The sequence below is a fragment of the Herpailurus yagouaroundi genome, unplaced genomic scaffold (assembly GCF_014898765.1).
Source record: "Herpailurus yagouaroundi ecotype Mexico unplaced genomic scaffold, PumYag 221, whole genome shotgun sequence".
Classification (NCBI taxonomy): domain Eukaryota; kingdom Metazoa; phylum Chordata; class Mammalia; order Carnivora; family Felidae; genus Herpailurus; species Herpailurus yagouaroundi.
In genome coordinates, this window is record NW_024412452.1 from 17,970,072 (window position 1) to 18,038,624 (window position 68,553).

Genomic DNA, 68,553 nt, shown 5'->3' on the forward strand with positions numbered 1-68,553 from the left:
TAGGAGGCCACTCCCTGAAACATACTATTGTATTCTATTAAATTGCGGATGCCATCGGTTGTAAAATGCAGCATCGTCTTATGTATCACTGTGAAAGAAAAAAATGTTCTTAAGACCACCGCTAATTATAGGACACATGAACTCTGATGTCGGACATTTTAAAGTGGAGGGGCACCCTAGAATCAGTGAGATATAGCATGTATTTGCTCCTTTGATTATCGCCTGCGGTCCCCATTAGAGGTGACTCATTCTCTGCTGAGTCCCCATACCTGGGATTGGGTCGGGCACAGAACAGACTCCTTCCATAAATATTTGTTATTGCATGAATCAGGGCTCAAGTCCCTGCCTTTCCAATAACTTCTCATGCCACCCTGGCTGAACAAAGCATTTCCCTTTGTGCCTCGTTTCATCGTAATGTAGTTTAACTGAACCTCACCAGCACAGGAGAGATAAAAAGCCCCACATAAATGGAAAGCGGACCCACACGCTGCATCACCATGGCGATGCCTCCCAGCACCTCAGATGGATGCAGAAAGGCCTCATTCTCCATCATCGCTAGAAACCCCACTTTCCCCAGGGCCTGATTCCTTCTAAGGCTCTGGGATTAACCCTTTCCAGCCGAGACTTTTCCAACCCTCTGGGTTACTCAGTGTGCTCCCTGCAAATGGACAAGAGCAGAGGAAATATGCAAGCGCGTTCAAGCACAGAGATGGAGTTTTGTAACTTCCCTGAATTTCTCCAGGAAGTCAACGTGCCAGGGTGTCATTGACACAAAATATCTTTCAGTAACATCAGCCTGCATCTCTCAGAGGGATAGTCTTGCCTAATCAAAATCACTTAGCTGAGGAGGAGGAGGAGGGCTATGCGTGCCCTCAGAAACAGTAAAGATAATGGTAATAACTTCCACATAGCAAGCGACAAACCCTTTGTATATGTCTCCTCATGTAAACGTCAACAAAAACTTGTGGGATAAGAAGTATCATTTTCCCCTTTTTTTACAGGAAGGGAAATTACAGGAAGAGGCATAGAGATGTTAAGTCACAGTAAGTAGCCCAGCCTGGCTTTGAACTCAGAGTCTGTGCTCATTATGGTCTACTGCTTTGTAACTGCCTTCCACTGGGTACCTAGGTCACGCTAGGCTTTGTGCCTGGCACCAAGGCACAGACAGGAATAAAGCCCAGTACCTTCTCTGAAAAAGTTCATGCTCTGGTGGAGAAGAGAGGCCTGCTGACAGAAACGGGCAGAGATGGGTACACAAAGGGTCACAGGGACACAAAAGAAAGAGAAAAAGGGCTGCGCCTGGGGGCAATCAAGGAAGGCTTCACAGAGGAGGTGGGTTTGAGCAGGGGATTGAAGAGAAAGTAGGAATTTGTTTGGTAGACAAAGGAGGCTCAGAGGATCCCAGGGAGCAGCTTCTTGAAGGCTGGATCCGGGGAAAGGGAGGAGGCAGAAGTCAGGGCTGAAAATAAGCGAAGGGGCTCCATAGGGAGAGAGTTTCCCTGCCTTGGTCAGGGAGCCTGGGAAGGATATAATCAGCAGAGTAACAGGGTTGCCTTACATTTTGGAGAGAGTTTTCAAGCAGCTGCACTGGGGTGATTGCGGGGAGAAGAAGAGAGAGCTGCATCGGAGTGGACCGTGAATATTATGTTCCATGAATAACACGGTCAAACGGAGACGAGAAAAGTGGACAGACACGTAGACCAATTTCGGCTTCAAGCAGAGAAGGGGATGGACATCCATGCCTACAAACCCCTCACACAAACTGTGTAGGCCTTCCGTACGTTCACGTGGAACGACAACGGTTTCTGGCAAGGTCTCTACTCCCACTTCTTTTTTTTTTTTTAATTTTTTTTTCAACATTTATTTATTTTTGGGACAGAGAGAGACAGAGCATGAACGGGGGAGGGGCAGAGAGAGAGGGAGACACAGAATCGGAAGCAGGCTCCAGGCTCTGAGCCATCAGCCCAGAGCCCGACGCGGGGCTCGAACTCACGGACCGCGAGATCGTGACCTGGCTGAAGTCGGACGCTTAACCGACTGCGCCACCCAGGCGCCCCTCTACTCCCACTTCTAAAACACCACCATTTATCTCTCTGATGCCTGAAGTTCCACCTCCAGATACTACTCCTCTGGGTTAAATGCTGACCTTTCTTTTTCAGGGTTTTCTGGTTTTTTCCCAAGTGATTCTTTTACTTATTTTTCAAATTTCCAAAGTGGCCTACGTTTCTTACAGAGAAAGAAAACTTAAAAACATACTGAAAAAAAAAGGGGGGGGAAAAAAAAGGAAAAAAAACATACCGAAGATGTTCTATGTTTCCTTCCTGACTGTGGCTGAGATTCTGAGTGTTCCTTAATATCTATCCTTGTTTCTTTTTTTAGTGGCAGAACTTGGATTATATTCTAGATGGCAATGTGTCTTGCTAAAACACACACACACACACACACACAAAGAAAAACAAAAACAAAAACTCCTCCATTTCCTAGACTTTTTTTTTTGTAGTCAGGTGTGACTATGTGACTAGATTCTGGCAACGATGCAAGCAGGAGTGTTCTGTGGGACTCCTGATAAGGCTGCTTAAAGGGATTTGAGTCAGCAGGAAGTGGGAGAGAGCTGTAGTCTTTCTTTTCTTCCTTCCAGCCTGCAACCCAACATGATGTGATGACTGGTGCTTCAGCAGCCATCTTAGATCATGAGGTAAATTTGAGGATGTCAGCCACATACCAAGATAGTGATCTAGAGGCCACACTAATACCAGTCCCTGGACCGCTCAACTCTTAGATAGGAAAGAAATACTTTTCCACATATTAAGCTGCTCTTATTTTGGTATTCTGCCACATGCTGCTGAACCAAATTCGGTATGACACATGAACCATGCTGTCTTTTAGAGACACTGGCCCAATTGGAATCACCTATGGGCTGTATGAAGATCCTCCCTCTCAGGACTTAGGAATTAGGTTAGAAAAACTCTAGTTAGTCGGTGTTGAGGCTTGACATAGAAAGTCACACACTTGTGAGGTTCTGAGGCCACCATTTTAGGGCAGCCACTATGGGGCCGCGTGCTGATAACTGCATGTTTTTTTCATGCAGTCTGCTGAGAGAAAAGATTGAAGTAGACACAGGCAGGAGAGATGAGAACCCTGGAGAGTGAGAGAGAGTTGGAGATGGCAGCTACCTGAGAACATTTCTGTTCCCTCGAGGTCATAACTGTATTATCTGCAATCAAGTTTCATGTGAATGCCAGTTTCCTATTAATGAGCCTTTTCTTTTAAACCTAAGCCAGCTTGAGAGCACCAGGGTGGCTCAGTAGATTGAGCATCTGACTCTTGATTTTGGCTCAGGTCAGGATCCCAGGTTCACGAATTCATGCCCCGCATTGGGCTCCGTGCTGAGAACGTGAAGCCTGCTTGGGATTCTCTCTCTCCCTCTCGCTCTGCCCTTCCCCTGCTCTCTCTCTCCCAAATAAATAAACGTAAAAAAAAATTCTCTCCACTCACACTAAGATAAAAAGAAAAAAAAGAAAAGATTTTAAAAAAATGAACGTAAGCCAATTTGAGCGAATTTCTGTTTCTTGCAATTAACAGACACCTAACACAACCCTACAAACTGACCTGTAATTTCCTTTTTAACTTTCTAGGTTCCCTTTTAAGATGCAAATGCTCCTGGGGAAGTAATGCCTACGTCAGTCACTAACGCTTTAGGACAAATCACTTGTCATCTTCCTGAGTGGAGGAAGTGAAGCCGGAGGCTGGCGGCACCAGGAGCTGCAGGTGAGCAGATATCCAAGGGCTGGGCCATGTCCCTGCAAAGGCAGGGATAGACCTGCCCGTCCTCATGGTTGTGCTTTGGCTCAGCCGTGCATCCAGAGCTCTCTCCCTGCCCTCAGGTCTGCAGGAGTTGGCTATAAAATTCCTGGAGAGAGCTGTTCCAAAGCACAGGGGTATAATACAGAAGGTAAAGAATTATCTGGAAGTCTGATCTCTTCAGACTGGGTCTGCAGCCCGTACCCAGTTCCGCAGAAATTCAAGACTGTTAATTTTCGCTCCATCTACAAAGAGTATGGAATTTCTTTATTTTGTTGCACCAAAAACTTGCCATCCCACGATTTAGTCATTTCTCCCGCCTTGTCATGTCCCAGGTGACAAACTGTTAATTAACAAGAAGAAAAAAAAAAAAATCAGCATTCCTAGTCACCTACCCAAACAAGTGGCTTTTTTAATGGCTGGCTTTCGGGAAGGCTGTCGAAAACACCTATACCCTCAAAGCAAGTGCCCAAGCCACACTTCACTTGAACTTACTTATACCCTTTCTCACTCCACAAGGGATCTGAGGGGGCTGTCAACTTTCTGCGTCATCAGATCATTACTCCAAACCTATAATGAACACAGGCCATGTGCAGAGGGCTAGAAATAGAACAATGGCACACATGAATCAAACGCTTACTGGAGGCAAGCATCGTGCTCAGGGATTAACTCATTTGGTCTGGGAGAGGTACTTCCGTGTTTCACCGAGTCGACATTACCATCCTTTGGGAGTTGCGTCATTGACGCACCGTTAAGAAAGAAAAAAAAAATCTGTCAATTACCTGGAAGATGCGATACCAGTCAGGATATGGAAGAGTGTGCTGTGAAAACAGAACCCCAAAGTTCAATGGCTAAAGAGGCTTATGTTCCTCTCTCCCCTTAAATGCCCACTGGCCCCACATTGTCTTCACCCTGGGACAGGAATTTTGCTGCCTTTTTTGTTTGTTTGTTTGCTTAAAGTTTATTTATTTTGAGAGAGAGAGAGCACTCACCCAAGCAGCGGAAGGGCAGAGAGAGAGAGAGAGAGAGAATCCCAAGCACGCTCCCCACAGTCAGCACAAGCCTGACGTGAGGCTTGGACTCACGAACGGTGAGATCATGAACTGAGCCAGAATCAGGAACCGGACGCTTAACAGACCGAGCCACCCAGGTGCCCCACTAGCTGTCTTTCAAAGCTTCACCCAGGATGTGACACATGACACTTCCTTACACACCCCACTGGCCAGAGCAAGTCACAGGGCCACTCCCCTCAGCTCAGCAGATGGGATGCATGCTCCTGTAGAGAGGGGCATTGCGGCCAACAGTGTTACAATTCCCTATTTCTGTATCGATTGGAAGACGTATCCTGCCATAGCCCAGTTCCAGGGATATTAAAAGGTAAAAAACTGTACCTCCTGGAGTGATGAAAAACGGAACTACCATACCCGGCACAGAGGTGAGGAAAGGAGGCTCAGGTGAGTCACACAATGCACCTGAGACCTTGGAGTGAAAGAGCGGAGGCTTCAGCCCAGGTATTGCCAACCCCACCTTTAACCCGGCCCCAGTGAACCCTCATGGAGGTGCAGGGTCTGTCAGGTGCTGGGGAAGCCTTGGGTGCCCCTAAATTACCCTCCATGTATTCATCTCTTTCTTAAAAAAAAACTAAACAAAACAAAAAACCCCTCTTTTCTTCAAATGTATTGAGGTAGCACTAGGTTAGCTACGACACTGAGGACTAAGTCTCTAGTTCCCTTAAACAAAATGTCCCAGGTCAGCCAGGGGTCAAAAGGAAGATTCACAGAGGTCAGCTGTTAGCTGTGGAAAGAAAGGCATGCACTCAGAGGCTAAGATACACGTGACCCCTTCCAATACAGGGCTGGCCCTGACCCTGGTAAACCATCCCATAAAGAGATGACTATTTACTCTAGGCAGAGGCCTGGTGGGTGTGGGTCGAGTGCCAGGAAGCCAGTGAGCTGGCCGTTGGAATGCGAGTGTGGGAGGGGTGGGGGGAAGTGGCCACTGGCTTCCACTGAGTCACAGAGGACTGAGTCCGGGAGGGTGGCTGGCCCCACTTGGTGCAGCAGGAAGAAGCAAGGTCAGAAGAGTCAGAGGTTGGGTGGGGCAGGGAGGGGAGGCCGGCTGTCTCAGGCCCCAGCGGATCTCAGAGGTGGCCGGCAAGCAGGCCTCTGATGAAAACACTGCCCAGCGAACACCCCCCGGGATCCAGTTGGTGATCCAGAAGGCTCCTTCTGGGATGTAAATCAGGGTTGCCATGAGAACATCCAGAACCTTGCCTTTGTCTGGTTTGAAATTCTAAAGTTGCTGGGCTAGGGCGTCCAGTACAGATGCTGCAAAGTAAAGACTTAGGGTCCTTCAGCTGCCACTCCTCCCCAGGGTGAGGATCTCAAGCATGAGCAAGCTTCGAGACATTTTAAAAATGGGGAGGAAGAAAAGCTGAGGCTTAGAAGCCAGTCGAAAGAATAGAATGGTTGGAGGGGATGCGGACAGAATGCGAAAATGAAGTAACGCCAGCTATAGGACGGACTGCTGGTTAGTCACGGTGTAATGTGAGTGTGCAGTCCCAGCTCTGCTTTATAAAGTGGAAAGGGATTACCGTGGAGAGAGGAAGTGTGCGGCCAGTCAGACAGCTGCCGGCCTCCTGCAGAGCTCAGGGCCCAGCAGAAACCCAAGCTCCCTGCCCCAGGAGCCCTGGAGAGAGAGTTCACTCCTGCCCTCTGCCCGATGGGCCCCCAACCTCCACAGCACTCTTCCGGACCCACCCGCCCTCTGGCCTGCGTGGCCACTCTCCCTGTTCCTGTCTCTGTAGAGCCTTCTTCCTCCTCCGCCTCGTCCTCCTCCTCACCTGGGCCGCTCGCTCTCCTCTCCATCCTTCAAGGCCATCCTCCAGAATCACTCCAGCCCTCACTGAACACGGCTGTGTCCATTCCTGGGGCTCCTCGGACTACAGGTGTGGGCACCCGGCTTGCACTGGCGAAAAATAAAAAGCAGGGAAAGCACATAACCAGGGAGCGAAAGCGTTTTCCTCAGCCTTCTTAGGGCCCCTGGCCGTGTCTGAAAATTAGACTGACAAAGACAGGCTAACCGCAGAAAAGCATACAGATTTATTTCATCTAAGTCTTGTGTGACACAGGAACCTTCATAAGGAAATGAAGACCTGAAGGAACCTGAGTAGTTTATGCTAGGTTTGACGAAGAGTGGACAGTCACAGAGGAAGAAGATGAGGGAGTAGAGGAGTATGAGGTATTGTAGTAAACTGGGGGGAAACTTAGTAAGGCCTCGTTGTAGGGTTCTTCTTGGCGTCCCTTTGTCTTCAGAGATAAGGATGCTTCTTTTGGGGTGCTGGGGTGGCTCAGCTGATTGAGCGTCCGACTCGTGATTTCAGCCCAGGTCATGATCTCATAGTATGTGAGTTCAAGTCTCAAATCAGGCTCTGAGCTGACAGCATGGAGCCTGCTTGGGATTCTCTCTCTCTCTCCCCCTTTCTCTCTGCCCTTCCCCAACTCACGATCTCTCTCTCTTTCTCTCCCTCTCTTTATCTCAAAATAAATAAATAAACAAAAAAAGGATGCCACTTTCCTCTGAGTATAGCAAGGGCACCTTGCACATGAGGGTTTTATGATTTGTTTCAGGGAACAGTCTTGGCAGTGGGGTGGGGGGGGGAAGGAGAGGGTGGCACTGGGAGTGACTTTCCGGCTTCTGCTTTTTTCTCCCCAGCTCCCTCAGGCTAAAATATTCAATATGCTAAGATGCCATATTTTGGGGTAGCATGTCCTTCCCATCATAACCAACCTGAGGAAACTTCCAAGCTAGATCCTGTGGCCTCAGGGTAGAGGTGGGGGGCTGGGAGGATGCTGGTCAGCTAGAGACTTAAACTCCGTCTGTCTGTCTCTTCCCTGCCTGGTGCCTCCTCGTATGTTTTTCTCTTTAGGTTCGTTTCCTCCTGTCAAGCTGGCTGCCCCCTAAGGCAGGAACATGGCCTTGCTACTCCATTTTTCCCCTTCCAGCCTCAAAACGAGGGGAAGTGACCTCTTCCTGTGCTACCTGGTGGCACCCTCCCCAGTGGCTGGGGCTGTGAAGCCTTTGAAGAGAATTGGGAGGCGGCTGGGGCTCAGAAGCCCAGGGCAGTCGAACCGCACAGATCATTATTGTCATGTCTGCTAATGGTTGTGGGTGTCGAGGCCTCACCTACCCTGTGAGCTCCTCGTGGGGCTTCTTTCCTGTGCTTGTTGTGCTGTCCCCCAATAAGCGGGCCCTCGGTAAATGTTTGCTTGCTGGCTGATGAACTGTCAACACCCACAGGCCTGGCCAGGACCACTGATCAATGAAACGAGACCTAACCATGAAGAATCCTCAGATCTTAGAGTAGAATCCTCAGGATCTTCCAGGCTCTTTGGAAACCCAGAATAATCACGGGGGGGTCCAGACCTCCTCCTGCTGCATTGCCACCATCAAGAATGAAGAGTGCCTCTCCCAGCCCGGGGCTCCCACCCCTCTCAGGGCCCAGAAAGGCAGCTTTCATAGAGAGGTCTCCCTGGGCCAGTCCAAGGATCCCTGTTCATTTCCCTCCCACCAAAGATCCCAACCTTAAGGGCTGAGATAAAAATGGCCAGTGAGGGGTGTGGCAGCGGGCACAGTTCCTTTAGCAGAGGTGATATCGAAGTGTATTATAGAAGACAATCAAGGGTTATAATTTGTCATTTAATGCATCCATTTGAGGGGTGAGAATTTCTGCGGCTTTCGGCTATGTAATCGCTCTTCTTCCCCACCCTGACGTCCCAGGGTTGCCCAGCAGCACCTCCTTGGTTCATAGCCAGCCTCTCCTCCCCACCTTCCTCAGCCCTCTCTCCTGAGAGCTTGTCTGCAGATTCAAAACGCAAGGCGGGCTGCACTCACTCCTCAGTCTGTGAGCATTTATTGATTAATCTGTCAGTCGATAAGTACTTAGTGAGCATGTGTTGTGTGTATCAGTCATTGTGCTGGGGGCTAAGAGGACCCCTGAGAAGTGTAAAATTGGACCCACTCTCCAGGAGCTATGTCTACACAGGGAGATCCCTGAAGACACATGATACTGGACTGGATGGTCTTAAAGGTTCTTCGGGGCACTAATATTATGTGGTTATAGACCAAGTGATTAGGTTTGGGCCAGGCTCTGATGGATGGTGGGGTCTGGCTACCTGTTAGAGGGTAGGTGGGGGGGTGGGGGTGGGGAGGGGTTTATTATATTCCAAGGACTGGGAAAGGCAAGAAAATGAGAAAGTACAAAGTGTGTTCGAGGCTCAGGGGGTTGACATGCTTGGATAGAGGATTTTTACGAAGAAATGACAGGTTTGCTACAACACTGGTTAGAGCTAGTGAGTACATAACGTGTCTCAGGCAGAAGAGAAACAGGGAGAATTTGAGCAGGTGAAGACCTACAGTTGAATAGTTTTTACAACGGCATTCAGACCCCACTTGCCCCCTGCTGCCTCTCTGATGGACACTGTTGCCTTTGCCCTCAACGGCCACCTCCCTCCTCTTTCTTTTTAACAGAAATCTTGGGATCCCAGACTTCAAGTACTAAAACTAGAACCACCTTGGGTAAACTGGGATGGTGGGTGACCCTATCAGGGGCTGTTGAAGTTGTTGGGAAACGCACCCCAAAATGAGGCCTATTGGCCATTCCCAACACACAGTCTCTAACCTCTGCAGCAGGTTACCCGGGTTTGGCGGTCCCATTACCCAGTCTGGCTAGCCTGACACCATTTGCCCCCTTTCTCCACAGCACTGGCTTGCAATCTTCACCATGGCTCTCAAATTGCCCAGCGGGCTCCCACTGTACTCCCTTGGCAGCTGATTTCCAATTTCACAGAGGAAAGAGAGACCATCAGCCAGAAAGGCCCCATCCTCCTGCATCCTCAGAATGCATCTCCTTTCCTGCTGCCAGAAGAAGGCTTTCTCCATCTCAGTGTATTCATCAGAGATCCAGAGGCCACCCCCCTTCCCTCTGCACCCACCTATAGCGATCACCCTCTCTCACTCTCCCTCCAAGTCTCATCTGCTGCCCGTTTCTAACTTTCCCTTCAGCCTGGCCTCTGCTTCACCCTTGCTCTTGCCAAGATCTCAAAGGACCCATTACGGGGCTCCTCTCAGGCCACAGCTCCTGTTGACCAACCCCTCCTTGAAGCCTGCCCTCCTCCCTTGGCCGCACCCCTTCCTACCTCTGGCTGTTCCCGTTCGGTCTGTTTCTTCTCTTTCTTTGCACTGGAAACATTGGTCTTTCCTTCTCTCCTCAATTGTATTCGCTTCTTTCGGATAATTCCATCTATAAATATGGTTTCGACTGTTACCAAACCCTGACAACTCCTCAATCTGTAGCTCAGGCCAAGACTTGTTTTCTGTGCCCTGACCTTTATGTGCTGTGAAGTCATCAGCGTGATTGTTAAAGTCTGCGATTTTGGAGTCAGATCTACGGTTGAGTCCTGGCTTATCAGCTGCGTGACTTTGGTCAGGTGTTTAAGCTCTCTCTGTGCTTCGCTTTTCTCAGTTGTGAACCAGAGATCATAATATACTAACCTTATGGGGCTGTTGAGAAGATTAAATGAGATTATGTAGAATGCTTAATATAATGTCTGGCTCATAGTAACAATCAATGCCGTTATTTTTATAGCATTCGGTTGCCTATTACTTTTTTTTTTTTTTTTTTTTTGAGCATTTGGGTCCTGAACTACCAGGCACTAAGCAATGGAAATCATTCAATCATTAAAAACAAAAAAAAGGGGCGCCTGGGTGGCGCAGTCGGTTAAGCGTCTGTCTTCAGCCAGGTCACGATCTCACGGTCCGTGAGTTCGAGCCCCGCGTCGGGCTCTGGGCTGATGGCTCAGAGCCTGGAGCCTGTTTCCGATTCTGTGTCTCCCTCTCTCTCTGCCCCTTCCCCGTTCATGCTCTCTCTCTGTCCCCAAAATAAAGAAACGTTGAAAAAAAATTTTTTTTAAAAAACAAAAAAAATTTAAAGCCCCATGGGGTGGGTGTTGTGGTCTCTCTGCAGGTGAAGCAACCGAGGCTGAAAGACAAAGCATCTCGTATCAGGTCACGGCTCGGCAGAGGCCAAGCTGGCCTTTGAGCAGACTGATGCCAAAGTCCTTCTCAGTCACGTCAATGAACCCATCTCTCAACAGCAAATCAACACGCGTTCTCTTTTCTGCGTCGCACACTTGCCCTTCCGCTTAGAGTCCTGTTTTGCCAGAAGGATGTAGCATTTCTTTTGTCAGCAAAAATCCACTCTCTCGGAGAAAGAAGGGCGTGGAGGGGGGAAGTGGTGCTAGTCTGCTCTCTCCCTCTACAGCCTCGCCGCACCCATCCCATCAGGAGGCCCTATCCTCTTCTTCCCATTTAGTGCCCTTGCCCTGCCGCAGCCCCTCCAGGTCTTTCGAAGGGGTATTTGCTAAAGCCAGAGTCAGCGCCTACAATAACCTAAAGAACTGTTAAGGATCCCTGGCTGATCTTAGCCTTGCCCCCAAATCCACCCTTTGCTCTGCTGTTCGGGTCACATTGCTAACACCTAACTATGTTCATTTCATTCTCCTAAGGGTCCTCAATGCCCCCCTCCATTTCCCCAGGACAAAACGTTAGGGAGATTCAGGAAAAAGGGAAGTCCCATGTGAAAGGTTCTGGGGCCCCTTGGAGGAAAGAGAATTGTCAAAATTAGAGCCTCGGAGTCTGTGGCCTGAAGTTTAGGTAAGCATCCTCCCACAGATGCTGGGTTTAAGAACCCAATAGTTGTGTCCAGGTGAATCCTATTGCTCTCTGCTCCCTCCCAGCCCGCCACTGGCTGTCCCCATCACCCCAGGAGGGGTCAGTAGCGAGCAAAAGGTGTTGCCATAGGATGGGACTGGTGACCTCGCTTGTGGGCTTCCTCTCCAGTTCCCCGGGCAGAAGTCCGAAGAAAACACTCTGGCCACACAACTGGTCTTTTATTAGCATCTTTTCTGGCAGTCTCAGGGAGAATTTAGGGCTGGAGCGACTGGAAACTAGATTCTTTTTCCCCTTCTCGGGTTTGGCTCCTCCCACCCCTTGCTCCCGGGGCCAGGAGACTCCCCGGCCGGCCGAGAGGAAGGGCTGAAGACTGTTTGCTGGCCCAGCCCCTGGGCACAGGAGAGCCGCGTGGGAGAGCCGTCGTGTTAATTGCTCCTTGGGCATGCCACCCCCGGGGTGACTCACACTTTTTCCTGCCCGGTGGCGGCGGCGGCGGCGACCGTGGGGGCCCACTGAGGAGCCCCTGGGGCCTTGCTGGGCGCGCCCCTTAGGTGGCACGTGCCCTGGTCATCCCCGGGGTGGTGCGTGGCTGGCCCGGGTGTGCAGCCTCCCTGAGCCTTCTCTGGATGTCTCCCATTCCGCCTGCCACGTGTGGAGCCTGTGCAGCCGGCCCGCCCTGGGGGAAAACACCGAGGAGGAAGAGAGATCTGTGCGTGGTTTCGCTCTGCAGCCACTCTCTGGAAAACCATGTGAAAAAGGGAAAAGATCTTCTCAGCCAGTGAACCAGGTCTCTGCAGTATTGGTCAGGGGCCCTAAACTGTTAAAGAGTGGTGGGAGGGAGTGGGTAAGAATACCAAACAAAGGAGGAACCCAAAGATAGTATCCTACTTGCCATTGACCAGGGGCAGTGACTGACTTGGGGGGTGGGGGGGGCAGTGAATCAGTCAGTCTGTGGGTTGCCTCTTAGGTTCTTGCCAGATGTCCCTGGGCTAGTTTAAGATTTATGAACATCAGCTTCTTACTCCCCAGAATTCTAGAACTTTCGAACTAGAGAAACCTTAAACCCCACCCCCCCCCCCCCCCCCATAGTTGTCGGTTCTCATTTAATGAAGGGACCTAGAGTTAGGTGACCTGAGCCAGGCCATGCTGTTGCTGCTGTTAGTTAATGACTAGTCACATCTAGAACCCAAGTCCCCAACCGTCCTTTCACCTATTGTCAAATAAGCATCTGCTCCCAGCCTTACCTGCCAGGGATGGGGTGCGGGGTGGGGGGAGGAAGGCTGGTGGGGGAGATGTACACTGCAAGCAGCTGATCTTAGGGAAGCACTGATCAAATGAATGGGGTCTCCCCTGTGTTAGAAACTTCATGTAGAAACAATTTTGTGTTTCAGTGGAAAACGGAATCATCCTCCAGGGTTACCAGATTCAAGCCCTATTGGCTGCCTTTAAGCTATTTTGCGACTCCGTAAATCGTAAATCGTAGGTAGTTGATAGGTATGTAAATTCTGTCCTATCTGGTAGAGATTCCACTTCTTCCCACCCCCACCACGTTGGCAGGAGAAAAAAAAGCCCACTTCTGTCCTCATTTGCAATTCATCTCAACATTCCCTTACTCCATGTAAATTTGTGCTGTTTTGACTTTTCCTTTGAACCAGTTATAACATCTATCTGCCTGGTTCTGTCATATCATTTGAGCAGAATAAATTCTTTAACACGTGTTCATTTTTGAATATTTTCACGGAAGTCACGATTTTACCTTATAACAGTGTCATACCTCATCCGTGAGACGCGGCCATCCCACTGTGTGCTGTGGTGAGAAGCTGCTGGATGGGTCTGTTTCTCTGTTCAAATGAATCCAACCTGAGCTACTCTTCTCTGGGTTTGTCGGGGGCAGGGGGCGGACGGTGTGTCCTGGGAGGGCCAAGTGGCTGACCTGGGCCCTGCATCCCCACTCACTAACTGGTGTTCCTTTTCTGACACTGTATCCAAAAACTATGTCAGAGAGGAAAGTCATACCTAGTTCTGAGTACATGAAGCTGTCTTGGAGGAGAGGCAGAGGGCCAGCCCCCGGGAGCAAGGCTTTCATGGGACAGGGAGATAACCTGGCTAGGAGCCTCTCTGGGTCGTGTTTCCTGGGTTTGAATTCTTTAGCGTCATTTTGCTCATGGGTTGTTAGAACATTGAATATAACAGAAGTACTTGCTTTACTAAAAAGGGGGGGGGGAAGAAGGAGAAAGAGATGGGAGGAAATGAGGTAACAAATGGAAACTGGAAGAAATGAGAGAGAGAGAGAGAGAGAGAGAGAGAGAGAGAGAGAGAGAGAGCGCACAAAGGGCAGCATACAGACACTTCCCATCATGATTCCCTGGGCTACACAAAATGATCCAAGGACACAGCGTTAAATAAATAACAGTGCCCAGATTGTCCCCTTGACGCTTCAGATCATGTAAAGGAGAAAGCCTCAGTTTGGTGCTAGTCTGTCTTCGACACCTCTCTAACATTTCCTATCTCATCTCTTAATCAAGGGCGGGTAGGCCTCCAGCTCTGAGCCTCCAGTCACCAGCAGTATCCAGCTAGAATTTCATACTATTGCTGCCGTTTTCATTGTATTTGTCTTACTGTTTTATAATTTCCTCCTGCTTATGGCGAGGAGTACTGATTTTTCCCTGATGGAAAGCTTTTTTAAAAAGTAATCTTATTCACGGTTTTAAAAGGGGGCCAAAAGGAAAAAAAAAAAAAAAATCAACGTCAAAAAAATTTAAATGAATCGAGGCTGTGCAAAAGTCACGAGGGTGGCACGAAATGACTGGAACTTCGGGCTGAAACACAGAAGAAAAGGGAAGGAGACAAAGAAGAAAAGAGAGAGAAAACATATGAATAAGAGAAGTGAAATTGGTGGCAGTAGGGGGGTTTGGGGACAAGGGGGTGGCTGGGGATACCAGCGGGCAGCAGAGGCGGTACAGTGAGGGAGGGGAGGGCCAAGGGGCGTGGGAGGGGGTCCCACTGTTATGTTTGGGGTCGAGGTAAAGACGGCGTGTCTTAGATGTATCCCAACTGCTTAGGAGACTCTGGGAAGTTATTCAGGAAAACTGTAAGTGGTTTAGGGTGACTCTGACCTTCAAGAAAGGGAAGAGAAGGGGTGTCCCTGCCGTGGGCTGCCCTGCAAATGACCTCTACACTCTCTTTCTGCCATCAAAGAGCTACTTGAGTAGACACCACCTCGTTTTTCCTTTCTTCATTGGTATTCATTAGGTATTTTTAAATGTCTAATTGCAAGAACTCATTTCAAGAAGGTTGAATTTTCACGCCGTGACATGAAATTTGTGTCCAGTAACTCAGAGCCTGTCTGCTTCACTACTTAATTTAGAGATATGCTGGTTGGTGCAAAGCTTCCGGTGCCAAAAAATCTTTCATTTCTGAAGTCTTCTAGCCAAGCTCAATGAAAAATACAGCCATAAATACTCATTCCAACGACTCCCCAGGCCATAGTCACAAAGCTTTTACACTGCATTTACTCAGGGCTCCCCAGCCAAAATTATCTCGCTCATTTTTCTCCAGGGTCCTTGGAAACGTCTGTGTCCCCCCACCACCTGCCTTACTGTGTACCCCCTTTTCTTGCAGGCCATGTGACTACACGCCGGGTTGAAGCAGTAGGCCCTGGTTTCCCGCAGCAATAAGTCTCTGACTCTCGGGCTTACCGGGAGGCGATGCTCTGGCCAGAGGCACTGGAGACTGAAGTCTTGGATTCTGGCTTTTGCCATGGGAGGCCCCTGTCACTGGAGTTCAGATATCCAAGCAAAAGCTGATGAGTCCCTGGGTCGTGGCCTGCAGGGTGGATTTGCAAAATCTACCTATATGGGGAAAGGGGAGAGGGAGATCTCAGAAGGATCTAGGAGGACAGATAGGAGTTCACAAAGTATAATGCTCCTCTCTCTCACCCCATGGATTGCCCTAGAACCCCTGGAGTTCACTTAGTTTACATAGGCTGCCTCCAAAAGCCAGGCATAGATCAGTCACCAGCCAGCCTGCACAAGGATATGCTTGTGTTTCTCAGTGCTGGCTACATATTAGAACTAACTGGGGAGCTTTAGAAATACTGATGCCTGAGCCCTGCCTCAGACCATTTAAATCTAGAATTTCTGAGGGGTAAGCTTTTTGTTTTTTGTTTTTTAATTGAGATATCATGTAAAAAGAGCAAAGTGCACAAATTTTCAGTATACACCTTCATGAATTTTTGCACCTGGGCAACTACTACTGAGATCCATATTCAAGATGTGAAAGCTTCCAGTCCCTCCGAAAGTTCCTTTCTGCAAATAGCAAATATCAAACCCATCAAATCAGGAGCAGGGGCAGCCAGCACTTGTCTTGAACTTTTCTAGTCTTCCCAATTGTGGGGGTAGGACACAACCCCCCTCTTAACATCTTAACTTCATTGGCTGCAACTCTGTAAATTAGACTAACCAAAGGTAGAATAATGACAGAAAAATAAGCAGGAGTTTATTTATTTTTTAATGTTTATTTGTATATTTTGAGAGCGAGCAAGTGAGAGAGAGTGTGGGTGGGGGAGGGGCAGAGACAGAGGGAGAGAGAGGATCCCAAGCAGGCTCCTGGCTGGCAGTACAGAGCTGGACTCAGGGCTCAATCCCATGAACCGTGAGATCGTTACCTGAGGCTGAACCCACTGAGAAACCCAGGCCTCTTTATTAACGTGTGCATCATGCATACACATGCAGTGCTCTGAGACCAACAAAAGAACAAAATAACAATGTATTTTTTTTTCTTTTCCTTTTAAAGAGAAAGCCCGCATGAGCACAGGAGATGGACAGAGGGAGAGAAAGAATCTTTTTTTTTTTTTAAGTTTATTTATTATTTATTTTGAGAGAGCTATTGGGGGAGAGGCAGAGAGAGAGAGAGAGAGAGGGAGAATCCCAAGCAGGCTCCTCACTGTCAGCGCAGATCCTGGTGCGGGGCTCAAACTCACTAACTGTGAGATTATGACCTGAGCTGAAGTCGGGCGGACACTTAACTGACTGAGCCACCCAGACGGCGCCCCGAGAATCTTTAGTGGGCTCCTTGCTTAGCTCGGAGCCCGACCTCACGACTGCAAGATCGTGACCTGAGCCGAAATTAAGACTCCGTCGTCGTTTAACTGTCTGAGCCACCCGGGTGCCCCTTTGAAAAAGAGACAAGAGGGAGGAAAAGGACTTTGAACCTCCAAGGGTAGATTGCGCGAAGGCAAATATCTGGGGAAACTAATGGAAGATGAAGTCTGGTATTGGCATGTTCTGTGATGTGGATTCCTCTGGTGCTGTCTCTGGGCTGATAAGGGTCTAGGGTAGCGTCCAGTGATGGACTTTGGTCCTTCCTGACAGAGAGGGGGAGGAGGGACACCTTTACCAATCTATATTCTGCTTTTTTAGGCAAATAGGGGGAGGAGAGAGAGTCTTTCCTGTATCTGCGTCGTCTCAACTGTCTTTAGCTCAAAATAGTCTTCATGTGGAGGAGGCATATCTTGGGGAGGTATGTTCTGCCCCCCTCCACAGGAGACCTGTGTCAGCGCTCTATGATCACCTCTTGGTCTCTGAGGTTGGGTGAGGGGAAGGGGAATGCCCAGGACCCCAGAGCATGTCTCTCCCTGGTGCGGTCACCACTAACATTTAGAACTAATGACTTGAAGACACCCTGAGGCCTTTAGAAAAGCAGAATTCTGACGGGGGGGGGGGGGGGTCTTTCTTTGTTTTTAGGGCCTCAGGCCTGCCTACAAGGTTTCTGGTTTTTTTTTTGTTTGTTTGTTTTTTCTTTTTTTCCATTTAACCAGTCCTGCCTAGAAGGTTCAGCACCTTTGTTTAAAAAAACTGTTTTTGTCACCTACTTTTAAAGTCCCGTATTACCTCTCTGGGGCATCTGGGTGGCTCAGTCGGTTGAGCGTCCAATTCGGTTTCTGCTCTGGTCACAATCTCACTGTTCGCGGGTTCCAGCTCCATGTCGGGCTCCGTGCTGACAATGTGGAGCCTGCTTTGGACTCTCTGTTTCTCTCTGTCTCTGCTCCTCCCCTGCTCGCACTCTCTGTCTCTAAATAAATAAACTTAAAAAAAGAATGAAGTCCCACATTACCTCTCTGATAATTGGGTTTTGTGTGTGTGTGTGTGTGTGTGTGTGTGTGTGAATACATGATAAAATATACATAACATAAAATTTGTCATTAAAAAAAATTTTTTTTAAATCTTTATTTATTTTGAGAGAGAGGCAGAGTGTGAGCAGGGGAGGAGCTGAGGGGAGGGAGACACAGAATCAGAAGCAGGCTCCAGGCCCTGAGCTGTCAGCACAGAGCATGACACGGGGCTTGAACTCACGAACTGTGAGATCATGACCTGAGCCGAAGTTGGACACTTAACCGACCGAGCCACCCAGGCGCCCCAAAATTTATCATTTTAACCATTTTTTAAGTGTGCAGTTCAGTGGTATTAAATACATTCACACATTGGGCAAACCATCACCACTGACTATCTTCCAGAACTTTTTCAGCATCCCAAACTGACACTCGGTACCTATCAAGTTATAGCTCCCTTCCCTGCTTCCCCGCAGCCTCCGGCAGCCACCATTCTACCCTCTCTCTATGGATTGGCCTACTCTAGGTAGGTCATGTAACCGGAATCCTACAGCGTTCATTTGTCCTTTTGTGACTGGTTTATTTCACTTAGCGTGAGGTCCTTAAGGTGCATCCATGTTGTAGCATAGTACACAATTTCTTTCCTTGGAGAGGCTGAATAATATTGCATTGTACGGATACACCACATTTTGTTCATCCATTCATCTGGGGTGTTGATTGTTTCCACCCTTCGGTTATCATGAATAATGCCATTATGAATGTCAGTGCACAAATAGCTGTGAAGTGTTTCTGCATGTATACTTTCAGATGCTGTTTGACTGATTCCAACATGCTGGAGGCTCTTCATGTGCTGTCCCTATGCTCAAAGCCGGGCCTCCTCATAGAGCAGGTGGAGAAGCCAGGAGGTGGCAGGACCAGGCAAGCCTTCGTGCCATCAGGGCTTCTGATTGATCCCTGGTCATACCCAGTGCTGCCTCCTTGGAAGTGGGCTCCTGTTCTACTCAGCGTCCTTAGCGTCCCTGAGCTCCAGAGAGTTCCTGGACCTTTTCTGCAAGTTGGCCCTCCTCTTTTCCTTGAGAACAGTTCTGCATATGAAGGGGGTAGAGAGGACTTTGTCTTCCACAAAAGGTCCTGATTGCACCCTTTTCTTCCAGAGCAGCCTTACCATGAACATGACCAAGAGGGGCCACTCCAAGTATCTTCCTAGAACAAAAAAAATCTGCTTCACGATGACTTCCTGTCTCCGCCAAGTCCCGGAAGCAGCTGGCAGTCCTTAAATTGCTGCTTCAGGGGCTAAAAAAATATCAGCTTTGCTTAGCCAAGCACCCCACTATACTCACTGGCCTGCCAGGTGACAGACAGGATCCGGCCTCAGGTCTGAACTGCACAGCTAGCATGGGTAGAGTTTACTTGGGTGTGAAGGGGCCACGGTGCCATGTGGGCCGGGGAGAGGCCCATCTCCCTCCGCCTCAAGGGGCACATGGTGTGGCCCACTGGGTAGTAAGGACCTCTGGGGGTGTAGGTTGTAAGCTGGTATTTCCAGGGCTGGGAGCCTGGGGTCAGGGCTCTTGGCTGGGACCTCAGCTTCCTCGCAGCCTCTGGGAGGAGTGGCAATGCCAGCCGTTGCCTTGGCTTTAAAAGCCAAGACAGTGAGCTCATATGCTCCTCTGGGGCCTCCTAAAATCGGCACCAGAGGAAGCCAAAGTTCTGGGTTATGCCAGTGGAGGCCCAAGCCAAGGAAAGTTGAGTTTTTACTCCTAATGGGGGTCCCCTTTGGGCTTTTAGGCTGTAGGGGGCTTGGAAACTTCTCATTCACCTGGATAATCCTCAAATTCAATCAACAAACAGCGAGACTGATTCTCAGAGAAGTAGTTTCAAATCTTCCCATTTCCCAGAACTACACTCAGTCTATGTTGAGTTTCATCCTCCCCAACTCTCCCTGCGGGGGGGGGGGGGGGGTGCTGCTATAGCGTAAGGTGGTCAGGATTCTGAAAGCGAGGTCAGCATCTAGAGGCAGAGTGCACACAACTGCACTGTAAGGCCCGGAACAAGGAGCTAGACTTATCAACACTCTCCAGGCTTCTGGTTTTCATAAAGCAGTTCTTGCCTGAGGATGAAACTGAGAGACGGCAAAGAGCCCAGCAAATTAGGTCTGCCTGCTGGTGGCCAGAGCTGGTCAGACGTTTCTGGGGCCACCACCTTCTCTGGGGCTTATTAAGGTCAAGATCTTCCCTAACAAGGGTGATTCAGCTAGTCACCAGTGACTGCCTGCTTTTCCTCAAAGCAAGAGCTGGAGCCCAGGAGAGAGAGGCAGGGATGGGGCCTGGTCAACCCCGGCCAAGAATGGGGTATTAAAGATTCACAAGTTCTTTACATTCGTCTTTCCCGTGATAGGCTCTGCTCCCCAACACGCTTCAAAGGAGCACCAATTTTGTGCAAGTCACACTTGCATGCCTTGAGTGATAGAGACAGAGATAAGACAGCCAGAAATTTGCCATCTGGTAGAGGAGAGAATCAGGCATACAAGGAAGGGAGCCAATGCCCCAAATAAAGTGTAGGAGAGGGAAGACATTCCCACTACCCCCCTCGCTTCAATAGCTGGGTCTGTGAAATCACTTGACAACTGGCAGATTAATGGGAGAAAAGATATACAAATTTATTCATTTCTAATATTACATGGATAAGGGCATCACAGAGAAAAAAAAAGCAAACGCCTAAAAAAGAGATGAGATTTGAGAGCTTATAGACCATCTTAACAGAGAAGGGGGTGCGGATGCAGGTCACTTAGGGGACAGTAAGTGACTTGGGGGAAAGACGGAGGGCCCCTAAGAAGAACAGAGGGAAAGTATGACAGTGTGTGACAAAGTCTGCCTGGGTGTGGTGTCGACTCGTAGTCTCCTCTCCCGTGACAGGAGCCAGTCTTCCCTGGTTGATGAAACTCGAGGGTTGGGGGTTGATAACAATGGAGTTCCTTTCAGAGGATCTGTCTTTAGGCAGATGTGGGGAGTTCAGAGAGAGCCTCCCTCTGTATCTGCTGTTTTTCAAGTGCCTTCAGCTCCAAATAATCAATATAGCAAAGCATATTTTTGAACTTCTTCAAAAGCATGAGTAGAAAACGCAGAGTTCTGTTCACAAAGGAAGAAATCCTCAAGCTGTGTGGGATGTTGTTCTTTCAAGGCTGTGGCATTGTTTTTATACAAGTTTGGTATTCTTTTATTTTATTTTTTTAAGTTTATTTTGTGTGAGAGAGAGCCTGTGTGTGCATGAGTGGGGAGGGGCAGAGAGCGAGGCAGAGAGAGAACCCCAAGTAGGCTCCGCCCTATCAGCACAGAATCTGACACGGAGCTCAGTCTCAGGAAATGTGAGATCTTAACCTGAGCTGAAATTAAGAGGTGGATGCTTAACTGACTGAGCCACCCAGGGGTCCCATGGTATTCTTTTAAATAATGGCAGAAGCTCCCAAAATTGAATTAGGGTCAGATGTGTGCTAAGTACTCCGAATGCATTAATTTGTTTAGTTGATATAACAACCCTAAGAGGAAAGTATTATTATATATTTACTTATTTATTTTTAAGTAGACTTCACGCTGAGTGGGGATTCCAGTGCTGGGCTTCAACTGACAACCTTGAGATCAAGACCTGAGCTGAGATCAAGAGTGGATGCTTAACTGACTGAGCCACCCAGGTGCTCCAAGTATTATTATTATCATCATCTCCACTTCACAGATAAGGTTACATGCTGTTTAGAGGTATAAAATACTATTTCTGGGGTGGTCTGCCTGGTAAGAAGAGGAGCCATAACTTTGGCCCAGTTTGGTCCAACTCTAGAGCTTGAGTTGTAGATGCAATGTTGCACTGGATGTCCAGAGGCGTCAATGGGCACGTTGGTGGGAGCTCCGAAGAAGTGGGTGCTGATTTTGCTGCAAGTGCTATCCAGCCTATGGTCTTAAGTCACAACTGTGCCCCCAAGCCTTCACTTATTTTAATGGTTGAACCAGATGGCTACGAATGTGCCTTCTGTTTATGAAAATTCTCTCTATTGGATTTTTAAGTTCTTACCATGAAACCACTTCATGTTCACTCTCCTAAATGCCTAAATCCCAAAGAACATTTAGGAGGCAAGCAAGCCGCTATTGTACTTACCCACTTCTGGATGTCTGGGAAGGCTACTAAAAAGGCTGAATGCAGCAAAAGGGTAGAAAGTGGGGGTTCAGAGGTAGGGAGCCATAATCGCATTTGGAAGGAACTCCATACCCTTACTCTAGCATTTATACAGTGTGCATTAGAGTTGGCTGCTATGTCAAACAGCCATGATGTTTCAATGGCTTAACCCAAGGAAAGTTTATTCCTTACTTAGGAGTAGTCCAACCCAAGTGCCCTATTTCAATGGCTCTCCTCCAAGTGGCTTCTCAGAGACTCAGGCTCTGACTGTTTCCTAGATCCTTGGGGTTTTTTGGCTCCAGTTATAGACGATCACATGAAAGGCTTTTAGGGAGAAAGAAGCAGCATCCTACTTCTACCCCATTCCATTGGCCAGAATTGGTCACAAGATCCCACCCACCTTCTCAGGAGAATTGGGAAATGTAGTCTGACTGTGTGCCCTAAAGGAAGCTGATTTTGATGACTATATAGTGGTTTCTCTAGAAGACCATATGTAGTCAACTCAATCTTTAAAAAATAAGCAAAGGGGCGCCTGGGTGGCGCAGTCGGTTAAGCGTCCGACTTCAGCCAGGTCACGATCTCGCGGTCCGCGAGTTCGAGCCCCGCGTCGGGCTCTGGGCTGATGGCTCAGAGCCTGGAGCCTGTTTCCGATTCTGTGTCTTCCTCTCTCTCTGCCCCTCCCCCGTTCATGCTCTGTCTCTCTCTGTCCCAAAAATAAATAAACGTTGAAAAAAAAAATTTTTTTTTAAATAAGCAAAGAGGAAATTTGCCCTACCAGTCATAGAAGCTCATCATTGCTGTCCTCTCTGTGTTGTTGATGGCTCATCCTCCCACGACTGTTCTAACTTGAGTGTCCCTCAGCAAGAATAAAATGACCCCCCCTTTCCCTCTTTGGTTCTCTAAGGGAAAGTAATAGGACTTTCTTTTTCTTCCTTCTTTCCTTCCTTCCTTCCTTCCTTCCTTCCTTCCTTCCTTCCTTCCTCCTTTTTTAAAGAAAGGCAGACTGTCACATGTAGCACCTCATTTGGATATGTCTGGAGTCTTGGAAGCTTGATTACCATACGTTCTTCTACAAATGGACCTTGAGAGCTTGTTTGGAGATTCTAGCAGGGGAGTGCAGCTACCCAGACACCCTCGACCTAAGAATGGTCCTCCTCTATGGGGAAGGTTATCCTCTTTGACCAAGTGTGCAGCTTCAGGGGGGAACACACAGAGAGGTGAGGGAGGAAGGGGACACCCACTTAGCCAGCCAGATCAATCAAATCAACCCTGGCGATCAATGGAATGACAGATGTCTCAGCCAGATTGCCCTCACATCTGGTAGTAGGCCTTTCTTAAAGTGTATAATAGGACTTTCTTCAGTATCTTGTCTTGGGATCAAAGGTAGTAATAGTAACTAGCATTTATCGAGCACATATCGTATAATCAGGTACTTCTATCATTATCTTAGGATGGGGCAAATCTTAAGATCTGGATGAAATATGTAAAATTAGTAATGTATTTTAATTTACTTTTTTCTATAAATGGCTTTCATCCTTTTTTTTTTTTTTAATGTTTATTTATTTTGAGAGAGAGGGAGAGAGAGCATGTGAGAACACATGTGAGCAGGAGAGGGGTGGAGAGAGGAGAGAGAGAATCCCAAGCAGGCTCCACACTGTCAGCACAGAGCCTGACCCGGGGCTCAATCCCACAAACCTTGAGATCATGACCTGAGCTGAAATCAAGAGGGGAGTGCTTAACTGACTGAGCCACCCAGGAGCCCCTAAATGGCTTTAACTTCTCTTTTTAATGCCCATTCTTCTGGGTGGCAGAAACTTAATTCCAGTTGATTTTGGCTCCTGCTCTATTCCAGGTTTTGCCTGAGTTTCCAGGTGATGGGAAGAGGCTGGGATTCCATGTCCTGGTGTCCATCTATCCATAGTGGCATCTGCCATTACATCCTGTCAAGTGACAGAACTGAAGCAATTTGAGTTTAATGTCCTTTATTCAAGGGAAAACCCTCCACAGACGAGGGGAGTAGTGCCTCACAAGCAGTAGAGCACTGTTCCCAAGGGTGTTTGGGCAAGAGCGAGTTTTATAGGGCGTTAGAAGAGGCAATGTGGAAACAGGGCATGATTGATGAGGGTTTCCTTCTAAGTCTAACAGGTCTTGTTTCCTAGGGTAAGGTAAGCTCGCTAAAGCTGAGGTGGAGGATTGTGATCGGTGTGTGTTAGGTTTCCCTGACAGATGTTTTTCCTAAGCACAGGCTGACTTGGGTTTAGATTTGTGACGTGAGCCTCCATTTTGTGGGTCCCGGTGTACAAATTAACTTTATCAATCCCAACTGCCAGACTTGACATCCCATCAGGACCCTGCCTGGGTTACTCCTTCGCTCCACACCTCCAAGTCATGATTCTCTCTGCTACCTCAAAACTACCTCCTACCTCACCAAGAACAAGCCACAGTTTCCGGCATCTGGAGAGAGCCTGATACTCCCACCTCCCCTCTCAGCCCTTCTGCCTGACAAATTCTGCTGCCTGGAGCCACCTCCCTGGGGTAAGCCTTTTTCTCAGGGACACTACTACCAATGTTTTGCCTCTCTTGGGCTTCTCTCCTCCCTTCCATAGCCTTGATAATCTTTATATACCTCGTTCTCTGTTTTTCCGTGTTTAATATTTATGCCACAAACTTGATGCTTCCATCATTCAAGGGTTAAATTTGGCAGTTCGAAAGGCCTCCTTACCACTCCTAAGTAGTTTTGTGGCTTTTCTGCCTTATCACTCCTCCCCTGAGGCAATAAAAGCTAGCTGACTTCAAGGCGATAAGGAAAGACTACAGACAGAATCAGGAGGAGGGCAAGGGACACTAGGAAATAAGTACACAGTTTAAAAAGCATTTGTAAATTTGTCAAAATATTTCCCTGTCACAATCTTGTTGAATTCTCAACGACCGCTCCCTGATGGCCATTACTATCTCTATTTGACCCACGAAGACACTAAGCTGTGTTCTTAGGATCTACCTTGCCAGGATACGTTTTGGTGTTTGGCGGATGAAAGAAGTTATTTCCATTTTGAATCGGTAGAAAGTTGGGCGAAAAGGCCATTTACAAGACATTCACTGTTATTACTTTTTTTTTTTTATTTTTTTTATTTTATTTATTTAAAAAAAAATTTTTTTTTTCAACGTTTATTTATTTTTGGGACAGAGAGAGACAGAGCATGAACGGGGGAGGGGCAGAGAGAGAGGGAGACACAGAATCGGAAACAGGCTCCAGGCTCTGAGCCATCAGCCTAGAACCTGACGCGGGGCTCGAACTCACGGAGCGCGAGATCGTGACCTGGCTGAAGTCGGACGCTTAACCGACTGCGCCACCCAGGCGCCCCTCACTGTTATTACTTTTAAGCGCCAACACAAACTGATAGGAAATCTTATCTAATGGAGACAAGTCTTAGACATTCTTTAACAAATACCTAAGGCACACTTGAAAATTGTAAGAAGCCTATTATTTGGAATGGATAGAACAAAGCATTCGAGAAGTATCCTCTTAATTAAGTTAAACTCCTTCTAGCAATCTCTTCTAATGATTTGCTTATTAGGAAAATCCTTTTATTTACCAACAGTGTGAATGTAAAGTTTGCTTAATCATTCAATAAATATTGATTGAGGCCTTTTTCGAGGCCGAGGCCAGACAGTAATTAGGTTTTAAACTCTCCAATTTGCAGCATTGAGATTCCCTGAGCTGCCTCCTCCCCTCAGCTTTAAAATCTTTTTCTAAAATTTAACAGCAAGGTTTCTTCATTCAATGAACACCCGAAGCAGGAGGTTCTGCACCAGAGGGGGCTCTGGGAGCCTCACAGAGGAGAGAGGGTGGGGGGCCCGGAAAGAGGTGCTTAGAACCGTGGGGGAGGGGACAGTGGCTGGCATGGCACGGGTGCCGACGAGGAGCCTGAGGATCTGAGGAATGAACAAACACTGCAGTGGTGTGTCAGGAATAGAAGACCCCTCTGGGGACAGTGCCTCCATTTTCTATAGATGTCTTCCTCCTGACCTGTTTTGACTGAGCCTCAGTGCCCCAGGACGACTGGGCTTTTCTTATACCCAGTGAAACCCATCACGCCTTGGTATCCTAGTGCCAGACAGCGCCGCAGAAGAATCTGGAGGAGCATGGGACACAACAGCAGAGACGAACCAAAGAGAAGTGTGCGGCTGGATGTTTGGAGAGGGCAGGTCACGGTCAGGACAGTAACCAAGGTTGGGTGGCAGGGGAACGTGGCTGGGGCTCTCGCTTCTAAAGGAAACCACGGTAAAAAGTGGTTTTCGAAACGCCCAGACCTTTGCCCAGGATTCCAAACAGCACTTATCAGAGAACCTCCAGAGAACTCCTAACCTGCGGGTCCAGGTTCAACAAGGGCTCAGCATCTTACGGTAGAAGAATCAGCAACCTCAGAAGGAGGGACACCTGGCACCTGTGAAGCTTTGCAGGCGTTGGGTTCAATGGTTTCGAAGGCACCACCTTCCGTTAGGAAAGACGGCGGCTTCCCGTGGGTAGCGGGGAGACTGAGGGGCTTCTCAGGAGAGCTTGGTGCAGCCAACGCTGGCATCCTTAGTAAGAGGTATCCGAGTGGTGTTGATATTGCCACCAACTGCCTTTTCAAACGCCAGAATCAGTAATGGCCATTTCCAGTAGCTGGGAAGGTTCGCGGTTAAGCCTGTAGGGATTACAAAGGAAGGAGTCAGGTGACCTGGATTCAAATCCTGACTTCACTGCTTTCAAGGTGTGGTAGATTAAGATGGCTGCAAATTCTTTTCACGCCTCCTCCCATTGAGAGATGGAGTCCAGGGCCGCCTGGGCGGCTCCATGGGTTAAGCGTGGGACTTCGGCTCAGGTCGTGATCTCAAGATTGGTGGGTTGGAGTCCTGCCTCAGGCTCCGCGCTGACAGCTCAGAGCCTGGAGCCTGCTTCAGATTCGGTGTCTCCCTCTCTCTCTGCTCCTCTCCTGCTTGCACACTCTCTCTCTCTCTCTCTCAAAAATAAATAAACATGTAAAAAAAAAAAAAGAGAGAGAGAGAGATGGGGTCCACCCCCATCTTGCTTACCTAAGCCTGGCTTCTGATTCACTCTGGCTAAGAACCTGCAGAAGTAGTGCTGAAGGCCAGAGCTAGAGGAGACGTGCGGCCTCTGCCCGGGCTTCTCAGGACAGTCCCTCTCAGAGAGGCTACCTCTGACACTGAGTGACGGCTCTAGCTTTCATTCGCTCAGCAAGCATATGGGGACATCCAGCCCAGCGGAGCCTCTGGGTAACCACAGCCATGGCCAACATCTAACTGTAGATGCCTGAGCCCCAAGTGAGAACCACGCAGACACCTGCAGAGAACCAGAAGCAACAATAGTAAAGTGCTGCTTTCCGCCCTGGGGGTGTGTACGGAGCATGACCTCGGGGGAGATCCTTAGCCACTTGGAGGTTTAGTTTCCTTCTGCAAAGTGGGCAAGAGAGCAGGTCTACTTCCTAGTTATTGTCACACGAAGGTAATAATGGTGGAAGTGGTGAGCGCGGTGCCTCGCACCCAGTAGGACCTCCAATAAATGCCAGGCTTCTCCCCTGCCCGCTTCTGTAGGAGGTTATATATCCCAGGTGTGAGTGAATCTTGGCTGCCGCTCACAACTTCCTGGGCAAACACCCAACTTCTCTCAAAGGGAATGCCCGGGATCGAATTTGAAAATGGGGTTGGAGAGAACTTCATTTTTTTTCTTCTTTCTGGGGCAATCTGTCTCCCCCTTAGGAAAAATACCACTACCTTATATGAGGAAAATTGTATGTTTTTAAAAATTTCTCCTCAATTCAAAGGATCGAGAGATTAAGTTTTTGCCTCTTTTTTTTTTTTTTTTTTTTTTTTTTAAACAAGAAATAAGCTTGCTCACACTGAAAAGTACCGGCATGAAATAAAACAACTCCCCTTCTGTTTCACAGCCAGCAGGTTTTCTTCAACACCCCAGCCCTGGAGAGCCACAGATTGCACAGCGGGCAGACTTTGTTGAACAGATGAACAACTGTGGCTTAATCTGTTTGGGGAAAAGAAAAAAAAAAAAAAAAGTCCTGAAGCAATTGATAAAGAGGCTGAGAGGCTGAGGTCAGTGTGAAGGAAGAGTAAATGAGGCCAGATCGGGGAACGTTGAAACCTAAGCCTCCTTCACCCCCTGTGCTGAATTGGGTGTGTGAGGAACAGTCGGGACGAATCTGCTGGGAGGGGGACTGAGAGCCTCCTGGATGGCCTGAGCTTGGAGTTATGTTTTCATTATTATTCAAAGTTATTTTATGGGGGCGCCTGGGTGGCGCAGTCGGTTAAGCGTCCGACTTCAGCCAGGTCACGATCTCGCGGTCCGTGAGTTCGAGCCCCGCGTCGGGCTCTGGGCTGATGGCTCAGAGCCTGGAGCCTGTTTCCGATTCTGTGTCTCCCTCTCTCTCTGCCCCTCCCCCGTTCGTGCTCTGTCTCTCTGTCCCAAAAATAAATAAACGTTGAAAAAAAAAATTAAAAAAAACAAAACAAAATTATTTTATGTCATTTCTTCCTCAAAGGTTTTTTTGTTTTTGTTTTTGTTTTTGAAAACTGTACCAGAGTATAACAGAAAAGTACATGAATCTTAAGTACCGGCAAGTGAGCGTTCATAAACTGAACACATCGTATAACCAGCACGTGGGTCGAGAATGGAATATTAGCGGCACCCCAGAGCCCCCCACAGGGAGAATCGCTCTCCTGACTCATAACCTCATTATTTTCAGTAGCTCAGACACATTCATGTGTGTTCTCCTAGAGACGCTCCACACATATACAAGAATACAGATTTTATTATTTTGCACAAATGTAAAAATGTATTTAAACAAATTTTTTAAAAATATTTATTTATTTTCGAGAGACAGAGCATGAGCAGGGCAGGGGCCAAGAGAGAGGGAGACACAGATTCCGAAGCAGGCTCCAGGCTCTGAGCTGTCAGCACAGAGCCCGATGTGGGGTGGGGCGGGGCTTGAACTCAAAAACCTCTAGATCATGACCTGAGCCGAAGTCAGAGGCTTCACTGACTGAGCCACCCCCCCCCCCCGCCCCAAATAAAGATGTATTTTGCGCACTCTGTAGCCTATTCTCCAGGACAATCTGCCTCTGGATGTTTCCACATTTATCTCAGGGATCGTTCCATATCACTACATAGAAAGCAGCTAAGTTTCTTTAGTGGTCACACAGCAGTCCATTGTCGGGATGTACCACAATTTAATTTTACTAAAAGGCAAAGAGGTTGTGTTCAACCTTTTTGGAGCTGGCCTTTTTTTTTTTTCCTTTTAGAGTATTCTTGAGGCATCTTTGTTGTGCTTTAGATGGAAGGTGGCAACCAGATGCTGCTCTCTGGAAGCCTTAAAAATACTGCTAGTAGTTCTTCCTCATTTCTGAGCCGTGTTGGGTGTGGTACCACCTGGGGTGGTCGCCTATTTTATTGCCTTGTCCTGTTAGGACTCAGTTGTTCCATGTTTGAATACGTATCCAGGAAGTGGAAATAATGTCCCTGACACCCCCACTTCCTTTTCTGGCAAATCAGTGTCCGGTGAACGGATCCGACTGCTTTCACCCACCCCTTTCCTTCAGTCAGCTGCCTGCCCAGCATTGTCCTGGCCGAGACCTGGAGGTTTGGGAAGAAGGGCCTCAGGAGCTCTTCCAGGCGGGACTAGTTGGAGGAACTACTGTTCTTTTGGGTTGAACCAAGCCCTCCCTTTCTGCCTGCCTTTTCCTTCTGTGGGTCTTTTCATCTCTCAACTCCAGTCTGGGCCCCAGGCTCTGGACCCTCCCTGCTCTGACCTCAGCTCTCAGAATCATTGAGACTTGGTGCTAGTTCGAGTCGGCGCCTGCTTCTTTCTCCTCCGAGTATTCGCTCTTTCGATTTCTTGCCGATCATATTTATAGAACAAAAGACTTTGTCTCCTTAAGGCCTTTGGATCCCCTGACGGGAGGAACAGTTATATATTTGGGAGTTGGGGCGATCTCCTCCTCGTCTCCCTCCTTCACTACCAGAATCAAACCCGTCCTTTCCCAGCCCTCAGGGGACGGGCAGGAAGGGACAGGCGTGGCTGGGTCAGGACCTCAGGGCGAGGTGGGAGTCACCTACAGCAGAGGGGAAATGCCACCAGCTTGTACGAAGGGTGCCAAGGCTGAGCTATAGAAACACGCCCTCGGAAGGCAGGGTCACAGGCAAGTATCAGGGAGGGAGCAACTCCAGTTCAGGGTAGGAGGGAAGTCCTCGGGGGTGTAACACCGGGAGGTGAGGATGGCTGGCTCACCTCTTGGAACTGGCAGCCACACCTTCTCTGAGCCTCAGAGAAGGCAGTAACAGTGACCGCCTTGTAGACTTGTAATAAAGATGAAATGAGTTGATATATAGCCATGGTAAGCGCTCTATAAATGTTAGCTCTCATTATTATACGAGGTGGCCCAGACACAGTGGCCCCAGTGCTGATTACTGGTGGCCAGATTAGCTCTGTCCCTGCTCCATCTCTCCCCCTGTGACTTGGCCTTGGCCTAACAGACAGCCCCGCCTCTCCCTGCCGGAGCCAGTTCTTGGTCTCTGCATCCCCTTTCACGCCCCTCTCTCATGCCTGCTCCCTCCACCAGGGAGCCCTCATTCTTTGCTCTCCTTCATCACTGCCTGTCCCTCCTTTCAGGAGGGGCAAGAAAGCCCACAGCAACCCCTGGAAGATGAAACCGCTTCTTCTCCTAGTGCTTTTGTGTCTCGCTTGCCCCTTAATCTTTGCATTGTCCAGTCTCCTTCCAAACTCCCGACTCCAGGGTCTCCCTGCCATCCCCTCCCCTCCCCCTTTGCGTGCCCTGAGGACAGTCTGGTGGGAGAGGAGAGGAGAGGATGCACAATCCTGACACCTGGGGACTCTCCTGGGATCAATGGTGGCTAACACATCTCTACCTCCTGGCACCTATTGTCCGTGCAGGACGATAAGAACAACAGACCTGAACAATTTACCCCTGAGGACCTGCTACACACCCTGCATTGTTCCAGGCATTTCACAGTTTACTCTTTCATTTAATCCTCACAGCAACCCTCTGGCCTGAGTATTAGAACCATTCTGTAGATTTTCAAACTGAGGCTCAGAGCAAGGTTTCATCACTGCTTAGTAGTCGAAATGGGATTTGAACCCAGGTCTGCTTGACCTCAGAGCCCACCCGGTAGGACTTCTGATAGTAATAACATTTTACATTCTGTTTTGTATTTGGATCGACTAGCCCAGGAAGTGGTGTTTTCGACTTTTGAACTTGGGATGCCCAATGGATTAGCTGAGGATTGCAAGCTTTGTCTTGTCCACGCACAGATTCGATTTTGAAATAGCCAGATTGTAGATTCTCGAAAGTAGTTTTGCCAAGGGTCACGTGGGTGCATTTGTTTTCCCAAACTTCTGAAATACATTCCTCTGTAATAAATCTCCCAGAGGAGAGCAAGAATTAGAGAGACGGTGTCCAGGGGCTCCCCACCTCCAGGGAGGGGGCTCATCAGGATAGAGGCACATCACAGAAGGCACGGACAGGAAAAGCAGTGGATAGAAAAGGGTGCCTCATCATGTGGGCTTCTAAAATGGCTTGAGAGTTGTACTCAAAGCGAGCAATGCTCACCTTCATGGTTAGCTTAAGAGCACTAGCTTTCAAAGGCATCCTTCATAGCTCCCAAACAGTCAGAGATGTATGAAATGTCTAAGTGGAGTTTCAGTCTTACCTTCGACCTGAGGTCTCTCCCACCTGTTTCCCTCAAGGTTTGAACTACTCGCCCTCTGGATTTTTGCCTGAAGCTCTCATTTGAGCATGGTCTGTCTAATGATATCCCTAGTTTTCTAGGATTAAATAGGGGGACTGCTCTGGATTGAATGGTGTTCCCACAAAATTCACGTCCACCCAACAACCTCCGAGTGTGACATTATTTGGAAACAGGGTCTTTGTAGACGTAATTATTTAAGATGAGGTCATCCTGAATTTGTGTGGGCTCTGAATCCCATGACTGGTGTTTGCCTAAGAGAAAGGAGAGAGAGAAATCACACAGCGACACAGGTGATGAAGAAAGCCATGTGCTGACAGAGGCAGAGATTGGAGTGAGGCATCTCCAAGCCAAGAAACACCAAGGATTGCTGGGACCACCAGAAACTGGAAGAGGCAAGGGAGGATTCTCCCCCAGAGCCTTCAGGAGAAGCGTGGCCTGCTGACACCTTGATTTTGGACTGCTAGCCTCCAGAACTGTGAGAGAATCAATTTCTGTTGTTTGGAGTCACCAGTTTGTAGTAATTTGTTCTGACAGCTCTAGGAAACCAGTACAGGGATCTCATTTGGCTCTTTAAATAAAAAGCTTCTTTTATTATGAACATGTCCATAGGCTTTGTCTTGTTTTTAAACAAAGCTCCCTGGGCCTCAATTTTCTCACCTAGAGACTGTTTGTTAGTCAGCTACGGCTGCATGAAAACTACCCCAGACCTCAGAGGCACAAAACAACGAGCATGCGTTACCAGGCTCCCAGGTCTGGGGGTGGCTGGGTGGCTCTGCTCCACATACGTCTTGCTCTTTGAGGACCACAGACCTCCTGGGCGTCTTCTTAGGGCAATGGCGGAAGGCCAAGTAGGGAAGCCCCACTGTGTAGGCACATGTAAAGCCTCTGCAGGTGTCACATCTGCTAACATCCCATTGGCCAAAACAAGCCAGAAGACCAAGCCCAACATCAGTGGCATGAGAGTACCCTCTGCTCACAGCGAGAGGGGAAAGGGAGTGAACACAACCATAATCCCAACTATCAACACAGATGGCATAATACCTGCGGCTATAGACTGAATGCCTGTGTTCTCCCAGAATTCATTTGTTTGTTGAAACCTAATTACCATTTGGAGGGGAGACCTTTGGGAAGTGTTTAGGTCATGAGGGTGGAGCCCTCAAGCCCTTATGAAAGGGACCCAAGAGACCCCCAGAGAGCTCCCTTCTGTTATGTAAGGACAAAACGAAATAATAGCCATCCACGAACCAGGAAGCCAGTCCTCACCAGACACAGAGTCTGCACACAGAGTGACTTGATCTTGGACTTCCCAGCCTCCAGAAATGAGAGAAATAACTTTGTGTGTTTGTAAATATCAGTCTGTGGCATTTTTGTCATAGCAACCCAAATGGACTAGGACGCCTATTTAACAGGATTATTGAGAAGTTTCTGTATGTATAACTAAATTAGTATAATGATTAATCAACTTTTATTGAATGCTTATTATGTGGTGGACACTGTTCTAAGTGCTTTCTAAGAGTTTTGGTTATCTATTGCACACACAAAAAAAACCCTGCAACAAACGAAGAACAACAACAACAACAAAAACCCTAAACTTTAAAACTTAGTGACTTAAAACAACTTTTCTCACAGTTCTGAGGCAGGCTCAGCTGGGTGGTTCTGCTCCACAGGTGTCAGCTGGGGTCATTTACTCAGGTGTATTCAGTTGGTGGCTGGACTGGGCTAGAAGAACCCACAAGGCTTCACTTTCATGTCTAGCGTCTTGGTGCTTCTCCATCTGGCTAGCTTGAGCTTCCTCACAGCATGGTGACTAGCCGTAATGGACTTCTACGTGACATCTGACTTCAGAGGGATGAAATTAGAAACTGCAGATCCCTTAAGGCCCTACTTTAGATATTACACGGCACAACTCTGCCCAATTCTATTGCTTTGTGTTAGTTTCCTATTGCAGCTCCAAAAAAAAAAAAAAAAAAAAAATTACCAGAAATTTAGTGGCTTAAAATAACACAAATACATTACCTTGTAGTTCTGGAGGTGAGAAGTTTAAAATGGGACTCATTGGGCTAAATCCAAGATCTCAGCAGGGCTGTGTTCCTTGCTGGGGACTCTGGAGGAGAATCCATTTTCTTTCCCTTTCTGCTTTCTAGAGGATGCCTGCATTATTTGGCTTGTGCCCTCCTTCTGTCTTCAAAGCCAACAAGGGCTAACCCGATGTCACTCTGACTCTTCTGCCTCCCTCTTAACTCCCAAGGACCCTTGTGATTTCGTCAGACCAGGTGGACAACCCAGGATAACCTCCCTACCTCAAGGTCAGCTGGTTAGAAATTTTAATTCCACCTGCAACCTTAATTCTCCTTTGCCGCATAACATTAGGGAGTCACGGTTTCTTGGGACTGGAACACAGACATCTTTGGGGGCCATTATTCTGCCGATCAGTCGAAACTAGTGACAGGGACAGTCGAGGCTCAAGGGGAGGGGATATAGACTATTCAACAGGAGGAATAACAAAGCTTCTGTGGCTCTTTTTAACCAACAACAATGCAGATTAACTCATGCAATCCTCAGAACAGCCCCACCAGGTGGGTACTAGAATTATCCACATTTGAAAGTAGAAAACGGAGAGCAGAGGTGTTCATTACTGGCTAAGTTTAGCCAGCTGGTAAGCAGGAGAGCTGGGTCTTCAATCTAGGCCGTTTGGCAGTGGAACCAGAGCTGTTGTGCCTGGCCTTCCTGGTCCTCGGCAGATGTTTGTTTTCTCCTTCTCTCCTTTTCTCAGCCTTTTAAGAGGCTGAGAATCCCCTATAGTTCATGATACACATGCATCTCTCAGACATACACCCACACGCACAGAAGGGCTATGGTAAAGTCCCCTTAATAATCAGGGTGATGGAGTGATACCTATTTAGGTAAATATAAATTTGGTGTTGATTTTCCAATCGTGTTCTGACTGGTTATTAGTTTTCTTGTGATTTCTCTACCTGGGTTCTGAATTGTCCATGCAACTGCCACCTAACTTCCATACCCTTTTTTTAATGTTTATTTATTTTTGAGAGAGAGACAGAAGGTGAGCAGAGGAGGGGCAGAGAGAGAGGGAGACACAGAATCCTAAGCAGGCTCCAGGCTCTGAGCTGTCAGCACAGAACCCCACTCGGGACATGAACTCACAAGCCGTGAGCTCATGACCTGAGCTGAAGTTGGACGCTTAACCGACTGAGCCACCCAGGCGCTCCTCCATACTCTTGACTTGTTGATGGAAACTCAGTTCTGGCTGCTAGTCCCTATCCTTAGATATTGTTTTAGTAATATGTGGGTCCTTTCCCCTCTCTGATGTGGCACTGGCCCCAGCGTTTCCTACCCCCACCCCAAGTCTGGACTAGTCTCTCAGAGCAAACCTTTGCTCTACTTCAGCTGGAATTTCCCATAGTGCAGGTCCCAGAACCAGAAGTTATGGGGCTATGCCCAGAGTGAGTGGAAGCAGCAGCATCTAAAATCGGCCTCTTACCTGGTGCGCCTGTCTGGTTCAGTGAGTAGAGCATGTGACTCTTGGTCTTGGGGTCATGAATTCAAGCACCATGTTGGGTGGGGTCATGAGTTCAAGCCCCATGTTGGGTGTAGAGCTCACTTAATAAAAAAAAGCGGGAGAGGAACACCCTAGCATCGTCTTGTCTGAATACATTCAAATTTAGGTGGGTTTGAAATCAAAGTGTGTGGAGTACTATGTATCATGGTACATCGCCAAGTTCTCTATTTCCTGCCCCAGAACCTGCAAGAAGACGAGCCCGGTGTCAAGACAGTCTGGCAGACAGACGTGGATGCATGCCTTGTAAATAGAGTCATGCTTTTGGATTCATTCACTTGTTAGACAAATATTTGTTAAGAACTTGCTATGAATCAGTCACTGTGCTAGGCATAGAGGACAAAGATGAATAAATTGGATGGTTCCTACCTTCCAATGGAGTCCACAGTTAATTACAATTATTATCCACATTTTCTACCTGGGCATGTAGAGTCTGAAGATGTTAATCACTACATATGTCTATCAGTAAGGCAAGGTGTTTTTTTCCTGAAATTGTCATTCAGAAAAGAGGCAAGTGCTTTTATCTTTGGGTCTGTAAAGGAACAACACACTCTTGTGTGTCCCCTTTACTACTCTTACTCAATACTTAAGACATTTCTGGTCACCAGATGTGTGGGTTTTCCACACACCAAGCCCATGTGACACAAGCTGGGTGTCCTACAATTTAACTCAATTCTTTTTTTTCAAATTTTTTTAATCTTTATTTATTTTTGAAGGAGAGAGAGAGAGAGAGAGAGAGAGAGAGAGATAGCATGAGCATGGGAGGAACAGAGGGAGACACAGAAACTGAAGCAGGCTCCAAGCTCCGAGCTGTCAGCACAGAGCCCGATGCAGGGCTCAAACGCATCATGGACCGCGAGATCATGACCTGACCGAAGTCGGACACTCAACCGACTGAACGACCCGGGCGCCCCTGTTTGTTTATTTTAAAGGTGACAAAGGGAAATTGCATGCTGATTTGTTCCTTGCAGGCTGTCCTACTGGGGCTGAGGTTATAGGCATCTTTTAATCCTTCTCAGGAAGTAAACAAGAGAACAGGGAAGATTAAAACTCAAGTTGCTTAACAGGGAGAATGGACTATGAAACCTGAATCCAGAGCTGTTCTTAGTCAAATTAGTCCTTTTTCTCAATCTTCAGTTAAAAGTCAGTCTTTTCTCTCTTAGTTCAGTGCTAAAAGTGATTTACAGGTTTGAAAAACGAATCCTCCATTGTAGTAGGTGCTCAATAAATGCTCTGAGTTGAAATTGAATGAAGTAAGTGGACAACGGGGCCAGAGACTTAGATTTTATGAAGTTTGGTCTCATTGGAGAATTAAGGCAAACACATTAAGGCAAAAAAGTCTGACCCATCTGACTCTGCCCTCCTAGTTGTTTCACTTTGGGCAAAGATCCCACACGTGCCCAAACAGAAGCTGGCACCAAATATAAGGCAGACCTAAACTTTCCAAAGGGGAAATCCTCCCATAGTGTTTTGGTCAACCTGAGCACAGAAAACCTTTAGTGACATAGATAAAACTGTGACATGCTTATTAAATTTATGAATTATTATACATATTTAATATCATTTATTCAATTAATTAATTTATACAAAAAATTAATTTGTAAGTATCACTGTTTTCCCACTCTATTCCATAAAACAAATCTATTCCAACTCTTCACACACCTCTTGGTCATCAGTGTCCTCATTGTCCCTGGAGCCATTTATTAGCCATTCACTCTCACTTCCATCTGGATTGTTGGGGACTCTCTTGGACCCTGCATGGGATGCTGTCACTGGAAATTTTTTCCCAAACTACAAAGTACCCATTCGCATAGCATTGGCCAACTCATGTTTTCACTGGTCTCTCTGACATAACTACTCACTGTTCTGCTTTTTCAAATGATCATAAAAGGTTTGTTTACGACAACTTCCAGCATCACAAATGTGAAGTTACTTCCCCAGGAATAACTAACAAATCGGTGTTACGTTTCTTCACCTTCTTTTGCGCTAAGTCAGTGATCTCCCCAAGCTTCCAAAACTAGCATGAATTAAGAGTATTTTAGGCCAAGATCTTCCTCAATCCATAATATGGTTGTTAAGCATAAAGAAATTTAGAAAGGGGCGTCCGGGTGGCTCAGTCGTTGAAGCACCCGACTTCGGCTCAGGTCCTGATCTCACAGTTTGTGAGTTCGAGCCCCACATCAGGTTCTGTGCTGACAGCTCGGAGCCTGGGGCCTGCTTCAGATTCTGTGTCTCCCTCTTTCTCTGCCCCTCGCCTGCTCACACTCTTTCAAAAATAAATAAACATTTAAAAAATAATAAAAAAAAGAAATTTAGAAAGCATTGGTGTAACATGTGAGACACTGTAAGGATCCTATGATATTGTGATTTATATTAAGATATAGATATAGATACAGATATAGATTTGGTCTTTGTCCCCATTTCTGGTAGAGAGCTCCTAAAACCCTTGGAATTTCCTAAGTGATAACAGGAGGAAAAAAGAAATGGGTGTCTTTTGTTATTCCTATAAAAAGCCCCTTCAACCGTACCTGAGTTTACATTAATGAGGTGATTTTTGGAAAGTCCCAAGATGAGCTTAGGATGGGGGCTGGTTGCTGGGGGAACATTCTCACTCCTCTTTCCCCACATGCATGACCTCTGGGGAGGGGAGAGGAGCTGGAGGTTGAACCCATTGCCAGTAGCCAATGATTTCATCAGCCTTGCTGTGTAATGAAGCCTCAATAAAAACCCAAGGACAATAAAAACCCCTGTTGCCCCCACTCGCACTCTGTCTCTTTCTCTCTCTCTCTCAAAAATAAACATTAAAAACCTTTTTTTAAGTAATAAACAAACCTCATTAGTCTTTCGGGGGAACAGGATTTTATTTTTTTACTTATTCTCTGCAGTATCATATAAATTTTCTATAGGAGCATGGGCTGTCTTTAATAAGAACAAAAAACCTACAATATTCATTTTTGACAACACACAACTATTAGGCTACAGAATTCCAATTTCACTTTCCAGACTTGCATTGAACCCACCTCACAATTAAACTCTTTCCCTCCTGGGCGTCTGGGGGGACTCAGTCGGTTGAGCATGGGACCCTTGGTTTCAGCTCAGGTCATGATTTCACACCCGCATTGGGCTCTGTGCTGACAGCATGGAGCCTGCTTGGGATTCTCTCTCTCTCCCTCTCTCTCTGCCCCTTCCCCACTCATGCGTGCATTCTCTCTCTCTCTCTCTCTCTCTCTCTCTCTCAAAAATAAATAAATAAATAAATAAACTTAAAAAAACAAACAAACACCTCTCTCCTTCCAATTAATCCAGGCTGAGAACCAAGCACCTGCCTGTGGGAAATACCCTCAGGGTTCCCCTCTTTTGGGATCTGTTTGCCACCCAACCCCACCTTCCCACAAGATGCCAAGTATGTGTGAAGGAAAAGGAACAGAAAAATGCTCCAAAGAGCTTGAGCTATATGTTGTGTGTGTGTGTGTGTGTGTGTGTGTATGAGTTCAATATTATTATGTCTCTCTGAGACTTTCCTTTAAGGCCACATTCTTACACATTTATCAAGGTCCTATAAGTTCTGTGAAATAGAGTAGAAGACCCTGTGTGACCCAGAGCAAGTCGTGCCTCCTCTCTGAGCTTGAGTTTGCTCACCTGTAGAATGAGTGGTTGGATCCAAAAGGAAGGGGAAAAGAACATGGCTTGGGCAGACAGACAGGACTGAATTCAAATCCCAACTACTTACTTCCTGTGAAGATGAAATATGATGTATACTCTGTACTGTGTAACATACACGGGTCCATCCTATATGCTAAAAAAATGGTAGCAATGGTTTTTATGATAATTACTACTACTATATATATGAAAGAGCCAATTTCTCTTAAAATAAAACCATAAAGCACAAGACTCTCAGCTCAACTGCACAAGCTGTTCACTGCACAACTCCAGGGTGCCATCCACATAGAATACAATGTCTAGTGGTACCTTGAGAAAGCTTCGTACAAATTTTAAATATTACTTTTATTAAGAATCATTGAGAGGAGTCGGTTAAGTGTCCAATTTCGGCTCAGATCATAGTCTCATGGTTTATGAGTTCGAGCCCCACGTGGGGCTATGCACTGACCGTGCAGAACCTGCTTGGGATTCTCTCTCTGTCCCTCCCCCCACCTCTCAAAATAAGTAAATGAGTTTTTAAAAAGAATAATAGAGAGGTACAGAACTTTTATTGTTGTGGTAGGTACAGGTGAGGCTCCCTAAATTAATAAAATAGGTAATAAGAAAACTCCCTTTTTTAAAAAAAATTTTTTCATTTAACGTTTATTTATTTTTGAAACAGAGAGAGACAGAGCATGAACGGGGGAGGGTCGGAGAGAGAGGGAGACACAGAATCCTAAACAGGCTCCAGGCTCTGAGCTGTCAGCACAGAGCCCTACGCGGGGCTCAAACTCACAGACCGCAAGATCATGACCGAGCCGAAGTCGGCTGCTTAACCGACTAGGCCACCCAGGCGCCCCATAAACTCCCTTTTTAAAAAAGGTCCTGGACCTTCTGGTCAGGACTTGTTAAAGAGAACAACAAAACGCCAAAAATCAGAGTTCTGCCTTTATGAGTCTATCAGTCACTCAACTATTTTTAAAAAGTTTATATCTCTATCTCTATCTCTATCTCTATCTCTATCTCTATCTAGAGAGAGAGAGAGAGCATGAGTGGGGGAGAAGGGCAGAGGAGAGAGACTGAATCTCAAGCAGGCTCCAAGGCTCCATGCTCAGCGAGGAGCCTGGTACAGGACTCGATCCCACGACACTGGGGTCATGACCTGAGCCAAAATCAACAGTCAGATGCTTAACCAACTGAGCCATGCGGTGCCCCATCAGTCACTCATCGTTAAGTGATTTGTTCTAAGTGTCAGTAGTGAGGGACACTAGGGAGAGAGTTGCTCCTAGGCATTTCCCTTCTCAAGCTGGGTGAAGGGCCCCAGTGCACTTGATATGGTTTTCCTACCATTAAGAAGACTGGAAAAGTTCAGAGGAGAGGTGCTGTTTGCCCCGCTCCTCACAGTGAGCAAGGTAAACGCTGCGAACGAGTAGGCCTCTGTCCCACCAAGGGCCTCAGAGGGTCTCTCCAGCAGAATGGGGCCAGCATAGATGTAGTGGGAAAAGAATTGGCTTGAGTTATTTTCAAGTCTCTTTTAAGGTCTCTTAAGTTCTGTTTGCTTTATATTCTCTCTCTCTCTCTCTCTCTCTCTCTCAATCTCTCTCCCTCCCTCCCTCTGCCCCTCTCACCCACTCGAGCTCTCTCTAAAATAAGAAAGAAAGAAAGAAAGAAAGAAAGAAAGAAAGAAAGAAAGAAGGAAAGGAAGGAAGAAAGAAAGAAAGAAAGAAATTTAACAGAACTATAGTAAAAGCTTTGTTTTTCTGACCTTCTATTAACTGGAAATATCCAGTTTACTACGCATCTACTCTCCATGAGATTAACTGCTCTTCCTAGAGATGACCCAAGGCACTGAAAGATTCTAAAGTCCTGAAGTCCTGATCCTCTGAGAAAGTCTGAGTTCTACGGCACCACAATTGGGTGTGAAGCATACATTACTGCACGCCAAGTCTTCAAATGATCGCCCTTTATCAATCCAAGTAATTGATGAACCTGAACATCCCATTCCCCAAGCATGTCAGATAACAAACATTTCTCGTACTTAGTGGTGAGGCTCAACTGTGAGAGACATAGCATGGAAGGAGAAAATTTGCTCCTTCCATAGCTCAAGTAAACCTTCATGCCAAATAAATCTCTCCAAGGCCGATTTCAGATGAACGATGTTCAAGATGAAACAAAGTGATGAGCCTACATGGAAACATATATCCCTTTTCTATATACATTTATAGACAAATGTCTCTGGAACTCAAGAAAATGCCTTTCTCTCCATCAAAATACCAACTCCCCTACAATTTCTTGGCAGTTTGCAATTAGAGCATCCTGGAGAGACTGCATTATTTTACCTCAAATGTGTAGGAACACATTGTTCTCAGAAAGCTGTGTTCAAATCTATTGAGTGTTGGCTTGTCCGATCTTTGGGGTCATCCCAGCTGTGCAGTAAATGCTGGTTTATCCTTCTGGATATCACGGAGTCATCCAAAGTCAGTGTCCACACAGAAGTTGGGAATTTGTTTGAATAACATCGTTATGCCTACAGGAACGTGAATGTCCGTGGTGGATTGACGTATAGAACATGGTTAGATGTTGACGGGCAGGATGGAGGGCAGTAGGGAGAAAAGTTAAAGCAAACGAACAAACAGGGAAGTCATCTCAGAGAATTAGGAAATCCGGATCTTTTCTTTTACAAGCCTCAGATCTTTCTGGGATTCCATGTGGCTTTCATTTCTAGCTCCTTGTCTTCTAACAAAGACAATGAGGATGGTGTTTAAACTAAATGTGAGCCCTTCCAAGAAACAAGAGCTCCTCCCTTCTCCTCTTTTAGTCTAGTAGCAGAATTTTCTTTTGCACTATTAAAAATGGCGTGGGCCACCTTTTCTCCAAAAACACACGAAGCTGTGGCATAACTCTTTCCCAAATAATTAATCTTTCCAGTGGAATCTTTCAAAGCCCCATGTTTCCTGTTATTTTATACAGCTGCAATTTGTAACTGGAGCTCCTGCCCAGTGTTCCATGGGCAGAGCGCCAAATCCCCTACATTTCACCTACCAAGGTGCCCCGCACAAATAATCCTTAACCGCAAGTTAAACAGTTAGGTCCTGTTCTAGCCGAAAAGAAAAGCCCAAGGAACAAAAGACTTTTAACATGTTTCTGTGTTAAAATTTTAGTGGATGCTCACAATATTTTATTTTCCAGCGTCAACATTTGGAAGTATCACCATGACGCCACAATAAAAGAAGTTTCAAACATGGATTGGTTCTTGTGTCAGGCTATTATTTGTGGATCACAAAAGTGACACCCTTTTCGTTATCTGGAAGCCAGAAACACTGAATTGCTGTGTCAGACCAGCCTTGTTTCCTTCCTTGTCTATGAGCTGGAGGACCAGAGCTAAGACTGGCTGGAGGGTAAGTAGAGAGGCAGAAGTCAGGAGGTTGGCTGTGACCCCCTTCCTTCTCTTTGCATTTCACCTCTTCCCTCCACCCAGCTATCATTTCTCCAAGCTGCCCGTGAGGGAAGTTCTCTCAAGATCACTAAGTTGGGAGTTTCTCCTATTTTAAACTCTCTCTATTCTCCTTCCTACCTTTCCAACCCTCATCACACATTTCTGCATATAACCTGCCTCCTAGTTTTCAAAAATTGAAGCCATTGAACCAGACCCTCAACTTCTGGCTGCAGCCCCACCTACCCTGACACCATCCCCCTTCCTTTCCTCCCATCCTGGCTGATGCTTTCTACCCTAAGGTCAGGCCCTGGGTTCCGGATCCCAGCCCCTCCTCTCCTCTCTCGAGCCTGACACTATAACATGTCTCTTCTCCCCTGTATACTCATCCTTCTCTGACACTGAATCGCTCCTACTTACACTTAAACATACTCAAGTCCCTCTTAAGATAACACAAAGGCACCCATCTCAACCCACACTCCCTTCCTGCTATATTACTCCTTCCCAGTAAAACTTCTCAAATAGGTTATTATCCTACTCTTCATTTTCATCATTTTCCCTCACTCCTCAGCCCCATGACTTTGGCTAAAATGACTAATGGCCACCATGTTGCTAAGGCAAAGGACTCAGTACTCACCTTTCCTAGTCTCCCTGGGACCCTTCTCTCCCGAAACCCTCTTCCCTGGGTTCTTCTTGTTTTCCTCCTACTCCTGCCCTGTTCTTTCTTTACTTTCTTTCCATTACCATCCTTCTCTGCAGAGCTATTCAATGTTTCTGTTTCTTAAGCTAAAAATGATTTTCTCACTCCGTATTCAGTCACTACCATCCACATTGATAGCGCCAACTATCAGACTCATATATTCAGTTGCCTACTCAAAATCTTCACTTGGACTTCTCGTAGCCCCAAGTTCAAACCCCAAGTCATAATCTTTCCTCCTAAACTTGATTCTCTACCTCAGATTCTTATCTCAGCAAATGATGCCACCATCTACCGGTTGCTCAAGTCATAAACCTGACATACTTGGTAACTTGCTCTATTTCTCAAATCTAACCATTCCCTTAGGCCTGGTGATTTCACCTCCTAAAATTTCTCATATCCATTCACTTCCTTCCATTTCCACAGCCACCACCAACCATGGGCATCATCTGCTCTCTTCTGGACCATTTCAATAGCTTTCCAACTGGTTTCCATACATCCATTCTCAACGCTCACTTAACTGTTCTCCACAACGTTGCTACACTATGTCACTCTCTTGCGTGGATTCTTTTAATGGTACGTAGGACACAATATCTGTGTGCCTCTCAGACTCCCTGGACTCCTTCCTTTTATTTCTCTGGGTTGGGTGTTTCACATACACCTCAACTTCCGGGTTTGGTTGAAATGCCCCACCTTGGTCATGACCACTGAGGGGCTGAGTGATGTACTCAGCACAGGGGAATTAGCTTTCAGTAGAGTGAAACATGAACAATGGGCAACGGAAGCTGGGAGAATACTAGGCAGATAAATCACTCCCTCCTTTCTCTCTGATAAGAAATGCTCTGAAATATGGTTTTCCTCGTAAGCTTTCTGGAGAAATTCTGTATGCTGGACAAACACAACACTTTAGTCTTCAACTCAGAATTGACTTCCTAGAGGTCCCAAGCAAGACAAATGTTTAGGATAAAGACCAAAATATTTACCCAAGACTCTACATGGATTGATTCCTACCTACTTCTGTAGTCTCTCTCATCTCCTATCACTTTCCCCTTATTTTTCTATCTTCAGCTACAGTAGAGAGTTTTCTATTCACGCCAGATCCTCACATGCCAGAAAGTTTATCTGGAAAACTCTTCCTTTCCACGCACCCACCCCCTCCTTCACCTGGCTAGCTGTTTTTCCAGCAGATCTGTTTCACTTCCTTCACTTCCTTCCAAAGGAAATCTCTGTGGTCCTCTCCCTGCTCCTGCTCCTGCTCCCCACTTTTTTCTGTTTCCATTGCTAGGGACTATCAATGATCTGTGTCAGGGTTTGACTAGTGTCTGCCCCCTCCCCACACTGATTGTAAATTCCATGAGAGCAGAGACAGCATCTGCCTTGACCCCTCCTTTGCATCCCCAGAGCAGAGCCTAACACTCAACAACATATACGGAGTAAACAAGCTCTCCGGATCCAACTCTCCTGTTTTATAGCTGGAGAAGCTAAAAGCAAAGAGATGAAGGGATTCATTCAATTGAGCCCATCAGTGGTAGAGCTTGGCTGTTCTTATACATTCTTTTTCAATTGAAAATCATCCTTCTTAATTCTGGAAAAAGACACATAACAGACAGATCAATGAAACAGAATAGAGAATCCAGGAATAGACCTCAATACCTCTGTCACATACAAAAAGTACTCATCCTCATTCATAATAAAATAAATGCAAATTAAAAATGAGGTGAAGGGGTGCCTGGGTGGCTCAGCTGGTTAAGCACCGACTTCGTCTCAGGTCATGATGTCGTGGTTTCCGGGTTCAAGGCCCACGTGGGGCTCTGTGCTGACAGCTCAGAGCCTGGAGCCTGCTTCAGATTCTGTGTCTCCCTCTCTCTGCCCCTCCCCTGCTCGTGCTCTGTGTCTCTCTGTCTCTCAAAGATAAATAAAGGTTACAAAAATTTTTTTAAAAACGAGGTGACTTTTTTGTATCTTTCTAATTGGCAAAATTCATAAAATTTGGTAATTTCCTCTCTTGGAGAAGGCACTCACCAGTAAAGCGCCAAATATATAAGAGTAAATATATAAGTGTTTGTGAAGTACGTATTTAAATTGTATTCTTTCATGAATGACAGTGTGACATTATAATAGGTACAAAATCACAAGAGCACATGTTCTCTGCAATTCAACTAGCAGTTCAACTTTGGGGTATTTACCCTACAGATGTATTCGCCCAGAAAATAATAATAAAAACATACAGTTTATTCATTGTAGCATTATTTGTAATAGCGAAATATTTAATGTGCATTCTTTAGGGACTGGTGAAGTCAATTATGGTCTTTTCACACAAAGGCATAGTATGTAGCTGTTTAAAAAAGAATGAGGTAGTTCAATCCTTCTGAATTCCATATTCCTATCTGTGACTATTGCATATTTCCATTGTAGGAATATTCCATATCCCTATATATTCCATATTTTTGTATATACTAATGTGGGACCCTTTCTACAATATACAAGTAAAAACCGAGGTGGCCAGTAGTTATATAATTGAGCCCCCATCTGGGTTAAAATGAACAAAACCTACAAATAAAACCAGCTGCATTGTTAACGAAACTCAGTGAGGTCAAGGCCTTCTTACAGTTTGTCTTTCTTACATTGAATAGCAAATACTCCATTAATATTTTTTATGAAGTTCAATAAGAAGAAACGACGTAAGGGGAAGGAGGCAAAGGGAAAATGGACAAGTAATCATTGTTTATGCTTGTTTGCCAGTTGGGTGATATCTCATCGAAAGAGAAAGTGAAATCTGCCCGTCAGTATGATGGTTTTAGATCATCTGCGGATTTTTGTTGTTCTCCATGAATTAGTTAGCTATTCCCCGTGGGAATTGAAGAGTTGTGTGTCCTTGATTGTATCAACTCCTTTCTGCCTCAACGAGAAAAGAAAAGATACTCAGTAAAGCTTTGTCTGCCCAACGCTTATTCAGATCAGGTCTCTGTTATTTGCATGTCCTCACTACTGGATTAACCCGATTTCTCACTCACGTATCACATCAGGAAAACCAAATGAAAAGATGCTTATGAACTGGCAGAAAGCTTGGCTCATGCTAAAGAAACAGGTATAATTTGATTAAATCTAGGATTTCGTATTGCTGCCTGCATGTTCTTTTGGAAGACATATGACTATATAGCTTAGACCTGGGAAGTACTAACTGTGAAATCTGGCTGATGCCAAAGTAAATATCTGCATGTTTTGCTGTCGAAATGCTCAGTGTGTGTGCTCGCCCTGCCTCAGTGGGGACATTACTGCTGCAGAGGCGCTTATGTTATTTTTTCCTGGAAGGCTTTTTTTCTAAAGTAGTATTCAAGTGTGTCGATATGAAACATGTTTTCTAGTGTGACAAAGGCCCAGTGAGATTAATAACATCAGGAAGCTGTTGTCTTCCTATCCTGAAATCACTATCTTAAAGGCAGTGAGAGTCTTTTCCACTCACCAGAGAGTAGGTAAAGGGATTTTTGCAGGATTAGCCTTGACCCTTTGGCTTCATCTTAGATAGATAGATAGATAGATAGATGATAGATAGATGCAGATGGACAGACAGACAAGACAGACAGGCAGACATAGAAGATACATATGTAGGTAGTTCACAGCATTGCTTTAACTAAGGAGAGGTCTGGAATGAAGACTGCGTTTCTCAGCTTCTCTTGCGGCTGAGCAATAACATGTAAATGATACTTTTGAATGGGTCTTTCAAGGACTTAAAGGAAGCTGAATCTGTTGGGATGAGTCCATTTCTCATCCTTTGGGTTTGATGGCCTGTTAGAAGGCTACTGCAGCACAGAGATGAATAAGACACAGCCCCTCTCCTTGAGGCATTTATAATGAATCACACATTAAAGGTATGAAATGACCAGAATACAGAAGAAAAAGGAATTGATTCTGTGTGGAGGAAACCCACAAGGCTTCACAAAGAGGATCCGGTCTAAGCTGGGCTTTACAGAATGGGTTATAATAATAAAATCTCAGATTTGTTAAAGACTTACTATGTTCCAGGCGGTGTACAAAATGCCTCCCAGGCATTATCTCATTTACTCTATGTGACAGCCCTGTGAGGAAGGTATATGATTATCCCCATTTTACAGATGAAGGAACTGAGGGGCAAAGAGGTTAAATGACTTGCTGAAGATTAGAGAGGTCGTAAGTGGCTGAGCCAAGGTCCAAACCTCAGCCCATCTGATGTTCCTAAATCTCAACCCCCAGGATTCGGCAGTGTGGACCGACGTGGATGGAGAGATGGGGAGAAAAACACATACAGGCTTCTCACCTCCATCATGAACTCCAGTAACAGTCAGTGCAGGCAATTCAATCCAAGCGGGTTGTTAGGTAGAGATTAGGCCAGTATTGCCTAAAGTATGTCAGTATATTTGGCAGAACATCAGTCTTTTAAGATGCTCTGCAAAAACATTAAAAAAATGAAAATAAACAAGAGACTTACACACATTAACATATAAAGGTCCTGAGAAGGCCTATGGTAAAGAAACATGCTTAATATTATTTTATTTTTTTAATGTTTATTTATTTTTGAGAGAGAGCATGAGCAGGGGAGGGGCAGAGAGAGAGACAGACAGAGAGACAGAGAGACAGAGGATTCGAAGCAGACTCCTCGCTAACAGCCGTGAGCCTGATGTGGGGCTCGAACTCACTAACCATGAGATGGTGGCCTGAAATCAAGAGTCGGATGCTTAACCAACTGAGCCACCCAGGCGCCCCAGAACTCTCTGATTATTGTACTGACTCAGTTTTATAAGCAAGTGCCAGCACCAAGCAATCACATGCTACAAAAAAAGCACAATAGTTGATAGTTCTTTTCTAAAACACTGTTAAAGAATTGAAGCCCTCTTAATAATTCAGCCTGAAAAACACTGGGCAGAATTATGTTCAGTCGTTCCCTCTCAAGGTGTCTTTGGCTAGTGCAGGTACTAATAACTGGATTGTACTACCTTTTTTTTTTTTTCCACTTGACTTTCCCAATAGAAACAAAATAGAATCCCATTAGCGCCCCAGGAATACACTTTCTGAGGAACATATTTTGGGAAAGCCTGCTTTAGACAAAACAACCAGTTGAAAGAAGGCTTCACTTTGCGTGACTGTTTCGGTGTTGAATAGCTACAGCTTTGGACTCTGATTATCTGGGGGTTTTTTGTTGTTGTTGTTTTTAAAGTCATCACATTCTAAACGGAAGGACTTCATAACCAGTCCTAGTTGTGACTCCTACTATGTCTGTGATACTAAACCATGCACACACACATAAACACACATGCACAAAATACTACAAAGCTTAACACAGGGTAACATGGCTGTAAAGTTAAAATCAGATCAAAACCATATGAAGCAAGTGACTAGGTTATTCGAGGCCTATTGGAAGGAGATGAATCTAAAAGAGATGCTTGCTGTATAGAGATGCAAAGTGACAAAGTAATAAACCATAAAGCACAACAGCAATTTAGTTTCCCCGTCTATGACAGCAGCTAAAATGAACACCGCATGCCAGGACACTGCCAACGGTATCTTCTAAATTAAAGAAAAGAAGAAATGATTTCATTCATTGATGCTTCAATGGCTAGCTAAATATTTATACACCCCACAAGCACTGTACTCAAAATTTACAGTAGCAAAGCAGCCTGCAGCAACCAAAATATTGATTGAGTCATAAAAACGCGAGGTTATTAACCCAAATATCTTCTTGCTTTGTATAAAACTAATTGCCAGGCCAGGGAATTCAATTTCTGAGACAATTACCAGGAATGGGGGCTTTAATGACTTTCTCTTACTCTTTGCATAAATAAACAGTAGCTGCCCAATCCAGGGCACTGGATGAGTTTCCTTCGGCAGCTCAGAGTTAATCAAACGCATTTCTCGCCGTGTGCCCAGGTGATTCTTTACCTGAAGCTAGGCCCCGTGTGCTTCGGCAAATGTGAAATGTGTGTTCCTGAAACCGTATACGTCCTCGGGCCAACATCCTATCTGATGATACATTATCAACCGTAAAGCTGTGTGAAGGAAAACAAACATAAGCGTAAACTGCCAAACGACGAAAGGCACCTCTATTACAAAAAGCCGGTGTAGTCATTTGCTGGTGTGCGTGGAAAGCAGAAACTCCAGGCAGCCTTGGGGTCAGCAGGGGAAGGTGTCAGGGAAGACTTGGCAGTTAGACGGTGTGCTTCCTGCCCGAGGCCAGGCACCCCTCCCCCCACGTATCTCAGAACATAGCCAGGCGTGGTCTAGCTAGTGGCTACAGGACAGGATGGACAAGGAGGAGTCAGGACCTGGAAGCAAGTCTTCCTCCTGGAGCGGACGGGCTCCGGGGAGACACGACCAGCTGAAGGAGCAGGGAGAGTAGAGCTTAATCTCTGGAAGTGCGGTTGTGAAGCCAACTTTGGTAGTGCCCGCAAGGAGTCCGGGTCGGGCAGCTCCACGCAGAGCAGTGGAGATGTCCCATAAGACAAGCGAAGTATGAGAGTCAATAATCCTGGAGTGGGTGATATTCAGAAATCCAGGAAGAGGGCCATTTACCCTGGGGAGGTAGATCAGCAGGAGCCAGGACCCAGGCACAGGCTGTAGGGAGGGCTTCTAGGTAGGCAGAGGCCCAGGTTAGCAGAACCAGACAGGACCCCAATGTTTGGTTGGAGTATAAGCTGGGTATTGTTGCTGTTACAAAGACACCCGACATAGCATGCCTTAAATAGTACAGAATCTCATTCCTCTCTTGTGCAACTGCAGCAGTGAAGGACACCATGGCTCCGTGAGGTTGCCCAGGACCCCAGGACCCCTCTGCTCACCGTGTCCACCCTTGTGTCTGAGACGGCTGCTCCGGGAGTCCCCTCCGCTTGGTCACGGCATGCTGACCAGCACCGTGATGGAGTTCTGGGCGGTAGGAAGGGAAAAGAAAACAAGGCAGTGGTGGAGAGAGGGGTAAGACACTTTATTTTGAAACCCGGGAAGCAGAAATTATGCACATCACTTCTTTTCTTTTTTTAAATAGTTTTTTTAAGTTTATTTATTTTGAGAGAGACAGAGTATGAGCAGGGAGGGGCAAAGAGAGAGAGAGAGAGAAAGAGAGAGAATCCCAAGCAGGCTCTGTAGGGTCAGTGTGGAGCCTGACACAGGGATCAAACTCACGAAGCTGTGAGATCATGACCTGAGCTGAAATCAAGAGTCAGAGGCTTAACCCACTGAGCCATCCAGGCGCCCCCACACACCACTTCGACTCGTGGGCCAAACGTGGTCACGTGGCCACTCCCAGTTGTCAGAGGGACTGGGAGATGAAGTCCCTACCTGTGTGGTAGGGAGGAGGGTGGTAGTAGTAGTTTCTTGTGGCTCCTGTAACATAGTAGCAAAAACTTGGCGATTTAAAACAACAGAAAGTGATCCTCTATGGTTCTGGAGGACGTATGTCCAAAATCAGTATCACTGGGCTGGAATCAAGGTGTGAGGGCGGCTCTTCCTGTGGAAGCTCCTGGGGGAGGATGCCTTCCTTGCCTCTTTCAACCTCTGATGCCTGCTGGCCTTCCAGCATTCTGTGATTTGTGGCCACATCTCTCCATTCCCTGCCTCTGGAACCAGATCGGCTTCTCTTCTGTCCAGGTAAAAATTTCCCTCTACCTCGCTGTTACAAAGATACACGTAATTGCATTTTTAGGCTCCTTCCAGATCATGGAAATGCTCAATCACATCTGCAAAGATCTGTTTTCCAAGTAAGGTAACACTCGGAGGTTTCAGGGATTAGAAACTGATATTTGGGCCGGGGAAGGGGCGCACATTATCCAGCTTGCTACAGGGGTACTCTATTGCTAAGAGGAAAAAAGAGAAAAGGGTCTCTGCATCACTCAGCAATCAGAATCAGGAAACTCTGATCAATGCCGTGAAACCCACTCAGGGCTGAGTACCAAAGAATCTGTGTCTAGCTCTTCAGGTTTTCCTGGCTTGGCTCTAGACTGGTCTGGAGCCTGCACTGGGGCCAAGTCAGGCAGGTAGCCCTGGCCCTAGGGAAAAGAGGGCCACTAAGCAAAGGCAGTGTGTGCCTTGTAAACAGTATCACCCATAGAGAGAAACTTGGTAAGTGCTACCCAAGGACACATGGGAGGTTCTCAGACCAATAAATCAGTACCGAGGCCTCAGCAAAGCACTGTTTGCAGATCACAGCCCCTTAAGACAGAAAATGCCTTCCCCCTTCACATCCCTCACCCTCCTCACCCCCGAAAGGCCCCAACAGTCCAGATGCTTGTAAGTGAAATGGCGAAACCCTCTTTCACCTACTCCCCCTGTTCCACTCCCCAGAATTAACCATTGTTTGTTAACAGTTTGATCCTTCCTGACTTTTCTTTTTTCCCCCTGACTTTTCTTTGTGTATTTATAAACGCACACACAGAGGGAAATACAATGGTGCCTTTTTACATAAAGAGGATTGTGCCATACATGTGTTTTATTTATTCACTTAATAATATGTCATAGACATCATGGCTTGTCAACGATAATAATAAATTCAGTACTCACACGGTGCCGGGGGAGATGCTGAGCACTTTCCACATTTTTTATTTCACATCTCACACCACCTTAGTAAGTAGGTACTATTATTTTCCTCTCTAAATGATGACCGACATTCACAGGGAGCTCAAGTGACTGGCCCAAGGTCACACAGTCGGTGAGTGACTGAGCTAGGGTCTGAACCCGGCTTGCTACTACCTGGACCCCCATCTGCTAGCATACTTTGCTATCACACAGACGTCCTCGGAAATCTTGTCAGGCGGCTCTTCCGCCTACATCAGCCGTGGCACCAGACAAGCTTAACTTTTGCATCACCACCTCTTAGACTTCCCTGGAAACTGCAGTGGTCCCCCTGGTTACTGGACAGCTGGCTGTCTTGTAGGGCACGTGGCTTCAGCCGCCCCAGTCTGTGCTGGGAGGGAACCCTCAATTCTGTTCCAGCGTTTGCACTTGCCCTGGTTCCAGTCCCTTGGCGTCTGCCCCTCGGTCCCTACCTTCTCTCTGCCTCTAAGTTTGCTCTCTTAAACCCTAGCGGGTTTGGCCCAGCATCTGTCACCCTGCTCAGATAAGCTGGCCTTACCTGGCACCTTCTGCTGGAAAATCTACGATCGTGAATGGTAGTTTTTGACTCTTCCCTAGGGCTCCGAGCGGGCGCTGCTGCTTTCTGCTGCAAAAGCCAATAGAAAGTCTTTGTAATCATCAACCTTTCCTCCTGGGTCTCCCCGTTGGCCTGAAGCAGGCAGTGAGGGCCTGGTACCAGTGAGACCTCTGCTCCCCTTCTGGACCATTACCATGGAAACCACGTCCCCCTTCCTGTCTGTTCGCATTCCCCAGGTGCTTACCTTCTCGGGAGCTCCGTCCCTCTCAGTTTCCCCGTTGCCTGCCTTCCTACCATCGAAACCTTCTCTCACGCACGGGCAGGTGGAAATGGCTGAGAATGTAGGTGTAGGTGCCCAGCCCAGCGTCTTCGGTCTTCCTTATGGACACCAGGACTCCAATGTGCGGCTGAGCAGTCCCTGCTGATCGACACAGACACAGACACGGGTGTTGGTTAGTGGGGCAGAGAGGCTTTCCCCTTCAGAGAATTTGAGGCTTGTGGTCTGATCCCAGACCTTTGGAAGCTAAGGGTGTGCCGAGGCAGAATAAATTGCTCTGAGGTGCCCGGAGAAAAGGCCTCGGTTATCTCAGCTCTGCCTTGGTGCAGCTGCTTCCGGTGAGCCCTGCTCACAGTCCCACCCTTGCCAAAGCCGGCCTCCTGGCCTGTCACCGCGTGGTCTTTGCTCCTTGACCTAGTTGCCTCAGGCCTCACCAACTTGAGGACAGACAAAGCAAAGAAAGCAAAGAGGTTGCCACAGAACGGGGCCCCTGAAGCACTGCGGCCTCAGGATGAAGTCCGGGCAGAGGTTCCGGGTGACCCGTTGACCTCCCGTTGACCTCCCACCAGCTCCACCCCAGACCCACTGAATCTGAATCTCTGGAATGGGACCCATAATGTGTTTTAACAAACCTCCCAGGGAAGTCTGAGGCGTGCTCAAGTTTGAGAACCGTTCTCCTGTGGCTCCTGATCCTCTCTCCTTGAAGGAAACAGGTCCACTTCCCTCACAAGACTAAGGGACTTTTTCCTGGGCAGTTGTGGTTTGTCACTTTAGACAAGTGGCCAACCCTTGCGAGCCCATGCCCAGATCTGTGGGCCATGTGCCAAACTTTTCTGTACTCTGTTATGAGAAGTCAGGTATCTACCAGAGATAAGGAAGGAACTTAAAGCATTGCCCCTCTCAGGGGTACTGTTGTTTTATGAGGCGAAGACAACTAACAGTGGAATCTCAGGCTTTGGAAGGAGAGGGATTTAGGGGAGATAGCACGGTTTTCATGGTTCTTTTAAAACCAACATGTTGAGAGGGTCCCCTTGTTGTCAGAAAGGAACCCAGGCTTTGTCATGCCCCATGTGTATAGTTTTGTGCCACTTAGGCTCAAGTCAGACTTTTGATAACCACAACCTTCTAGAACTCAGGGCTGGAGTGGGAGCCAGGGCCAGATCATGAAGGGCCTTAAAGCCATTTCTTTTATTTGAAAAACATTTTTTAAAATGTGTTATTTATTTTTGAGAGAAAGAGAGAGACAGAGCATGAGCAGGAGAGGGGCAGAGAGAGAGGGAGACACAGAATCTGAGGCTCCAGGCTCCAAGCTGTCAGCACAGAGCCCGACTTGGGACTCGAACCCATGAACTGTGAGATTGCAACCTGAGCAGAAGCTGGACGCTTAACTGACTGAGCCATCCAGGCACCCCTGAAAGCCATTTATAAAAGTTAGTCTTGGGGTCCCTGGATGGCTCAGTCTGTTCAGCATCTGACTCTTGGTGTGAGCTCAGGTCACGATCTCACAATTCAGGAGATCGAGCCCTGCTTCAGAACTCTCTCTTAGGACTCTCTCTCTCTCCCTCTCTCTCCGCCCCTCCCCTGCTCTCTCTCGCTCTCAAAATAAATAAATAAACTTAAAACAATAAAATAAAAGTTGGTTTTTACCCTAAGAATATTGGAGGAGCCACGGAACGCTTTTAGGCTTACGAATGCCACGCTCAGATTTAGAGGTGAGAGACAGCTCCTGCTTCCTTGCAAAGAATGGATTGGAGTGGGGCAGAGTGGGGTCAGAAGGACTGAATGCTCAAAAACCACTTAGGGACACAGGTGAGAGAGAATGGCAGCTTGAATTAGGGCGTTGGCTGTGGTCATAGAGAGAAGTGGACAGATTTTAGAAATATTAAATACGGACAAGAGAAGGAAAAAGGACAACTCACTGTGTGCTAAGAACTGTCCTGAACATTGACATCTAAAACTTACAGTGACAGCCTTATGAGGTCTCTACTACCACAGTCTTTGTTTTACAGACAAGGAAACTAAAGCACAGAGAAGCTAAATGTCATGGCCAAATAGTTTCTGACTGGTTGAATGTAAGAGAGAGAGGGAAGGAGGAACGAGTAAACGATGACACTTGGTTGCTGACCTGAATACCAGGTGGATATATTGGTGCCACTTGCTGAGATGGGGCGCGTGCAAGGGGAGGCAGGTTGCAGGGGGGAGAGAGACAGGGAGGTCTCCCTTGGACTTGGGTTCGAGAGATGGAGCTCTTCAGCTGTTTCTCCTTAATGTTCTTTCCCAAATAAGCCACTGTGATGCAATTTACGCACTTTTATCAGAAAGGGTTATGATGAAAAAATATGCAGGTGTTGGGAGGGGGTGGGTTTCAGTGAATTACTGGTATGGCTTGTTTTTAGGGCTCTTGGGTTCAGCCTCTGCTTTGGGATTGCTACCCCTGAAACATGAGAGATAAAGCCTTTGTCTTTTCCTTGGTAGCTGCTACCTCAGTGCATTGAATTCTCTGGTTTTGCATGTATGGCCACTTCTTTGGAAAAGGATTCTTCGCCCAAGAGACCAAAATGAATCAAGTAAATATGTGTTTAGACAGTTTCTAAAAAATCTGTAGTTTAACCCAAGAGACCAGAAAGGTTCCTGTCTCCTAGGTAAACAGCAATTAAATGGTGTATTAAAATGTATATTATGTACCCGATTGGTCCACCGGGTAATTATGCATTTCAGGAATATCTGGAAACATGTGTTCTGCTTCCCTCAGCACTGTTTCAATCCATCAAGTAACTGTATACTTAGAACATGTGTTCTGCATAGTAAGAGTCGTTTTATAAACCCCTCGTTAAAGGGAGCCAAACGAAAAGGCATTAGCTGCAGACCATTTTTCAGGAGTGTTTATGCCAACCAAACGTAGACAAAGGAAAACAAAACCATAGAGGCAAAGTCGTCCGCCATGCACCGTCCCTGACCGGCTGCGGAAACTCAAGGGTGATCCTGGACCGTGAAGAGAGCAGATGTTGGGGCTCACTTGGACACCTTCTGGAGTGAGGCTAGAGGATGTCAAAAAAGAAAACAGGGAGAAGGATTATAGCACAGGCACAGGTTACAGCCCCAAGGGAAAAATTCACACTTCCCCTGAAGAGAATGAAAAGCAGGTGTTCTCTTGGCTGGTTGGCAACGGAGAAGCAGTGGGCCAAGGTCCAACTCTTTCGAGGGTGTTGTGTTTGCCAAAGGGTTGGAGCAGTTGGGCACTTGGGGTCGGTGGGGACGGGGGGACACAAGAGGAGATGGAGCGGCAGGACGCCCCTATTAAACCTGTGGCCTGGGGCCAATGGGTTACCCATAGCTGCCAAGGCTTCTGAGATCTCTTGGCCTCACCACTGTTCTCCAGGAGACAGCAGCATGCACAACACTTTCTTTTCCCTTGTATTTCAGTCTCTCCTTAGTATTCCTAAGTGCTGTTTGCAAGTTAACTCCTGCAGGCTGCAAGGAAGCAAGGACGCACCGAACTTTTCCTGGTCTGAGAGTCTCTCCGAGCCCTTAGCTATTAAATAGAAGGAACCAAGCCTTCCTCGAAACGCACTGGATTTAGTGGAAATGGGGAACTAGAAACTTGGAGCCCCGGAGGCATCACCTGTATCATAAAGGCCGGAAGAGCTGTGACACAGGAGGGGAGATGGGCTTAGGAACTTAAGATCCTACCTGGAAGGGCTGTGTGCAGAGTTAACTCGCTGAGGACCAAGGACACCAGGCTATAGGAGAGAAGCAAAGCAGACCAAACCAAAGGTAGGCAAACAGGAAGGTGGAATAATAGGGAGGGTCCAAACGGAAGTAATAACCGGAGGGGAAATTTCAAAGTGCAAAAGAGAGGAAAGGAAAAGGAAAACTTTCAGAGAAGTCAGGCAGTGTCAAAATACAGGCTTTCGTGGGGGTTGATTGATGATTGGCTTGCTTTTAAGTTCACCGGTGGTGGAGACAACATTTTCCCTCTGTGTATAGAGAGGAGAATTCTCTCTGTCAGAATGGTGGCGGCATCCCTCTTGCTTTAATTGTCGTATTATAACAGTGCAAAACAGTAGCTATTATCTGGGAACTGGGGAATTCTTTTGACGTTGTTTTTGGACCCAGTCCTAATCAGTTTTGAAGTATGACACAGATGCATGCTCCTAATGTGTAAGGTCTAAAGTCCTCGATGCTGCTGTCTGAGGAAGGAAACAGGCTGTGTGAAATGCCCGAGTGGGTCTTGGCCAGCTCCTACAGCCTGAAGAAATAACCGTGTCCGCGGACACGGTAAAGCAGGTAAAGGCTGCCAGGTGGCCTTGGACTTCATGATGCATTACGTCCTCGTCACCATCAACGGTGTCACCGCCCTGGGTGGTCGGGTAGGAGTGCTGACCCCACTTCGTCGTCTAAGAGCCCTCAGCTGTTGGGCTCCTACTGGGTACAAGCATCGCCTTGGCTGCATCATATTCATCATGCCTGATCCTTGCAACCACTTTGCAAGGTAGACTTTATCTGCTTCATTTAACGAAGGGACAAAACTAGCATGATCTTGGGCTCCTAAGTGAATTTAGTCTTCCGTGCTGCCTGCACAGCTACCTTGCTGAACTGTGTTTTATGGGCTCATTCTTCACAGGACACCAGCTTGTCACCCATCCACACCGTATTCCTGTCTGGAGGGGGGTAAGCAGGTCAGTAAGCTGTGAGATGAAGAATACAGAGATCAAAGGCACCCTGATGGGGGCAGGGTCCAGTCCAGGACACTGGAAAGGGCCCACTCCCTAGGGTCCATTTGGTCATCTGCCACATGTCCAACACCTGCTGGGTGCTGGGTGCTGCATGGGACATAAGGGAATCCTTGTGGCCTGTTCAGGAGATGAGTCATGAGAAACCTCTCCATCAGCCAACTAGTATTTCCTGAGCGTTTATTTCGCTACGTGCTGGATAAGGCCTGTTCTAGGCTCTGGGCCTTGTAAACAAAACAGACAAAGATCCCTGTCCTTACGGAGCTGATAGTCTAGTGGGGCAAACAGAAGAATAAGTAAAATCTATAGCATGTCAGACAGCCGGAGGGAAAAGGACCACGTGAAGAGGGGAAAGAGCCTAGGAATTAATGAGGGGTTTTGCAATTTTAAATAGGGTGGCCTGGGAGGGCCTCAGTGAAAAGTTGGCAACTGAGCACAGATCTGCAGGGAGTGAGGGCACTAGCTAGGGGAAGAGACTGCAGGCCACAGGAATGGCAAACACCGAGAACCTGGCACAGGAGGAAGCAAAGGAGAGGGTAGTGGGAACTGATTCCAGAGAGGAAGGGCACCAGGGATGAGGCCAGAGCAAGAAGGACCTTACAGAGCCCTGGCAGAACTGTGCTTTCCCAGGACACCAGTAAGACGTTAAGGAAAGGTTTTGCACGGAAGAGGAAAATGATTCTAATTTTTTAATCAGCTCACAGACCACTGTGTTGAGAACAGTCTACATAGTTCTTAGGAGAGCAAGGACTGATGTCAAAAGACCAGTTAGAAGGCTCTAGAAGTTTCCAGTTCTCCTTCCCTTCCTCCCCACCATCTAATCCATCACTAAGGTTTAATGATTCTGCCTGCATTTCCCCCTTGTCCTTCTGCTGACTGCTTGTAGAACCTCATCGTTGTTGAGGGGAAGCATCGCTAAGCAGCTTGGGAGGGTCTCTGCCCTCACCCCTCCCTTCCCATCATTGGCCGTGTAGTTGTTTTAAAACATAGGTCAGATATTATCACTTCTCTGGACAGCTTTGATGTACCAGATGCTGGGGAGATTGAAATATGATCCCTGCCCTTGAGGAACTCACAGTCTGGTGAGAGACACACAGAAGCCATGACCTGCAGAGCCAGGTGACATGTGCCACCAAAGAACGGGTGGCAATCATGAGAGGAGTGCAGAATGAACCCTTTAGCAAGGCCAAGAGTGAGACGGAAGGATGCTACACTGTGCCCAGGGCTTGTTCATTTTAGTCCAGGGAGCTGGGCAGACCCGGCACACTGTGGGGGCTCCATCTCTCAGAAGTAGACTCACATTAGCCCAACTCACAATAACTGATGTATTTCAATTAGAATTTTTAAAAAACAGACTTTATTTTTCTAAAGCACTTTTAGGTTCAGCAAAATGGAGTAGAAAGTACAGACATTGCCCATATATGTCCTGCCTCCTCATACATACTGCCTCCCCTGTATCAAAACACTGCACCAGAGTGATACATTTGTCACAATCTATGAACCTATAGTGACACATGATAATCACCCAAAGTCCATAGTTTACCTTAGGATTCACTCTTGGTGTCGTACATTCTATGCGTTTTAACAAATGTATAATGACATGTATCCACCGTTATAGTATCACACAGAGTAGTTTCATTGCTTTAAAATCCTCTGTGCTCTCTCTATACATCCCTCCCTCCCCACAGCCCTGCCAACCACTGATCATTCTACTGTGTCCATAGTTTTGTCTTTCCCAGAATGTCATATAGCTGGAATTGTACACTCGATAGCTCTCTCCGGTTGGCTTCTTTCACTCAGTAATCTGCATCTAAATTTACTCCATGCCTGTTCATGGCTTGACAGCTCATTTCTTTTTAGTGCCAGATAATATTCCATTGTCTGGGTGTACCACAATTTTTTTATCCATTGACCCACTGGCGGACATCTTGGTTGCTGCCAAGTTTGGGCAATTATGAATAAAGCTGCTATAACCATTCCTGTGCAAGTTTTTGTGTGGATGTAAGTTTTTACCTCATTTGTGATCATCTTTCAAATCCCCTCCTTTTTCCTCTTTGACACTGTCAGCTCCCCGTTCTTTTAGGTGGTAGACTAGACTTTCCTTCCTTCATCCCTGAGAGGCTTTGAGCTCTCCTCACTAAGTGATGAGTGGAGACTCCATACCATTCTTCATTCATTTGAAAAATACAGAGAGCTCACTTTCTACAGGGCAACACACAGAGCGTCTCTCCCTGAAGTCACCATGTAACTTGAGAGGCTTTTTTGTGGGCGGCTAAGCGCTGATGAGAGACATAAAGATTAGAAGCTCATGGGGAGCCTGGGTGGTTCAGTTGATTAAGCGTCTGACTCAGACCCAGGGTGCGATCTCACGGTTCATGGGTTCGAGCCCTGTGTCGGGCTCTGTGCTGACAGCTCAGAGTCTGGAGCCTGCTTTGGATTCTGTGTCTCCCCCTCTCTGTCTGCCCCACCCCCTCTCACATTCTGTCTGTCTGTCTGTCTGTCTCTCTCTCAAAACAAAAACAAAAACAAAAACATTAAAAAAAGGCCATCCTGTCCTTGAGGAGGCCTTCCCAGGTCACTCTGTCTAAAAAGAATCTCTCCTCCCAAATACACCACACTCTAATTTACCCCCTTGCTGGCTTCCTTCATAACACATCAGCATTTGTCACTGTTTTCTCTGTTTACTTCGTTTTTGTCCTTCTGAACTAGAATAACATACTCAGTGAAGGCACAGATAGTGTATCTCCTATCATTATATCTCCATGTCCCAGGATACATTATTGTGGCATATCCTACCTTCCCAGTTAAACATTTATTGGTTGAATTTTATTTTATTTTATTATTTTATTATTTTCTTAAATGCTTATTTATTTTTGAGAGAGAGACAGAGCATGAGCGGGGAGGGACAGAGAAAGAAGGAGACACAGAATCAAAGCAGGCTTCGGGCTCTGAGCTGTCAGCACAGAGCCCGACATGGGGCTTGAACCCATGATATTGGCTGAATTCTAAAAATGAATGAATGAATGAATGAATGAATGGATGAACGAACAAGTAACTTGTCAGAGGCAGTCCTCTCTCTCATCGTAGGTTGGGGAGCCTCTCCTGCAGGGTCTGGGACTTGGTCTGCATGTCATTCTTCTTCCAGGAAACCGATATCCAGTGATGCCCACCGAACACACGCCAGGGTCTCTTCTTTCTCCTGCCGGACAAAGCTCTTTCTCTTGGTTTTCCGAGATCTCAGTCCACACCACATAATTAATCACAGCCGTTCGAATCATTCAGTACTCACAACACATTTCAAATTTTTTGTACTCGTGACACATTTTCAAATTCTTGAAAATTTAGGATCTGAGAGACCTTCCTGTTATCTCTTGGCAAGACAAGACCACCTCTTTGCGCCGCGTTTTATTTTTATGTATTTATTTAAGATTTTATTTATAAGAAATCTCGACACCCAATGTGGGACTGGAACCTGCAACCCCGAGTCACGTGCTTTACTGACTGAGCCAGCCAGGCGCCCCTCAAATTCCTGAAAATCTGATTGTGCCCTTGAAGGGACAAAAAGACGCAAAGCATGACTAAAGAAGTGAACAGTGATTACAAAGCAATGTCTCCCAGTAACCATACAATTATCTACAGTGCTGACAGAGGTCTACCTACCTGACCATACATCTATCCATATGCTAGCATTGGATGCAACTTCTTTAGTATTTAACACACGTCCAGCAAGTTGTACAGAGGTCTATATCAAATTGCAATACTGTTGGCTAACATTGTTGTAGCAATTGTATGTTGCATTGCACCAAAGATACATTTTAAACGTTATTCTGAAGTCATCCACCTGTGCCGGGTCTGCAGTCCATCACTTGCTCGTCAGTGTGCTGGTCTATTGACCGTCAGTCTCCTGACATTTGGCTTGAACTAAATGCAAGAGAGCCGACGTTGACACATATGGGGTTTCTGCTTCCTCTATTAAACATGCATCTAAGAAGTGAAGGTATGCAACCCTGCGGGTGTGTACAGTGATTTCACGTCTCCTATTGAGCATATTTCTGTCAGGTAGAGCTGAGTATTTTTCTCTGGCTGTGTAAGCAAGAAAGAATGGAAAAAAGGAACTGAGACTAAGCCAAATTGACCAGGACCAAAACAGGAACTGAACCAAGATCAGACACTACTGATGGGCACCAGTGGCCACACACAGTAATCAGAGTGAAAGAAGATTAAAAGCCAAGATCAGCCACGTGCCCAGGAAAGCTCCCCAGCAGACTCCGCCCACCTGCTGTCTCCTAGGAAACAGAGCCTCTGAGGCCCTCTAATTTTAGTGAGGTGGTACCAAGACGTAAGGAAAGACATAGTCTATGGAGGCAGGAAATTCCGTGGTCAAGACATGGGGGCCATGAGGGTAGGGTGAGGAGGTACCTGGACAGGGGTTTAAAGTAGAGAAGGGCTAGGGACAAAGAAGAGGGCGACAGGGTTGTCACATATATGGGTTAGACCACACACCTGACAGGAAGGATTATATAGGGTGTTATCAAGCGGGAATAAAGTGAAAGTCTTTCCAGATACATGGTTCCCACTTTTCACGAGGGGTGATCTTGATAGCTAGGTTCCTGCTAGGTTCCTGATGATGATCTGGGGAGTCGGAGCCAGACATTAGGAACCACTGATATTCAGGGTCTATCCCACATCACCTTTGTTTTGTTACTCAAATGTACTAATACCTTTGTAGTGGCTTATACAAGCTCCAGCCTCCCCTACCTCTTGGTACTTCTTGCTTACCTATGATTTTACATCTTGGAAGGTCTTCAACTAAAAAAAAAAAAGTGAGTTAAGAGAGTCTGCGAAACTCGAAGTAGTTTTACTACCATACATGTACTATACTATACGTGTAAGGTCTGGCTTAAGATCTTTTTCGGGGGGAGGAGATTTAAATGACAATAATAGTAAAAAATGAGATCTGATCATTTTCTGTGGATTTCAACACTATGTGAAAATACCATCCCTCAGACCATTAATTACCAAGAATTAACTAGAGGAGAGTAAGAAGAAGGAAACACAGTTACAGATAGAGATATAGACACATGTGCATACATTTCAAGTTTAATACTGAAGTTGAATACTGAAGAAAAGTCATTAGAAGTAAAAAGATTTAGTGCCACCCGATTTTCCCGTGTCATCTTGCCATGGGAAAAATTGCAAAATTTTATACATTGAAATCCATAAATGCCGAGGAAGCCACAATTAAAAATATTTTTTTATTGAAAGCTAAAATGTAAGTTATTTTTAATAGCACAGAGACAGATGGATGGGTTAGAGTAGAATTCAGAAATGAGAGACTTATGTAGCTATTTACATTATCTGTTTAAATCAAAAGAAAGAAAAGATATCACTCACTCATTACTAACTAGGTAGTATAGACAAACTAGGAAATTTAGGCCCAAATTGCCACATTGTGACCAAATTTCTCTAAATTCTTGGTTCTCACCAAGCCAAAGTTACTATTCTCCCTCTTGTGTTACATTAGGCATAGCAAAAAATGGATTCAATTTCAAAATCAGGTCACTACGTCAACAGTTTTGAAATCAATTTTTATAATTTAATGGCTGATTTCTTCACAGTTCACCAAAACACCAGCTCTTGACCTATTTATTTCTTTCATTTAGGTATAATAAAAGGCTATACAGAGCCTTGAACCTCTTCTACACTTTTAAGTGAGTTAAATGAGACTTCCTTTTTTTTTTTTTTTTTTTTTAGGCTTTGATTATTTCACACAGCTATCCAAGGTTCAGACACATAGCCTTATTTGAACATCATTTATCTATTTTTTTTTTCATATGAAAGCATAGACTTTTAGAGTTAAAAGGATCTTTGAAATAAATTAGTCTGTATTAATCAGGGGTTTGGGGTGTACAAATGACAGAAAACAAACTTAAGCCAGGTTAAGCAAAAGTAAGCATTAATTAGAATCAATCTGAGTGTCTCATTTAATTGTAGGCAAGGCAGGGGTACATGTAGGTCTCAGAGACACCTGGTCCAAATGCTACCCCCCCACCCCCAATAATCTCTTATCTCTGCTTTTCACTGCATGTGTTAGCTTCTTACACTTTACCTGGCAGAAACAGGACTGCCAAGTGGTCCTGAGCCCCTCTCTACACAATCTACCCAGAAATGCTGACTGTTTTCCCAGTTCCAATTCAACAACAAACAAAAATCCCAAGGAAACACTCTGATTGGTCCAGCTTGGGTCAGGTGCCCACTCCTGGACCAATCAACTATGGGAGGTGGAGTCATGTAAGAAAATGGAGGTCACAACAGTTGAGGTGTGGGAGAGAAACAGTTCCCAGAAGAAGTGACGAAGATGATGGGCAGACTGCCTCCCCTTCAAAAAAAAAAAGTTCCCTCTGACTCATTTTACAGATGTGGAAATTTGGGCTCAGAGAAATTAGGTGACTTAACTCAAGGTTACAACTTGTACTTAAACTCAACTCATCTGGCACCTAGTCAAGTGTTTGGCTCACTACCCGACAAAGCTGTTGATTTTTTTACGTCTTTATTTCAAGCTCTTTCAACGGGAAAGATAGGAGGTGGGGTGGAGGGGGGTGAGATTAAGGGTCTTATGCTATGCAGGAACTTCTTCCCAGTTTTTTACTGGAGTTCTAACTCCAGAAGTCACTCTGTTGCCTGACTTGCTTTGTTTTCTTATTGGGGGAATATACATCTGAAGCAGGAATTCCCCCTCTTGTTTTCTGCTCCCGTCAATCCCAGAGGGCTCACCCTGTGTCAAGTTGGATGATTATCATATAACAGTCTACACTGAGGTACCAGGGACTAAGGGCTTTGTATTCATTCTCTCATTTAATCCTCCTAACAGCTCTAGGAAAGAGCCATTAGTAGCATTATCATACCCATTTTGCAGGTAAGAAAAGTGACACACACAGAGGTTAATTGGCTTATCTAAAGCCAGAGCTGGAAGGCAGCAGGATTCGAACCCAGCAGTCTGACTCCAAAGCCCTTGCTCTTAAACACTGCAGTTTACTCCTTCCTGGAGAAACACCTCCAGCCTCTGGCTTGCCTGCACTAAAGCCCTATTAGTGTCTGAGACTCTTCGAATGCCTGCTGACCTAGAGTTGGCTCATCTCTGGAGCTGTTGCCAGCCTGTCTCTGCTCAACCCTGCTTCTCTGGACCCTTGTCTTTTACCACTGTTCCTTGAGCTGTTGTGACTTGTCCAGGGCCTGCCTCGTCACAGCTGACAGGCTGCTGCTGTGGCTGTTCCTGGTAGTGGATCTGTTGTCTTGCTGCTGTAAAGAGCCAACTCTTCCGTCCACGATGGATGGAAGTTTGCCCTCCCTGCCACGCTTGATGGCGTGGTTTAGGGAGGAGTCCTTTTGTCCTCTCACAGAAGGAGAGGGGGCTTTTTCAGGCTGACAAGTTTTCCTTAGAAAAACCAGAATCAAAGTCCAAAGAGGCAAAGGTGATTGTCATAGCGACCCTGTGCAGACTTATGCAGACCCCCATAAACACAGGCCTAGCCGCTAGTGACACACAGGGAGGAATACTATAACTCGCCCCCACCTCAGGATGGGGTCCCATGTCCTCATGGGACAGCCTGGATCTCCTCCCTTGGTTGAGATAGGATTATGGTTTAGGCTTTGGGGCCAGGCTAGGATTTGAGTCCCAGACTACCATTCAGCAAGCAGCCTTGTGATGTTGGGCAGATAAACTTTCAGCCACTACTCTTGTTTTCTTACGTGTCAGACAAGGGTAGTAATATCTGCCTCAAACATTGTTGTGAAAATTAAATGAGATACAACATTAAAGCTCATATGAGAGTGCTAAGCATAAAATTAACTTCAATAAACGACCACATTATCAGTTTTGAGTCTTAACCCTGGTGACTGGGCCCGGCCTTTGGGCCACCAAATCCTTGTAATTTTTTGAAGGGCGTGAGGTGGCTTATGTGAATCGGATGGCTCATGACCAATATGTAGTTTGCCCTTGATCCTCCTTCAGTTTAGGTCCTGGCTGGAGGAACGTGGGTTTGGTAACTCAGAAAGGCAGGCAGAATTAGTGGCAGGATGGACGAGAGGCCCCTCACCCACAGTAGGGCTGGAAAAGACCAATCTGCCAGTTACCTTCCACCTGCAGAGAAATGTGATATGTGCTGTGTTCAGGCCCTGCCAACCTGAGGGTCAGCCCTGGCAAAGCAAACTGCCTCCTGGAAATGCTAATAATTGCACAACACCCACTCCTACCTGACGTCCCCGCACTCACATACATTCTCACCTCCTAATATTTTAGCCACAAAGGTACGCCTTTTGTTAAATCTTTACCCATTCTTTTGCCTGGCATTTTTTTGTTTTTTGTTTTTTTCTGTTTTGTTTTGTTTTTTGTTTGTGTGTTTTTTTTTTCAAGTCCCAAGTGTAGGAGCTATTTCTGATTTGTGCGGTTGATAAATGCCTCTACCTTAAATTTTTTGTTTTATTAAAAATTTTTTAATGTTTATTTATTTTTGACAGAAAGAGTCAGAGCATGAGTGGGGGCAGGGGCAGAATGAGTGGGAGACATGGAATCTGAAGCAGGCTCCAGGCTCTGAGCTGTCAGTACAGAGCCCGACACAGGGCTCAAACTCACGAACTGTGAGATCATGACCTGAGCCGAAGTTGGATGTTTAACTGACTGAGCCACCCAGGCACCCTATTTTATTTTAGACAGAGAGCAAGTGAACGGGGAGAAGGGCAGAGGGGGAGAGAGAGAGAGAGAGAGAGAGAGAGGCTCAGGAAGGAGCCAGATGTGGGGCTTAGTCCCACAACCCTGGGATCATGACCTGAACCAAAATCAAGAGTCAGAAGTTCAACCAAGCCACCCAGGTGCCCCTAGATGCTTGTACTTTGTACTGCTCACCAGACTCAGAGGAAGGAGTCAAGTGGTAGGAAATTTCATAGATGGAAACCAGTGCAAAAAGATGACCAAAGGAGATGGAACTTTATGGTGAATGAAAGATTCCAAGGTCCTGACTTTCAAATACTGTACGATCAAACTTTTGCTTTATAATAAGTGTGTGTGTGTGTGTGTGTGTGTGTGTGTGTGTGGTGGGGAGGTGGGGGAGTGTAAAATCCACATTCAGAGACCTAATTTGAAAATACTTTTTCCCTGCTTTTCCTGCATGCCTTTTTATTGGAAGCAAGCAGCCCAGCACCCAAGATATTACAGTTTGTGAATTCTTCAGCTAAGATAGCTTGACCTATATATAAGTATGAAAATCCCAGCTAGCCCAGACTTTCTGAAAGTGGAACTGTATAACATACTTCCCTGACATAAAATGTCATGAAACCTTCCTTTTTTCCCCCAGGAACCCTTGAGTCCTTAAGGGGACAGCACTTAAGGTAACGGGAAGAAAAAAACCATGCAAATGTATTACCTGTTAAAGAAAGACAAAAGAAAGTAGGAATTGGAGGGAGCAAATTGTGAGAGACTGAAATGAAACCAACACAGGAACCCAATGGAGGCGCCAATCAGAAGGGAGAAAGAACCGCAGGACAGGGACACACACACACACACACACACACACACACAGATTAAAGGAAAAGTGCAAAGGGGGCCAAGTTGTGTGTGTGCAAGAGAGGGAGAGGGAGACAGACAGAGAGAGAGAGAGAGAGAGGGAGATCTTGAGATCTAGACCGGGTCAAGCTGGAAGAACAGGCAGAGTAAGACTAGAGACTGGGTGGGGAATCCCAGAACAATCTGTTTACAAAAAGAAAGGCCTATGGAAATTCCACAAGTGACTTTAGAGATTCAAATCCGAAAGAGAAAAGGACCCAAATACACACGCTGTGTGTTTTCACCAACTGCTGATGTTCCGCCTAGACTAGAGGAAATTCTCCGCGGCCTTGAACAGACACTTGGAGATTTCAGATTTCAGCAGACTTAAACCGTGGCCTCCAGGGCCAGGGGGGCCCGGCCAGCGGCCGCGGTGCCGCCGGGCCGGGACCCCACGGGAGCGCGCGGGGCGCGGGGGCTGCCCCCTCGGAACTCCCCCTCGCATTGGCTGTCTGCCCGGGAGTCTCTGCTTCCCAGGCGCGCTCGGGTTATTGTTCTGCCGTCGCCGGCCGGGAGGAGGGGTGGGATGGGATGGGATGGGATGGGGTGGGGGAAGCGGCCGGAGGAGGACGGCGGCGGCACGCGGCTGGCACCCGAGCAGGAGGCGGGGGGGCGACGGGGGGGGGGGGGTCTCCGCTGAGCACCGCGCGCCCGGGGGTGGGACTCCTGCGACCTGAGGCTGAGCGTCCGCGGAGGCTGCCGGGCGCCTCCCCCGGCCGGTTCCCCGGTCCCTCGCGGAGATCTCCTGCTCCCCGGAGGCTGGGAGGTGGAGGCCGGGGTGGGCGTCCCGGTGGCGCGCAGTGGCTCCCGCGGCCGCCCCGGCGCTCTCGGCTCGGGGGAGGGACGCTATGACGCACCCTCCCGGTATTAGAACACTTCACCTTCTATTTATAGACACCCCTCCGACCGCAGACCCAGCTCGCCCTCTCTCTCCTTCCCTCTAATCGTGACGGAGGCTACGAAAAATCCTACCCAGAAGGGAAGACCCTAACACACAGTGATAAGGAAGCATTCTATTTCGTGCGTTCCTTTATTATTGCCAAGTATTAATTGCAGGTCTGGTGAACTCCCTGTGGCACAGGGAATTCCCAATTTTCTGAAGCTTTAAAACCTACCCGACTTTATTTTACGTGTCTCCTAAACATGTCAGATAAATCTGTCTCTTTTGAGTTCATGAAATAGGCGCCGAAAATGTGCTCAAACTGGTTAAGACGTAAACCCATTGAATTGAGGGAAAAGAGGTTTCTTGCTGGCTTTCTGTATTTGCTACATGCCCCCAATTCTAGCCGTCGAATTTACTTGGGAGAAGAGCATATAAAGGGAAAATAGTGCACATTTCAAGCAAAAGCAAAGTTTGTCTTACGGTTTTTGTTTTGTTTTGTTTTTTTGAAATTGTGGCTTTTGGATCCTGACTTCATGCTTTTACATGTACACTATATAATTATAGGTGATTAAAAATAATTCTTACCTAGTCACATTAACATTTGCAGTAATGAAAATGGGGAATTTTTTTAAACCGTAATTTATTTCTCATAATTTGGTTGGTTGGGCTGCAGTCTGCTAAAGAGGAAGCCTGATTATTATCTTTCATCTTGGTTTCTATTCAGTTTCACTTTCTAAACTTCGGAGTTGACCAACAAAATACTGCCTTTTACATTTATTAAGGAAAAGGATATACATATGTACATATAGGCCTTTTTATTTTTATTTTTTATTTATTTAAAAAAAAATTTTTTTTTTCAACGTTTATTTTTGGGACAGAGAGAGACAGAGCATGAACGGGGGAGAGTCAGAGAGAGAGGGAGACAGAATCGGAAACAGGCTCCAGGCTCCGAGCCATCAGCCCAGAGCCCGACGCGGGGCTCGAACTCACGGACCGCGAGATCGTGACCTGGCTGAAGTCGGACGCT

At 46.6% G+C, this 68,553-nt stretch overlaps 1 long non-coding RNA gene across 3 annotated transcripts; it reads right to left on the bottom strand.

The window, feature by feature from the left end:
• Positions 1-26,868: 26,868 nt before the first annotated feature.
• LOC121019103 (uncharacterized) lies at positions 26,869-52,624 on the bottom strand. Of its 3 annotated transcripts, none has more exons than XR_005785458.1 (6): positions 52,280-52,624; positions 52,018-52,104; positions 49,733-49,817; positions 48,837-48,943; positions 47,218-47,346; positions 26,869-27,842 (listed from the first exon to the last, which is right to left on the bottom strand). It is a non-coding gene; the product is annotated as an uncharacterized LOC121019103 (long non-coding RNA). The 3 variants fall into 3 exon arrangements; XR_005785456.1 differs by lacking the exon at positions 26,869-27,842 and adding an exon at positions 33,027-33,528; XR_005785457.1 differs by lacking the exons at positions 26,869-27,842; positions 48,837-48,943 and adding an exon at positions 33,027-33,528.
• Between the last annotated feature and the right edge of the window lie 15,929 nt (positions 52,625-68,553).